Below are 72,089 nucleotides of genomic sequence, written 5' to 3'. Positions count from 1 at the left end.
CATCCATTGAGATTGCAGAGCGCCAAATTCAAATACAGAAATGCTCATTATAAAAATTCAGAAAACAAAACATATTTTACATAGGTTTAAAGATTAACTTCTTGTTAATCCAACCACGGTGTCAGATTTATAAAATGCTTTTCAGCGAAAGCATACCTAGCCCAGAACATACCCAGCCCAGAACATAGCCCAGTTGACAAATTATTACAAACAGTAACCAGCCAAGCAGAAGCGTTATAAAACTCAGAAATAGAGATACAATTAATCCCTTACCTTTGATGATCTTCATATGGTGGCACTCAGAAGACATTAATTTACTCAATAAATGTTCCTTTTGTTCGATAAAGTCTCTTTATATCCAAAAACCTCAGTTTTGTTCGCGCGTTTTCTTCAGTAATCCACAGTCTCAAAAGCAGTCAAAAAAGGCAGACGAAAAAATCAAAATTGTATCTGTAAAGTTCATAGAAACATGTCAAACAATGTTCATATTCAATCCTCAGGTTGTTTTTAGCCTAAATGATCAATAATATTTCAACTGGACAATAACGTCATCAATATAAAAGGTAAACAAGAAATGCACTCTCTCGGGATTGCGCATGAAAAAGCTCTGTGACACGTAAGGGTCCACTCATTCAGACTGGTCTTACTCCCTAGGAACTACAAATTGAGTCCTAGGTCAATGGATACTGTAATGGCATTGAATAGAAAACTACAAAACCAACAAACAAAAAAAACTTCCTTAATGGATATTTCTCAGGTTTTCACCTGCCAAATCAGTTCTGTTATACTCACAGACACCATTTTAACAGTTTTTGGAAACTTTAGAGTGTTTTCTATCCAAATCTACCAGTTATATGCATATCATATCTTCTGGGCCAGAGTAGCAGGCGGTTTCATTTGGGCATGCTTTTCATCCAAAATTCCGAATGCTGCACCCTACCCTAGAGAGGTTAACAGGGAGCCTTTCATCAAGCCGCCTGTATTGCTGACCTTGCCTTCAAGAAGAAGAGTCTGAGACTTTTTTGGGCACGCAAGAATTTGCTTTTAGAGGACACGACGAGAGGGAAAGTTCCGCCAATAAGGGCAACTACAAGGCGCTTGCAGAGGTAATTGCACATTATGATGCTTCACTTGCTGAACATATTGAACTTTCAACTGTCTTTTCTGAAAAGACAGTTTTCTGCTAAAACAATTCTGAATGATTTGATAGTATCCACCGCATCATCCATTAAATGTTAGATAAAAAGAGAGAGGTTGACACAGCACATTTTTTCACATACGGTCAAGTAGGCTTTCCACTTTCCTCCTGTATTTATTTAGCAAAGATGATAACACATTATCGCTCCGGGCAGACAGAAGCAAAAACAAATTTAATAAATGTTGCAGCAGCCTAGGTTCACCTGAACATGAGAAATCTGACATGCTGTATGTGATGAAAACAAGACTATTTTTCAGTCTGATCAATTGTAGGCTAGTAATAAGAGCAGCTGCATACTGCCTATGCGCCCTGTCCATCTGGTCAGGGTAACTAATTGATAACATTATGTATTTATAGTACATTTGTGTGTCAGTAGAAAATGTGAATTTAGTTTAAAATTGGGCTGGCTGGTCTGCCTATATGATTTTAATCCACAATTATTAACTGGCATTAATCAATCAACAAAATAGGGATGACAGATGTGACTAAATGTTTTATAAGGCCTACAGTTGCATAGGCCTGCATGATGTAAACATGGTTAAAGCAAGCTCAGCCCTGTGAGGCCTATTGTCTATCAGTCTGGGTAGAAGAAATCCCCCTCCTAATCAAATTGACATATAATTTATATGAACACATATAAGGTAGCTGCAGTTTGACAGGGTTTTAATCCCCCCCAGGGCCAGGAGTTTTTTTCCAGGTTTTCTTTAAAACCATGTGACCTGATTAGGAAAAACTGATCCCATCATAGCCCTTATAAAACATTTTTACAACTGATTAATCACTGTCATACCTTGTAGGATCCAGAATTTTCCTAGTTATTTTAACATATAAGGCAAACTCCAGGCCCCAGGGGGTAAAAATTGCCCCACCACTTTGGGACCTACTGTGCCACCAGTCTGCTTGCAGTTGTCAGTTATGGTCAGGTATGTGGATGATCAGGGCTTTATTCACGGAATGTTTCTTGGGCTACTTTGATGTGTCAAGTGGGCGAGATGAGCAGTCTGTGTTTGACATTATGAATTTAACTTCATAGAGAAACTTGTTGTCCAAACCTACGATGGCACAACTTTAATGGAATGTATCTGCTATTTGTGTTTACATACAAATGTTTTCCTTCCAAGCACTGTGAGTACCCCTATCAATTTTTTCTCATTACTGTACTCCTTGCATGGACTAACTAATTCTTAGCTCTTTTGTCTAACTGTGTAGTGTGTTATGTTATTGTTTTTGTCTTCCAAGTCAAATCCTGTCCTGGTCAAGCCTCTGAACACCTCAACTTATACCTCATCCCTTTCCAACACTGTGTAAGTAGCCCTCTTGATCCCATTCCCCATAATATTGTACTATAAATGTATTTATTAAACGCTTTGTTAAAATAATTAGTCTTTGACGATTTTTGAAACACACTTTGTCGTCTCCGTGCGTCCCGCGCCTATAACGTGGGTCTCCCAAACTACTCAATTTTCCAAGTCACCAGCCTCCACTGAAACACACCTAGCACAGAGCAGCCACTAAACAATGCAGCAAACACTGCATGTCACAAACAGCTGCCACCTTCTGCTGGGGCTCCAGAGAGAGAGAGGGTTGGGTGTAGGACATGGAGCATCAGACACACCACACGCTCCGCTCCTCTGTCCCAAACCCCCAGCCGAACCCCCAGCTGAGGGGTAAGCAATCTGAATAATTTCTTAACGCAGTGCTGCTAAATCTGGGGAATGAATGTGTATCAACAGATAGGGGTATTATTGGAAGTGTTGTTCAAACGTCGGTCTGCCTTAGTTACCAAAGAGCACATTGCTTTATTTGATTTGAGTGCTTTCAGTTTTCAGTTTAGAATTCATTTTTTGGAGAAAAAAAATCCCCCCATTAACTGTCATGTTTTAAGTAACTGTTTGGAGCACTGGTAGTAGCCGCACTGTGCAAATTGTGTCTGATTGTGTGCGCATATGTGCACCCATGTGTGTACTGTGTGTGAGTGCACTATGCTTGTGGTTGTGTGTGTGTTGGAACAACACTTCTGCTGAGAGCAACAATAAAGAGTAGCTCAATGTGAAGCACTCAGCAACTTTAATGCTGGCGCCGCGAACAAAGGGGTCAGAGCTTACAGAAATTTCACTTCTCCGCATCGATATTCACAGCTTCTCTGGGGCAATGAAAACCTGACCAAAGTTATCAAAAAAAGGGATCTGTTATTTTTTTGGTATGCATGAGCCAACTCAGCCAAGCGAATGCACTGTGTTGCACATTACACATCTTCGACCTCTAAATCTCAGTGTAAAACAGCAACGGCTTTAACAGCTCGACTCTGTATTAATTCAGTATTCCGACTCAAAACCACTGAAGTCAGCTCAGGTTTATTACAGCTAATGCACCATCTGTTTGTTTCACACAGGGCAATAACTCATTAAAAATGGAGGAGGCAAATAATAGCATGTCTCATCATGTCTTCAGGATCAGGACCCACAAGGTACTATTATCTATTCTATTCTATTCTACACAGAACCACTATCTGTTCTATTCTATTCTACTCCAGTGGTGGCAAGGAGGAGAACTGAGGGAGGCCAGGTAGGTAGTTCAGAGGCCTCTTTCCAAAGAAAAGGCTCGAGTAAACAAAAATAGGGTTCTAGACACTTCTAAGAGTGTTGCTTTCAGGAATTGTCCGACGTTACACAGGCTGAGAAATACATTGCTATAACAGGCTATAAACAAGTCCCATACCTACAAATGTAGTACAATTCACACAACCATCAATTTTCCTCTCCTTCAAACAACACTAAATGCCATCTACATTGCCAATGTGAATGTGGTACATACCACAGTCAATCCACCTTCACCCATCTAGACATTGCATGCCAACCCAAATTTCCTTATGTTATGGCAGTTAAAATTGCAGTTCACTTTACAATGGATGGATGCATAAATCCAACAATGATTTGACACAACTGTTTTCAAAGCATTTGTGACAATATGAATAGAAAAGCCTTGATTTGAATGGTTGACAGTGGTTGTGTCCCAAATGAAATTGGGACAGTTCTATGGGCCCTGCTCAAAAGTAATGCCACAAATTGTGAATAGAACTCCATTTAGGACAAACAGTGTTTCAACTTCACACAGCTCCTCTCACATATCATTATGAAGGTCACAACTCTCTATTAAGACCTGTGTGGGAGAGCTGTCTGCTACAGAGACTGATAAATACAGTACATTGGCCACTTTTAGAAGTGAACCAATAATGCACAGTAAATCTCTTTCCTCAGACAATTATCTTCGCCATTACTGCCTTGTGTATTACAAAGACGTATGTGTGTGGGTGTGTCGGGTGAGTGAGTGTATGATCAGAAAAAAAAAAAAAAATGCTCTCCCATCTCCCCTCAATTGCACTTCATTTTGAAAAGGCACTTGTGAATGTGATGTGTAAATGCTTTATGTGAGCACCTCTTGTAATACAATGTAATGCTCCATATCCATCCTCTGCAATACAGTGTTTTGAAATCCATTTCCTGTCAGTTTTTTTGCTAAGCTTAGCTAATTAAAATTATATTATGAATAATGGAACAACAGATATATGTACTTTAAATGAGTGTTTTCCTATTATTAGTAATGTAAATTCTGAAGAAATGCAGTTTTATCTGTGAGCAAGAATGAACTTAAACTAAACCATAATAAAGTGTTTCGCTCTTGTTTTTTTTATTGAAAAGAGATAACTGACATCAACCGACATCTTCTGTCTATTGATGTTCTTCAAAACTGTTTAAAACATTTATTTTTTTCAGAGTCAGACTATCCACAGAGCAGAAATGTGCTCTCCAGTGCCCACAGATGTACTGTACTGGGCTCCTCTCTTCTGTCCCAATGGATAATTTGGAGAGCAGTTTGGAAAGAAAGACACACTGCTCTAATCTGCTGCAGTCTCTCGGTGAAACCACTACGTGCAATACAGTACAGTAGGAGATGCACGATACCAGACCTGGGTTCAAATATTATTTTAAATCTTTAAAATACTTTTCAATATTTGCTCTAGCCTGCCAGAGTGCCAAATGGGTGGGTTTTACAGTTTTGGGACAATTATATTAGGCCATGGATGCTCAATCAAGCCGAGATAAAGTATTTGACATAATATTTGAACCCAGGTCTGCGAGAGAAGAGGCACTGTACGGGAAGAGGCTGCACTGCACTGAAAGTCCAAGCGGCAGAGCCTTCCTGAAGTCAGCAAGTGGAGAAACTCGACAAGTCTGACAACGCATATACATGGGATTTCACAGCCCTGTACTACATATATATATATATATACAGTGCCTTGCGAAAGTATTCGGCCCCTTTGAAATTTGCGACCTTTTGCCACATTTCAGGCTTCAAACATAAAGATATAAAACTGTATTTTTTTGTGAAGAATCAACAACAAGTGGGACACAATCATGAAGTGGAACGACATTTATTGGATATTTCAAACTTTTTTAACAAATCAAAAACTGAAAAATTGGGCGTGCAAAATTATTCAGCCCCCTTAAGTTAATACTTAGCGCCACCTTTTGCTGCGATTACAGCTGTAAGTCGCTTGGGGTATGTCTCTATCAGTTTTGCACATCGAGACTGAAATTTTTTCCCATTCCTCCTTGAAAAACAGCTCGAGCTCATTTGTGAACAGCAGTTTTCAGTTCTTTCCACAGATTCTCGATTGGATTCAGGTCTGGACTTTGACTTGGCCATTCGAACACTTGGATATGTTTATTTTTGAACCATTCCATTGTAGATTTTGTTTTATGTTTTGGATCATTGTCTTGTTGGAAGACAAATCTCCGTCCCAGTCTCAGGTCTTTTGCAGACTCCATCAGGTTTTCTTCCAGAATGGTCCTGTATTTGGCTCCATCCATCTTCCCATCAATTTTAACCATCTTCCCTGTCCCTGCTGAAGAAAAGCAGGCCCAAACCATGATGCTGCCACCACCATGTTTGACAGTGGGGATGGTGTGTTCAGCTGTGTTGCTTTTACGCCAAACATAACGTTTTGCATTGTTGCCAAAAAGTTCAATTTTGGTTTCATCTGACCAGAGCACCTTCTTCCACATGTTTGGTGTGTCTCCCAGGTGGCTTGTGGCAAACTTTAAACGACACTTTTTATGGATATCTTTAAGAAATGGCTTTCTTCTTGCCACTCTTCCATAAAGGCCAGATTTGTGCAATATGCGACTGATTGTTGTCCTATGGACAGAGTCTCCCACCTCAGCTGTAGATCTCTGCAGTTCATCCAGAGTGATCATGGGCCTCTTGGCTGCATCTCTGATCAGTCTTCTCCTTGTATGAACTGAAAGTTTAGAGGGACGGCCAGGTCTTGGTAGATTTGCAGTGGTCTGATACTCCTTCCATTTCAATATTATCGCTTGCACAGTGCTCCTTGGGATGTTTAAAGCTTGGGAAATCTTTTTGTATCCAAATCCGACTTTAAACTTCTTCACAACAGTATCTCGGACCTGCCTGGTGTGTTCCTTGTTCTTCATGATGCTCTCTGCGCTTTTAACGGACCTCTGAGACTATCACAGTGCAGGTGCATTTATACGGAGACTTGATTACACACAGGTGGATTGTATTTATCATCATTAGTCATTTAGGTCAACATTGGATCATTCAGAGATCCTCACTGAACTTCTGGAGAGAGTTTGCTGCACTGAAAGTAAAGGGGCTGAATAATTTTGCACGCCCAATTTCTCAGTTTTTGATTTGTTAAAAAAGTTTGAAATATCCAATAAATGTCGTTCCACTTCATGATTGTGTCCCACTTGTTGTTGATTCTTCACAAAGCCTGAAGCTTCACAAAGCCTTGAAGCCTGAAATGTGGCAAAAGGTCGCAAAGTTCAAGGGGGCCAAATACTTTCGCAAGGCACTGTATATATACACTGCTCAAAAAAATAAAGGGAACACTAAAATAACACATCCTAGATCTGAATGAATGAAATATTCTTATTAAATACCTTTTTCTTTACATAGTTGAATGTGCTGACAACAAAATCACACAAAAATTATCAATTGAAATCAAATTTATCAACCCATGGAGGTCTGGATTTGGAGTCACACTCAAAATTTAAGTGGAAAACCACACTACAGGCTGATCCAACTTTGATGTAATGTCCTTAAAACAAGTCAAAATGAGGCTCAGTAGTGTGTGTGGCCTCCACGTGCCTGTATGACCTCCCTACAACGCCTGGGCATGCTCCTGATGAGGTGGCGGATGGTCTCCTGAGGGATCTCCTCCTAGACCTGGACTAAAGCATCCGCCAACTCCTGGACAGTCTGTGGTGTAACGTGGCGTTGTGTGGGTTGTAGACTCCGTCTCATGCTACCACTAGAGTGAAAGCACCGCCAGCATTCAAAAGTGACCAAAACATCAGCCAGGAAGCATAGGAACTGAGAAGTGGTCTGTGGTTATAACCTTTATTGGGGGTGTCTTGCTAATTGCCTATAATTTCCACCTGTTGTCTATTCCATTTGCACAACAGCATGTGACATTTATTGTCAATCAGTGTTGCTTCCTAAGTGGACCGTTTGATTTCACAGAAGTGTGATTGACTTGGAGATACATTGTGTTGTTTAAGTATTCCCTTTATTTTTTTGCGCAGTGTATATATATATTTCTCTCTCTCTCTCTCTCTCTCTCTCTCAGGCAGTTAACCCACTGTTCCTAGGCCGTCATTGAAAATAAGAATTTGTTCTTAACTGACTTGCCTAGTTAAATAAAGGTAAAATAAAATAAATAAAAATGGCTGCTCGGCCTCCGACCACAAAGCACCAAAGAGGGTAGTGTGTACAGCCCACTACATCACCGGGGCCAAGCTTCCTGCCATTCAGGACATCTATACCAGGCGGTGTCAGAGGAAGGCCATAAAAATTGTCAAAGACTCCATCCACCCTAGTCATAGACTGTTCTCTCTGCTACCGCACGGCAAGTACCAGAGAGCTTGCCGTCACTAACGGGGATGTAAACAAGTCTAGGTCCAAGAGGCTTCTAAACAGCTTCTACCCCCAAGCCATAAGACTCCTGAACAGCTAATCAAATGGCTACCCAGACTATTTGCATTGCCCCCCCCCCCCCCCTTTTGGTGTTTTGTGGTGGAAAACTGAGTTAGAAATGTTTAAACAATTTCATTTTTTTTTGTGAGTCTTGCATTCAATTGCCACTCCCTGTTGAACACAACAAGCTCCCATTCCCCCTATCACATGTGGATTTATGGCTGATTTAAGATGAAATCGTCAACCCTGTTACTTTATTTGGCACTTAATAGGCACATACTACAGTCTATTTTTTTTTTTACTCTTGAGATGAGAAAACATGTTTTTTTTATTAAGTTGAACATGTGTTCTTCATGACAGAATGTTAGAATGTAAAAAATAAATTGACCAAGTTACACTTCAGTACACTTCTCTAATTAGTGGAAGACTCACAGCCAGGCAGGCAGCTACATTTTGGAGCATCTCATCTGTAGCTTGGTGAGCCCCTGCCACTGCCAAGGTCGGAGCTGCGGCACCAAACAATGGGTGCCAGTATTCACATGGTGTGCGACCGCTGGGCTAGGAAAGGCACTGAGTACACCCCTCCGGTGTGTTAGGATAGTGACTCAGAGGCAGGCAGTCCAAAAAAATAAAAACTATCTTTAAAAAGAAACAATACAGTGCAGTACATTACTATCTTGGTTCATTAAGGTTTTTTTAATTGAAGCGTACCTCAATACTGCTCCTTAAACAACATCTTCTTAAATGATTTTGCCTCTATTTGTTAGCTAACATTTACAAAGCTTACACAAGAATGAGCTTTTTAGCACAAATTGGAAAATATTTATCTGGTTGATTGGTCCTGGGAAAATTGCCAAACCAGCACATTTAAAAGTAAGTACTGCCATATCTGTTTGAAACATCTTAATAGGACATTTCTCCAACGCACTCCAAACGAGTCATTGCCCGTTCTACTATAGTCAGGGTTTGTATCTGTTAGCGATACACTCAGTAGCACCACTACCTGTGCTTGTTTGTATGCGTGTGTCTGTGGTTCCTTGTGTGCATGTGTTTGTTTGCTTGTTGTGCCATGTGTGCGAGGCCATGGCTTTGTCAGTTAAGTGCTGAGTGTACCCTAGCTCTTTCCATGGGGATATGCTTTGGTGCACCCTGTGAAACATTGCTGAATTCAATTACATGGTGACGAGACTCCCTGACAAGAGCTCACTCTTGTTTCAATCACCCCACAGCTGGATACCAGGAGGCAGAAAAGTGGCGGCCCAGAAGAGTCCCCGGATGTGTCCCAAATTCCCTATATAGTGCACAACTTTTGACCAAAGCCCAGAGGTCCCTGGTGCACTATGTAGGGCATAGGGTGCCATTTGGCACACAGCCTCTGTGTTCACAGTGGGCCAAGCCAGCCAGTTGCTGTGTGATAGGTCAATGAGCCATGCAGTGGCACCAAGAGGGGGCATGGTGGTGGCAGAGAGGTACCAGCGGGAGCAGAAGGCTACCCAATCACCCCCATCAGCAGTTCAGGTCTGATCTGTCTCAGCGGCAGCAAACAGAGCTAGGCTAGGCTTGGAGATCACAACAGTGCAATAGAGTAGACTAGAGTAAAGCAGAAGAGAACAGAGGAATAGTATGTGAATAGAAGAGAAACAAAGGGATGTATAGGAGTTATTGATGCTTTTTCTAGGAGTTTCAACATTTATTGACAGAGTTTCTTTAGAGTTTATTTGGTGCAGTCTTCAGAGGTTAGGGGTTACGTCAATGGTTCAACAGAAACAATAAACACGAAGAACCAGGCATTATCAGGCATAGGTTTATGTCAAAGGCAAAAACCTCAGAGAGCGATACTTCAGTCTTACATAACAAACTATCATTATCTGTACTGCACAAGTACACTCTCAATGTGTGCTTTTGGGCTGACTTGTGTTAAGAGAGTACTGTGCACACTGCACTGTACCCATCACACTGATCGCCACTCCACTCTCTCAGGGCCTTGCTGCCGGTACACCGACTAGGGATGAAGCTCTAGACTAATAAAACAAACACCATCAATCATCATGATTGCCAGGCTTTTCATTGGGTTCATAATTTCCCCATGAAAAAAGAGCCTTTGTCTATAGCAATTTAAGGCAGTAATCAGGCATGTTATTACTTCACATGGATAATTAATGAGCAGGGGATAGGAGGGATAGGAGCATACCAATTGGGGTAATGTGGGATCCGACCTGGGTTCAAATACTATTTGACATTTTTGAGTGTTTGCTCTATTCTGCCTAGAATACCTGATTAATGAGTGGGGTGGTGTTTATGGTTACAGAAATAGTATTTGAACCCGGGTCTGAGGGGAAAACCTTGTTTGTCAAGCCCCTTGTTCTGTATTTCCAACTCTCTTTCTTCATGTTCTCGCTCTCTTTGTCTCTTGTCAACAACGTTGCATATTTCCTTCTTCCCTCGGGGCTGTTATGTCTGGAGTGAATGAGCGGAGGCATGTCCTGGAGGAGGCCACATCATTTAACAGCCATTCCCCTGAGATCCCTGAGGGAACTCTCTTTTTATGTACCCTGCGTTACCTATAAGGCCTCATTCTATTTCAGAAGTGTTATGATGATTTATGGGCGACCCTACTCGGGGATGTTGTGATGATAACGCAAACATGCCACACAAGTCACAGGACTCTGACGAGGACAGAGTGACAGTGAGAAATACAGGAGGGCATTAAATTAAGATATTGCTGGGGAAAAGGATAGACAGATTATTTGTTGTATGGGGGACCACAGCACAATTTTTACAACAACAGACAGAAGTGTAGGGCAGCAATCCAAATTATTTTAACACACGCCAATCCCCTTCTTTTGAAAGCCGCTTCAATATGGACCAACAAAACATGAGTTTGACTCTTAGAATTCTACCAGCACTCTGTTGTGATGTAAACAATATTTACTTTTCCCTCATCTGAATGTGACATCACCGCTTGAGTCAGTCTAGTTAGCTTCCTCTGCCAAACGTGAGAGAACTGATTCTGATGAATGCCAAGATGGCTAAAAGGCCAGAGCTGCGCCAGTTTTTTCTCCAAAAAAAATTCCCAAAAGATTTATGCATACTGTATATCAGTGTCCTCCTTCTCAGATAATGTGGATATCCAGGCAGTTCTACCGGTTCAATCTCCGTCCCTCCCTTCTCTGTCCAATTATCTATCAGTGCTTGGCCCTAACCGTTAGCTGCATATCAGGTCTGGGCACCGGGCTAATCTCCTGTCCCAGAGCCCCAGCCGGGCTCCAGCAGCAATCTGAGGCTGGCCAGCATGCCCATTACCCCAGACATACTGTCGTCTGGCACACACTGCAGCCTGCCTACCTGACCGCAGAAAGAGACGGCTGGCAACGGGCCCATCTGTAGCTGCTCACAGAACAGTAGTTTGCAGGCCAGGTCCATGACTTGGGTTCAAATAGTGTTCATTTATTTCAAATATTTTAGATTGAGCTGGCCTGGCATGACAGGGCCAATAATTGTCTTACGTCAGATCGAGTCACTCTTTTGCAGTGCTCGTCACGCAACCGATCTCTTCTGTAGGACGTGAAACTCATCCTAAAATTGTAGGATTCCCGAGCGTCTGCCATTAAAAAATTGTATATCACCGCACTCTCGTACGACTCACTATGAAATTATTACACACGTTGTGGCTGGGGGGGTCAAGGTGTGGAGGGGGATTATTTAACCTGTTAGATCTCTAGGGGCGCTATTTCATTTTTGGATAAAAAACGTTCCCGTTTTAAGCGCGATATTTTGTCACGAAAAGATGCTCAACTATGCATATTCTTGACAGTTTTTGAAAGAAAACACTCTGAAGTTTCAGAATCTGCAAAGATTTTGTCTGTAAGTGCCCCAGAACTCATTCTACAGGCGAAACCAAGATGATGCATCAACCAGGAATTAGCAGAATTTCTGAAGCTCTGTTTTCCATTGTCTCCTTATATGGCTGTGATTGCGCAAGGAATGAGCCTACACTTTCTGTCGTTCGCCCAAGGTCTTAGCAGCATTGTGACGTATTTGTAGGCATATCATTGGAAGATTGACCATAAGAGACTACATTTTCCAAGTGTCCGCCTGGTGTCCTGCGTGGAATTCGGTGCGCAATTGCCAGCTGCTCGTACTTTTCCATTTGATATAGGGGAGAAACCATGTGTCCAAGAACGATGTATCAATGAAGAGATATGTGAAAAACACCTTGATGATTGATTCTAAACAACGTTTGCCATGTTTTAAGTCGATATTATGGAGTTAATTTGGAAAAAAGTTTGCGTTTTGAGGACTGAATTTTCAGATTTTTTTTGGTAGCCAAATGTGATGTATAAAACGGAGCTATTTCTAATACACAAAGAATCTTTTTGGAAAAACTGAGCATCTGCTATCTAACTGAGAGCATCCTCATTGAAAACATCAGAAGTTCTTCAAAGGTAAATTATTTTATTTGAAGGCTTTTATGTTTTTGTTGAAATGTTGCGTGCTGGATGCTAACGCTAATGCTAACGCTAATGCTAACGCTAAATGCTAACGCTAGCTAGCTACTTTTACACAAATGATTGTTTTCCTATGGTTGAGAAGCATATTTTGAAAATCTGAGATGACAGTGTTGTTTACAAAAGGCTAAGCTTGAGAGATGGCATATTTATTTCATTTCATTTGCGATTTTCATGAATAGTTAACATTGTGTTATGCTAATGAGCTTGCTGATAGATTTACACATTCCTGGATACAGGGGTTTTTTCATAGCTAAACGTGACGCAGAAAACGGAGCGATTTGTCCTAAACAAATAATCTTTCAGGAAAAACTGAACATTTGCTATCTGAGAGTCTCCTCATTGAAAACATCTGAAGTTCTTCAAAGGTAAATGATTTTATTTGAATGCTTTTCTGTTTTTTTGTGTAAATGTTGCCAGCTGAATGCTAATGCTAAATGCTACGTTAGCCATCAATACTGTTACACAAATGCTTGTTTTGCAATGGTTGAGAAGCATATTTTGAAAATCTGAGATGACAGTGTTGTTAACAAAAGGCTAAGCTTGAGAGCTAGCATATTTATTTCATTTCATTTGCGATTTTCATGAATAGTTAACGTTGCGTTATGGTAATGAGCTTGAGTCTGTATTCACGATCCCGGATCCGGGATGGGGAGATCAGAAAGGTTAATATACTTTTTGAACAGGTAGAGTTCCAAGTGCTTTCGGAAGATGGGCGGGTACTCTGCTGTCCTGTCTTCTGGGGGAAGCTGGTTCCACCATTGGGGTGCCAAGACAGAGTGGCCAAGAGACCAGGTGGCAGAACAGAGTGCTCGGGTTGGGGTGTAGGGTTTGAGCATAGCCTGAAGGTGTGTGGAGGAGTGTGTGGAGGAGTGGGGTGACTTGGGAAGGTTGAAAACCAGGCAGGCTGCAGCATTCTGGATAAGTTACAGGGGTTTGATGGCACACGCTGGTAGCCCAGCCAACAGTGAGATGCAGTAGTCCATATGGGAGATGACAAGTCCCTGGATTACAACATGCACCGTTTCCTGTATTATTCAGGGTCATATTCCATGGATGTTGTAGAGCCTGAACCTGCAGGAGTGAGTTGCTGCTGTGATGTTTGCAGAGAATGACGGTTGTCCAGGGTCAAGCCAAGGTTATTTGCATTCTGGGAGGGTGACACTGTGGAGTGGTCAACCGTGATGGATAGGTCTTTGAGCGTGCAGGCCTTACTGAAAGGAAGAGCAGCTCCATCTTGTCATGTTTGAGCTTGAGGTGGTGGGCCGACATCCAATTTGAGATATCTGCCAGGCACGCAGAGATGCGTGTTGCCACCTGGGTGTCAGAAGGGGAGAAGGAAAAAAGCAGAGTGTCATCCGCATAGCAATGATAGGAGAGACCATGTGAGGATATGACGGAGCCGAGTGATTTGGTGTATAGAGAGAAGAGGGCCTATAACCGAGCTCTGGGGGACACCAGTAGTGAGAGTATGTGGTGCAGACATAGATCCTCTCCACATCACCTGGTAGGAGCGGTCTGCCAGGTTGGATGCAATATAATAGTGTGCAGAGCCTGAGATCCCAGCCCTGAGAGGGTGGAGAGGAGGATCTGATGGTTCACGGTATCGATGGCAGCAGATAGATCTAGGAGGATGATAACAGAGAGAGAGTCAGCTTTGGCAGTGCAGAGAACCTCCATAACACAGAGAAGAGTCTCGGTTGAGTGACCCATCTTTAAGCCTGACTGGTTAGGGTCAAGAAGATCATTCTGGGAGAGATAACGAGAGAGTTGATCATCAGAGACAGCACATTCAAGTGTTTTGGAAAGAAAATAAAAAGATACCGGTCTATAGTTTTTGACGTCAGATGAGTCATGTGCTGGTTTCTTGAGGAGGGGAGCGACGCGGGCCATTTTGAAGTCAGAGGGGACGCAGCAAGTGGTCAGGAATGAGTTGATGAAGGAAGTGAGGTATGGGAGAAGGTCTCCAGAGATAGTCTGGAGAAGGGTGGAGGGGATGGGGTCAAATGGGCAGGTTCTCGGGCGGTCAGACCTCACTGGTCGCAGGATTTCATCTGGAAAGAGAGGGGAGAAAGAGGTCAATGCGTAGGGTAGTTATGTGTGGACTCAATAGGCTGAATGAATGAGGAGCGGATGTTGTCAACCTTCTTTTCAAAGTGGTTGACAAAGTTGTCCACAGAGAGAGAGGAGGGAGGGGGAGGGGGTGGTGGGTTGAGGAGAAGGTGGAAAAGAGTTTCCTAGGGTTAGAGGCAGAAACTTGAAATTTAGAGTGATATAAAGTGGCTCTATCAGCAGAAGAAGAGAAGGTAGAGAGTGAAAGGATGATAGGTCCTCTGGAAGTTTAGTTTTCCTCCATTTTCGTTCAGCTGCTCGCAGACCTGTTCTGTAAGCTCGCGATAAGTCACGGAACAGGAGGGGAGGGCCGAGCCGTCCGGGTGGAAAGGGTACAGTGCGAGTCAAGGGAGGAGGGTAGGGTCGAATAGGCAAAATAAGAAGATAGGAGGGAGAAGCAGGAGATGATAGGATAGAAGAGGAGAGAGTAGTGGGAGAGAGAGAGCGAAGATTGTGATGGCACATGACCATCTGGGCTGAATGACTAGGGTTGGAGGAAAACGAGACAGAGAAAGAAACAAAGTAGTGATCAGAGGCCTGGAAGGGGATTGCAGTGAGATTAGTATGTGAACAGCCTCTAGTAAAGATGAGGTCAAGCATATTGCCTGCATTGTGAGTTGGAGGGGATTTGGAAAGGGTGAGGGCAAAAGAGGCAAGGAGGGGAAAGAGAAAGTTAATCAAAGGCCGACGTCGGGAGGTTGAAGTCGCCAAGTACGAAGAGCGGTGAGCCCTTATCAGGAAATGAGCTTATCAAGGTGTCAAGCTCATTAAGGAACTCTCCAAGGGCACCTGGTGGGCGATAGATGACAACAATGTTAAGCTTGAGTGGACAGCATGGAATTCAAATGAGCAGATGGACAGGTGAGAGAGGGAGAAAGGAGAAAATCTCCAGTTAGGAGAAATGAGTAGCGCTGTGCCACCACCGGGACGAACGAAGTGAACAGGTAAAAAAAACACACATATAGTTGCCAAAACTACGAAAGAGCAACATTAGATCATCAGAAAATAACTGGGTAATATCCTCAAGTGAGAGAGTGGTGTGGAGCCTTCCTCTCTTACTTCCTCGAACAATTTCGCAGAACAACTCAGGAGAAGCGTCTGTTTTGGTGACGGTCTCAGTTTTGCCGACGAGACCGCCACTTACAGCTGCCACTGAGAAGCCAGGGGTGATTGAAGTATTAACGTTAAATGCTAGCAGAGGTGAAGAGCACACGTCCCGGTACTAATTGCTGAATGTTTAGGACAGGAGAAACCACTCCCCCTCCAATACTGCCACTGATTACTAAAACAAGTCACAAATTGCCCTGCCTCTTGATCCTGGTTGATGTGTCATCAAACATCTGCAAATTATGATCAGTCAGCAGTTCACACACCATGTAGGCTATTGGGAAGACAGGCAGCCCTTAAAGTAGATGGCCCTAGCTAGCAAAAATATTTACTGTATATAGGCTCGTTATTGTTATTGTATTATGTTACTATTTATTTTTAAAATTGTATTTCTTTCTTTTACTCTGCATTTTTGGGAAAGGGCTCGTAAGTATGGCATTTCACGGCAAAGTCTATACCTGTTGTATTCGCCGCACGTGACAAATATAATTTAATTGATTTATTGATTGATTTCAACTATACATAAAAGGCATTGATGATTTTCTTTCATCTACTGAAAATGTGGCATGTTAGGAATTCTGTTTGTTCTTGTAAAACTGGATGTAGAGCAGTGGAGGCTCCTCAGAAGAGGAAGGGGAGGACCATCCTACTCAGTAAAATTTAATGAAAATAAAAATTGTGAAACACGAAAAAAAGAGTATAGTTTTATCTAAAAAGGCTATGTCCCCAAATAATTGATTAAAACACACAGTTTTGCAAGGAAGGCCTATAGTAACTTCAACAGCACTCTCTGGGAAAGCACCATGGTGTAGCCGGAAGACAGCTAGCTTCTGTCCTCCTCTGGGTGCATTGACTTCAATACAAAAGCTAGGAGTCTTGTAGGCCTCAACCCCATCCATAGACCTACATGGTAATTATGACCACTTTCGGAGGACGACCTCCAATCAAAGCTCTTGCATTATGAACTGACATGTTGCCCATCCAATCATAGGATTGGAATCAGAGAATAAACCTAATCTGTTGTATTGGGGTTGTGCCGCAGAGCATTATTGTGGGGGGGGGGGGGGGAGTTCTATGTGTTGATAAGCTTGGTGAGTTGGTGACATTTTTGGATAGGGATTGAAAAGTGATAGTTGAGAATTTTTGGGATATTATTCAAATAAAATTTGTTTCCTCAAATTACAGGAGACGGAAGAGGTAGATAATAAATCGTTTTCTTGGTTTTAGAACTTAGAACTGTCCAATTAGCGCAATTTATTTTAATTTGCCTTGCTAACTTCAGTAGCAAGTACCAACGCTACTGAAAACGCGGTTGACTTTTTATTGAAGAACCGATTTCAATCTCTGGGGTACACTAAAAAGGTGCAAACTAAAACTGAGGATCGACCTCTGCCTGAGATCAGTTTCATGAAGAAGGATGAAAAAGTGAGGGAGTTCAATACCAATTGGTATCAAAAGTATAGCTGGTTAACAGGGAACCTTTCATCAAGCCGCTTGTGTTTCTGGCTTGCCTGCTTTTTGGAAAGTCTGAGCCTTGGGTGAAAGGGGGGTACAGTAACCTGAAGAACAAAAATTGTTCAGCTAAATGTGAAGGAAAAAAAAGCAGGGAGCATATACAGTGCCTTGCAAAAGTATTCGGCCCCCTTGAACTTTGCGACCTTTTGCCACATTTCAGGCTTCAAACATAAAGATATAAAACTGTATTTTTTTGTGAAGAATCAACAACAAGTGGGACACAATCATGAAGTGGAACGACATTTATTGGATATTTCAAACTTTTTTAACAACTCAAAAACTGAAAAATTGGGCGTGCAAAATTATTCAGCCCCTTTACTTTCAGTGCAGCAAACTCTCTCTAGAAGTTCAGTGAGGATCTCTGAATGATCCAATGTTGACCTAAATGACTAATGATGATAAATACAATCCACCTGTGTGTAATCAAGTCTCCGTATAAATCTGCACTGTGATAGTCTCAGAGGTCCGTTAAAAGCGCAGAGAGCATCATGAAGAACAAGGAACACACCAGGCAGGTCCGAGATACTGTTGTGAAGAAGTTTAAAGCCGGATTTGGATACAAAAAGATTTCCCAAGCTTTAAACATCCCAAGGAGCACTGTGCAAGCGATAATATTGAAATGGAAGGAGTATCAGACCACTGCAAATCTACCAAGACCTGGCCGTCCCTCTAAACTTTCAGCTCATACAAGGAGAAGACTGATCAGAGATGCAGCCAAGAGGCCCATGATCACTCTGGATGAACTGCAGAGATCTACAGCTGAGGTGGGAGACTCTGTCCATAGGACAACAATCAGTCATATATTGCACAAATCTGGCCTTTATGGAAGAGTGGCAAGAAGAAAGCCATTTCTTAAAGATATCCATAAAAAGTGTCGTTTAAAGTTTGCCACAAGCCACCTGGGAGACACACCAAACATGTGGAAGAAGGTGCTCTGGTCAGATGAAACCAAAATGGAACTTTTTGGCAACAATGCAAAACGTTATGTTTGGCGTAAAAGCAACACAGCTGAACACACCATCCCCACGGTCAAACATGGTGGTGGCAGCATCATGGTCTGGGCCTGCTTTTCTTCAGCAGGGACAGGGAAGATGGTTAAAATTGATGGGAAGATGGATGGAGCCAAATACAGGACCATTCTGGAAGAAAACCTGATAGAGTCTGCAAAAGATCTGAGACTGGGACGGAGATTTGTCTTCCAACAAGACAATGATCCAAAACATAAAGCAAAATCTACAATGGAATGGTTCAAAAATAAACATATCCAGGTGTTAGAATGGCCAAGTCAAAGTCCAGACCTGAATCCAATCGAGAATCTGTGGAAAGAACTGAAAACTGCTGTTCACAAATGCTCTCCATCCAACCTCACTGAGCTCGAGCTGTTTTGCCATCAGGAATGGGAAAAAATGTCAGTCTCTCGATGCGCAAAACTGATAGAGACATACCCCAAGCGACTTACAGCTGTAATCGCAGCAAAAGGTGGCGCTACAAAGTATTAACTTAAGGGGGCTGAATAATTTTGCACGCCCAATTTTTCAGTTTTTGATTTGTTAAAAAAGTTTGAAATATCCAATAAATGTCGTTCCACTTCATGATTGTGTCCCACTTGTTGTTGATTCTTCACAAAAAAATACAGTTTTATATCTTTATGTTTGAAGCCTGAATGTGGCAAAAGGTCGCAAAGTTCAAGGGGGCCAAATACTTTCGCAAGGCACTGTAAATGCCCACATCAGATTCAAGCTTCTGGGGAAAAGACGCATCAATCATGATGAAGATCTGTGTATTCAAACTGCGCAACACAACGAGAAAGTAAGATACATTTTCTCAAGCAGCATATCCACACCACTGCGTTTTGGTGCATGCAAGTATTGACTTTAAGAGGACATGCTAAGAGAGAAAGTTCCGCTAACAAGGGAAACTACAAGGAGCTTGCAGCGGTAGTTGCACGTTACGATGCTTTACTTGCTGAACATATGGAACTTTTCTATGATGTCGAAATCAATTCAGAATGATTTGATAGATTCCATCGCGTCATCCATTGAAAGTTAGATTAAAAAGAGAGGTTGACACGCGTTCAAGTAAGCTTTCCACTTTCCTCCTGTATTTATTTAGCAAAGATGATAACATGTAATCACTCCGGACAGACCCAAGCAAAAACAAATGTAATAAATGTTGCAGCAGCCTAGGCTACACCTAAACATTAGAAATCTGACATGCTGTATGGGATGAAACAATACTATTTTTCATTCTGATCAACTGTATGCTACTAATAAGAGCAGCTGTATACTGCCAATTCGCCCAGTCCATCTGGTCAGGGTAAACTAATTGATAATGGTATATAATAGTATATAATAGTATGTATTTATAGTCCATTTGTGTGTCAGGAGAAAATGTGAATGGGATCAAATTTGGCTTATATTCAAAATTGGGCCGGCTAGGCTGCCTATATGTTTTCAATCCAAAATGATTACCTGGAATTAACCAATCAACATAATAGTGATGACTGATGTTAGTACATTTTTTTTTATAAAGCCTAAAGTTGCAAACATGCATAAAGCAAACTGAGTTCTACGGTCTATCAGTTGCTGTCTCTGTGTCTGGGTAGAGGAAATCCCCCTCCTAATCTAGTCTAAATATGATTTATATGAACAAATATAAGGTAGCTGCAGTTTGACAGGGTTTTCATCCCCCCCAGGGCCAGGAGTTTTTTTAAACCATATAACCCGATTAGGAAAAACTGGTCCCATCATAGCCCTTGTAAAACCTTTTTACAACTGATTAATCACTGTCGTAACTTATGGGGTCCAGGGTTTTCCTGGTTAGGTTAACAGATAAAACTCCAGGCCACAGGGGGTAGAAATAGCCCCACCACTCTGGGACCTATGGTACCACCAGTCTGCTTGGAGTTTTCAGTTATGGTCAGATATGTGGATGATCAGGGCTTGATTCAGGAATGTTTATTGGGCTACTTTAATGTGTCAAGTGGGTGAGATTTGCATTCTGTGTTTGACTTTGTGAATTTTGAGTTTAACTTCATGAAGAAACTTGTAGTTCAAACCTACGATGGCACAGCTGTAATGGAATGTATCTGCTATTTGTGTTTACAGCTAAATCCCCTCCTGTTCCCTGATTAAGAGGTGAGGACCACTCCACTCCACTACCATTGTCAACTCTCTCCTGACATGAACTGAAGCCACGTCTCATGTATCCACACATCCACTGGCACTGCGAGTGCCCCTATCAATTGTCTCTCATTAGCGTATGTACAGCGAATTAAATGCACAATCACAATATTACACATCAATGATTTTACTCCTTGCTTGGACTAATTCTTAGCTCTTTCGTCTAACTGTGTAGTGTGTTGTCATTTTTCTCTCCTCAGTCAAATCCTGAACACGCCTCATACCCTCATTCAATTACTGCTGTGATCCCTTCCCAACACTATGTAAGTAGCCCTCTCATTTCCATTCCCCATAATATTGTACTATAAATGTCTTTATTGAATGCTGTAGGTTAAAATAGGTGAGTCTGACGATTTTTGAAACACACTTTGTCATCTGTGTGTTCTGCGCCTATAGGTCTCCCATCTTCCTCAATGTTTCAGGTCACCAGCCTCCACTGATGTACAGTATATGGAAAGACCATCTATATACTGAAAAATCCCTCTCTTCAAATCAATGATGATGAATCACATACAGTACAGTACTACTCCAGTAACTCCGCCTAAGGCAGTGGTAAAGATAGTGAAGATAGTTTCCTGTGGCTGTCCAACCATCAACCAAAAGCAAAGAGTCACATGCAGGTAAAGCTTTCAATTTGAACATTACTTTGCTCTAAAAACTTTGAAGTGCCAAGTGAAGTCTTCTATGAAACTTTGATGAAGTAGGTCATAAAATATGGAGGCCGTTACGAAGTGGACATTAATGGGTTGCCCATGGGTAGACCCCTCCATGCAGAGTCTGTGATGAGGTGAAACTACCTGCTGTGCTGAACACAAGATTTCAGGAATGGAGGCGTGAGCAGAGCAGAGTACTACAATTAAACTCCTCATACCAAAAATAAATATGTACACAATTCAAGTATGTACATTGCATTAAAATGTAATGTTAGTAATATTATAATTTACATTAATTATTTATATTAAAATGTTTTGTATGTAATGTAGGCTACATAAAATGTTGAAAACATATCTACGTATATCCCACAGTGTATGTCTCACAGTCCATCATTACTTTAAGACATGAAGATCAGTCAATTAGGAAAATGTCAAGAACTTTGAAAGTTTCTCCAAGTGTAGTCGCAAAAACCATCAAGCGCTATGATGAAACTGGCTCTCATGAGGACCGCCACAGGAAAGGGAGACCCAGAGTTACCGCTGGTGCAAAAGATAAGTTCATTACAGTTACCAGTCTCAGAAATTGGCAATTAACTGCAGTACAGATTGCAGTCCAAATAAATGCTTCACATAGCTCAATTAACAGACACATCTCAATATCAACTGTTCAGAGGAGACTGCGTGAAATCAGGCCTTCATGGTTGAGTTGCTAGAAAGAAACCACTACTAAAGGACACCAATAAGAAGAAGAGACTTACTTGGACCAAGAAACACGAGCAGCGACATTAGACCGGTCAAAATCTGTCCTTGGTCTGATGAGTCCAAATGTGAGATTGTTGGTTCCAACCGCCATGTCTTTGTGAGACGCAGTGTAGGTGAATGGATTATCTCAACATGTGTGGTCCCCCCCCCCCCCCCCCCCCCCCCCCCTCCCGTGAAGCACGGAATAGGAGGTGTGATGGTATGGGGTGTTTTGCTGGTGACGCTAGAATTCAAGGCACACTTAACCAGCATGGCTACCACAGCATTCTGCAGCGATACGCCATCCCATCTGGTTTGCGCCTATTGGAACTTTCATCTGTTTTTCAACAGGACAATGACCCAAAACACACCTCCAGGCTGTGTAAGGGCTATTTGACCAAGAAGGGGAGTGATGGACTGCTGCATCAAACAACCTGGCCTCCACAATCAACCGACCTCAACCCAATTGAGATGGTTTGGGATGAGTTGGACCGCAGAGTAAAGCAAAAGTAGCCAACAAGTGCTTAGCATGTGGGAACTCCTTCAAGTAGTTGGAAATGCATTCCAGGTAACTACCTCGTGAAGCTGGTTGAGAGAATCCCAAGTGTGCAAAGCTGTCAACAAGGCAAAGGGTGTACTTTGAATTTGTTTAACACTTTTTTGGTTACAACATGATTCCATAAGTGTTATTTCATAGGTTTGATGTTGTCACTATTATTCTACAATGTAGTAGTAAAAAATAAAGACAAATCTTTGAATGAGTAGGTGTGTCCAAACTTTTGACTGGTACTGTATATATTTTAATTAATTAAATATCTTCATTATTCATGTAAATATGGTAATAGGTACACAACACGCAATAGCCTATGCACAACGAACAATAACTATGTTGAAAAGATACAAAGACAGAAGAAGCTCACTGATGTACAGACAGTGAATTCAGATGAATAACATGTTTGTGTTTCTCTTCGGAGTGTGACAACAGCTCTGAAGAATAACTTTTGTGTGAGAGAGCGAGAGAGAGAGGCTGGGAGTGCTAATGAGCCTTATTTTAAGAACACGAGCTAGGCAGCGGCCATGATGAATATTCAACAGCTCGGCTCCTTGATGAACCACCAAAAATAAATCTGATGAATTTAATGGTCTGTGTAAAAAAACTTTTTTAAAGTGTAATGCATTCTTTATGTTTCAGTGGATTCATCACAATTCCTCCATGTATAGTACAGTGTTTTGGATAAACACACACACACGCACGCACACACACGCACACACAAAATCATCGCCACCATCATCATAAAACAAAGACATGCCAACACATGTAATGAATTTATTCACAGATAGAAAACAAATGTGTTTCTGTGCATGACTTTATTGCTTTTCAATTGCCCTGAACTCTATTGGACTCTCTATTAAAACAAACTCTACAAACAAACATGTGTATGGTGGACCTTTTTCCAAGGCCGCTGGTATGTGGATCCGATCCAACAAGGTGGCTCGGCAAGTTAAAATGGAGCAAACCTACGTTGCTTGGCAACAGCGAGCGTGTCAACCATGTTTCTTTCAGGGAAACAACTTCAGTCTCCAAAACAAATAAGTAAGGGATAATCAACAAGTGGATATGTGTTCTATGGAAAATAATGAACGACGTGGAAGGCCATAATTTAACAACATAAACAACTTAGCTCACACAATTACATAAAACACTATCTTGTTCCGACTCCCGACATGTACTACTATGGGACAGCTGGAGATTGAATTTGTATATTGACAAAATGTTTCAAATGTCGTAGAGACAAACAGCAAGGTTTATACAAATCTCCATTGTTGAAAACTAAATGTAAGTCTAACCTTGTGAACTAATGGCACAGCACAAGACGACAGCATTTCCAAATAACTATCACCCGACGCAACTCAAAAAGGCATTTGTACACAGACCAAGATTAAGTTTATAAGCCTACTTCTGGACTAAAGAGCAAGTTAAGTGGAAAAATAGATAGTTTATGTTGAAAGGGCCTTTTATTCCAGGAGTAATGTGGGTCAATGCAACTGCTCCAAAGTGCCTATCATGATTCCCCAGGTCTATTAGGAACTATTTTTCATATATTGTGTAATGGTATCTATTCAGGGATTTTGCATTAGTATTGAGTTCATGACAAGCAAGCAACTTGACGCTCTCTCCCAATAACTCCCTTTGAGTAGCAGCATGAATACTGAGAGGGGGTCATTCAATTTAGGGAATGAAGTTTAGTTTACAAAGTTTACATGTTTACTTTACAGTACTTCCACTCTCTTATTTGATTATGTTAAAATATAATTAACAACATTTTAAAGCAAATACCCCCAGAAAACTTAACAACAAAACAAAAAAAATAAACACAATGCAGAACAAAACAATAAGTAGGTCTCCTGGCCGAAGATGTCTGGTTTTAGCTAATTACATTTAGTTGAGAGGAGAAAATCTCTACCAGCTCACTCCAACGGGAAATAAAACAGTTTTCCCCGTATTTACTTTGTTATTTAGCAGGAACAGCTCACATGAATTATTCTGTTGTTTCCTTAACTTGATTCATTACTCTGGCTATAAACACATTAGTCAAATGAAGTCTCTGAGCAAACCTGACTTAATTTCTTTCTTGTCACTGTGGTGTATTTCTTCACTTTGATTTCTAATATCCTGCTGGTTGGCAGAGTATTAAAGAAGCAGTAATAGACTACCTTCCTCCCCCTTCTCCTCCTCTAGTGATAGCTGCTGGCCGCCCAGGAAGCTTCAACACCAGAACCGCCATTCAGCCTATACTGTGCCTTCAGGAAAGTATTCAGACCCCTTGACCTTTTCCACATTTTGTTACGTTACAGCCTTATTTTAAAATTGGTTTTTCGAAACTTTTGCAAATTCATTAACGATAAAAAAAATAAAAAACATTTACAGAAGTACTTTGTTGAAGCACTTTGGCAGCGATTACAGCATTGAGTCTTCTTGGGTATGGCGCTACAAGCTTGGCACACCTGTATTTGGGGAGTTTCTCCCACTCTTCTATGCAGATCCTCTCAAGTACTGTCAGGTTGGATGGGGAGCGTTGCTGCACAACTATTTTCAGGTCTCTCCAGAGATGTTCGATCAGGTTCAAGTCCGGGCTCTGGCTGGGCCAGTAAAGGACATTCAGAGACTTGTCTCGAAGCCACTCCTGCGTTGTCTTGGCTGTATGCTTAGGGTCGTTGTCCTGTTGGACGGTAAACCTGGGCGCCAGTCAGGTCCCGAGCGCTCTGTAGTAGGTTTTCGTGAAAGATCTCTCTGTACTTTGCTCTGTACGTCTGAGTGTCTTTAGGTGCCTTTTGGCAAACTCCAAGCGGGCTGTCATGAAGGTTCTCCCATCTCCACAGAGGAACTCTAGAGCTCTGTCAGATTGACCATCGAATTCTTGGTCATCTCCCTGACCAAGGCCCTTCTCCCCTGATTGCTCAGTTTGGCCGGGTGGCCAGCTCTAGGAAGAGTCTTGGTGGTTCCAAACTCCTTCCATTTATGAATGATGGAGGCCACTGCGTCCTTGGGGATCTTCAATGCTGCAGAAATGTTTTGGTACCCTTCCCCATATCTGTCCCTCGACACAATCCTGTCTCCACCACAGGTGGACTACAGTCAAGTTGTAGAAAGTTGTAGAAACATCAAGGATGCATCTGAGCTCAATTTCGAGTCTCATAGCAAAGGACCTGAATACTTATGTAAATAAGGTATCTGTGTTTTGATTTTTTATACATTTGCAAAAATGTCTAAAAACCTGTTTTCGCTTTGTCATTATGGGGTATCGTGTGTAGATTGCTGAGGGAAAAAAAACATATTTAATCAAATTTAGAATAAGGCTGTAACGTAATGTGGAAAAAGTCAAGGGGTCTGAATACTTTCCGAAGGCACTATAAGTACCCACTAGAGGACGTTGCTAGGTGTCCCATTTAGGATATGCATCAGATGCATATCAACCCGCACCAATGCTTGATAAATAGTGCATTAACTATTATAAATGATTACTTGCATAAATAAATATTTGTGGAAATATATCAATATTTGTTTTTAAACAATAGTTATTTGTTTAGATAGAGTCAAGAATATGTTTCGTTTTAATTCTACAAAGTCAAAGGCCTGTAGCCTATTTTAGTTTCCTTTACAATTAAAACATTACAGTTTAATTGATTTGATCAACTTTATTTGTAGATTCGAGTAGATTCGAATAATAATTCAAAAATTGACAAAGAAAAAATATTAATAATAATATAACCTGCCAGGTGCACAGATGAAATAATTTGCTGTATTCCTAAAGAAAAGCAACCGTGCATGAACAATTGTTTAAGGATGAATTACATAAATAAATAGCATTTAAATTTTAAGTGTATTATGTTACTAGTAGCCAGAGCAATGCTGCCTTTGGAAATAGAGCTGCACTCTTGAATCATGAAAGTTACTTTACAAAGGTAAGTGTAATAGAAACTGCAGAACATGCCCTTTCTGAATAGAGAATGGTACCAACCTGCAAGGCATGCGGAATTAACATGAGCCCCAACGCTGATAAATAGGCATAACACAAACTCATCTTTACACTATTGCTGTTCTAAACTAAATGAACCTCTTCACCCTCATCATTCAGTTAGGCCTAATTTAAATTGGGAATTAACTTGCACAATTATTGCCCATTCCATCCATTTGTCATTCATTCAGTGGGCTGGCGTCATTTGCTTCGCTGGATAGAGTCAAATATATGTTTTGCATTATTCTAAAAGCATACTGCAACATCAAGCATGTTTTCGTTTCCCTTACAATAAATTCAATTAGAAATAGAGTTATAGTAAAGTAAAACCTAAACGAGAAAGGTATCAACCCCCAAAGGACACGGTCAAATTATTTGCTGTTGATAAATAGGCATAAATCAAATCAAATCTTATTGGTGACATACACATGGTTAGCAGATGTTAATGCGAGTGTAGCAAAATGCTTGTGCTTCTAGTTCCAACCGTGCAGTAATATCTAACAATTTCACAACAACTACCTTATACACACAAGGGTAAAGGAATTAATAAGAATATGAACATATAAATATATGGATGAGCGATGGCCAAAAAGCATAGACAAGATGAAGTAGATGGTATAGAGCACAGTATATACATATGAGATGAGTAATGTAGGGTATTTAAACATTGTATAAAGTGGCATTGTTTAAAGTGACTAATGATACATTTATTACATCCAATGTTTAATTATTAAAGTGGCTAGAGATTTGAATCAATATGTTGGCAGCTGCCACTCAATGTAAGTGATGGCTTATTTAACATTCTGATGGCCTTGAGGAGGGCAGGTAGTTTGCCCCCGGTGATGGTTTGTGCAGACTTCACTACCCTCTGGAGAGCTTTACGGTTGTGGGGGGAGCAGTTGCCGTACCAGGCGGTGATACAGCCCGACAGGATGCTCTCGATTGTGCATCTGTTAAAGTTTGTGAGTGGTTTTGTTGACAAGCCAAAGTTCTTCAGCCTCCTAAGGTTGAAGAGGCGCTGTTGCGCAATCTTCACCATGCTGTTTGTGTGGGTGGACCATTTCAGTTTGTCTGTGATGTGTATGCCGAGGAACTTAAAACTTTCCACCTTCTCCACTACTGTCCAGTCGATGTGGATAGGGGGTGCTCCCTCTGCTATTTCCTGAAGTCCACGATCATCTCCTTTGTTTTGTTGACGTTGAATGTGAGGTTTATTTTCCTGACCTCCCTGTAGGCCGTCTCGTCGTTGTTGGTAATCAAGCCTACCACTGTAGTGTCGTCTGCAAACTTGATGATTGATTTGGAGGCGAGCATGCCCACGCAGTCATGGGTGAACAGGGAGTACAGGAGAGGGCTGAGAACGCACCCTTGTGGGGCCCCAATCAGCAGGGTGGAGATGTTGTTTCCTACCCTCCCCACCTGGGGGTGGCCCGTCAGAAAGTCCAGGACCCAGTTGCACAGGGCAGGGTCGAGACCCAGGGCCTCAAGCTTAATGACGAGTTTGGAGGGTACTATGGTGTTAAATGTTGAGCTGTAGTCAATGAACAGCATTCTTACATAGTTATTCCTCTTGTCCAGATGGGTTAGGGCAGTGTGAATGCGATTGCGTCATCTGTGGACCTATTGGGGCTGTAAGCAAATTGGAGTGGGTCGAAGGTGTCAGGTAGGGTGGAGGTGACATGATCCTTGACTAGTCTCTCAAAGCACTTCATGATGGAAGTGAGTGCTACGGATAGTTGTTTAACTCAGTTACCTTAGCTTTCTTGGTAACAGGAACAATGGTGGCCCTCTTGAAGCATGTGGGAACAGCAGACTGGGATAGAGATTGATTGAATATGTCCGTAAACACACCAGCCAGCTGGTCTGCGTATGCTCTAAGGACGCGGCTAGGGATGCAGTCTGGGCCGGTAGCCTTGCGAGCCTTGCGAGTAAATGCTTTACTTACGTTGGCTGTGGTGAAGGAGAGCCCGCAGGTTTTGGTAGCCGGCCGTGTCAGTGGCATTGTCCTCAAAGCGAGCAAAGACGTTGTTCAGCTTGTCTGGGAGCAAGACATCGGTGTCCGCGACGGGGCTGGTTTTCTTTTTGTAATCCGTGATTGACTGCAGATCCTGCCACATACGTCTTGTGTCTGAGCCGTTGAATTGTGAGTCTACTTTGTCTCTATACTGACGCTTAGCTTGTTTGATTGCCTTGCGGAGGGAATAGCTACACTGTTCGTATTCGGTCATGTTTCCGGTCGCCTTGCCATGATTAAAAGCAGTGGTTTGCGCATTCAGTTTTGCGCGAATGCTGCCATCAATCCACGGTTTCTGGTTGGGGAAGGTTTTAATAGTCACTGTGGGTACAACAACATTATTATTACCAACATTTATGGTTACAATTCCAAACTTGAAAATGATTAGTTACTTGAATCTTTAGAAAAAAACGTATTGTCCATTGGCTAACCAAGTTCCTGAATGCTTTACTTGTTGTAGGTAGGGATTTTAATATTTCTCTGAATAATTTAATTGATAGATGGCCTCCGATGGCCCCCAAGTCCACTTCTATAAATATAACTTTGAGGCAGTTTATGGGAAGGTTTGATATTATAGATATTTGGAGAATAAAGTTTCCTAATGACAAGTCTTTCAGATGGAGTAATAAGGCATGCTCCAGACAATCACGCGTAGATTTTTGGCTGGTGTCTAAATGTTTTGATAAACAGGCTATTTCTGTTAACATCCCGACCACTCCGCTTACTGATCACAGATGATCCCAAATTAATCTCTAACTTCAGCTGCAACTTCTACAGAAATATATATAGTTCTAAGTATTGTGAGGTTTCCTCAACACTTTTTTTTGACTCTCTGGGGGATGTGATATCAATTGGGGAGGCTAAGAGGGAACAGGGTGATGACCCTATTATAGTTGAAGAAGTCAATTATTTGATTGAACTCCTGGGACTGATGGTATATCTGCTGAGTTTTACAAAACTTTTTCTCAACAGTTGGCCCCTTTTCTGTTGGAGGTCTTTTCTGAAAGCATTGTAAATAATCCTCTCCCTCCCAGTTTGACTCAAGGTCTGATTATATTAATCCCTAAGCCCAAAAAAGACTTGCTTCTACTCGATAATTGGTGTCCAATCTGTCTGCTCAATAATGACTACAAAATATTAGCCTCTATATTTGCAAAAAAAATGAATACAGTATTGGACTCAATTACAGAAGAGACCCAATCTTGCTTCATGAGGAATAGACATATATCTAATAATATCCGACTGGTGTTAGACCTTATTAACTATTCTGATTTAACCTTCGAAGATCGTTTTATTGTCTTCTTAGACTTTTATAAAGCCTTTGATACAGTGGAACATGAGTTTCTATTTCTCTCCTTTGGGGAATTATTTTGTAGTACTATTAAAACTCTTTATATGAATGGGAACAGTTCAATTAAATTAAAGCATGGCACTTCTCCTAGATTTGATTTGAAAAGAGGAATTAGGCAAGGTTGCTCAATTTCGCCTTACCTCTTCCTGCTTGCAACCCAACTTCTTACAAGTTCTGTTAAATCTAATGATTTAAAAGGGATCTCAATAGCGGACAGAGATATTATCATAAATCAACTTGCAGATGACACAACCCTCTTTTTGAAAGATGCTGACCAGATTCCTAGAGCAGTTGATGTGATAAATATATTTTCCAAAGCATCTGGTCTTTGCCTAAACCTTAATAAGTGTGAATTGTTTGCTGGTAAAGACGAGTGTGCGATACCCACTATATGAAATATTACAGTCAAGGAAAAAGTAACATAACTTACCATATCTAAGGATCAACAGGAAAGATGCTCATTAAAGCCAAAGATTATAGGGTCTCCTAGGAAACACCGTTCAACACATTAGTTCATACCCTGTCACAATAACTCCTCCATGGCATTTTCATTTGTTGTCATGTCAAAACAACACTGTATAAAAAGTGCCCACTATTATATTTTAACTATATAATTGGAATAGACATTCTATTCCCATGATTCCAACAGTTAACCCAAGTGTTTTGCTCCAAATCACAAGTCAAATTGCAACATTTGGTAAAAAATAAGGCCCAGATTACTTGCCCATATTATGCAGCCCTACACGACAGTGTGGAAATGATCACAAATGCAGAAATTGATGAAAATTATGACTTTTGAAGGGTTGAAGTTGAATTGAACAGTATAAAACAATCAGAATGCTGAAAGACCCATTGAAATCACTTAGAATGTATGTGCTGCCACCCTAGAGTCATGCACTACTCATAAAGCAAACTTTGAACGTTTATTATTAAATACCGTGATATAATATTTTGGCCATATCGCCCAGCCCTAGTTGATTGTGTAATTTGATTTGGAGGTGCTCCAATATTGAAAGGCATGAAAATGCATTTTGTGGTCTGTAGATGTACATTATAGGCTTATGCAGGCTCACAAAACAAACCTCTGACCAAGGCAGTGACATGGCTGAGAGGAGGCGAATTTGTATCAGAGGCTGAGCTGCAGCGTTGAGCGCTCACCAGCCATGATAAAACCTGGGTTATAGAGCCATCATTCAGGACAGTGGGGCTGCAAGGCTTAGTTAGAGAAAAGTGAGTTTTACTAGGCCTACACTTCATTAGAAAAATATTTGTATTGGTGAATTTATCGTCTTATTTGGAGACTAGTCCATTTTTATTATTTAATTCGCTCTGGATAAGAGTGTCTGCTAAATGACTAAAATGTAAAAAAAAAAAAAAAAATAACATTAAATGACAAAACATGATATTGTCTAACATGCCCTGTCTACTGTTTCTACTAACAGTAAAGCTTTGTTTTGACACAGTGTAATGACTAGACTGCTCTTGTCACGCCCTGATCTATTTCACCTGTCCTTGTGATTGTCTCCACCACCTCCAGGTGTCGCCTACTTTCCCCAGTGTATTTACCCCTGTGTCCTGTGTCTCTGTGCCAGTTCGTCTTGTATGTTTCCAAGTCAACCAGCGGTTTCCCTTTCTCCTGCTTTTTGCATTCTCCCGGTTTTGACCCTTGCCTGTTTCTGGACTTTGTATCCGCCTGCCTGACCATTCTGCCTGCCTTGACCACAAGCCTGTCTGCCACCTCCTGGACTCTGATCTGGTTTTGACCTTTTTGCCTGTCCTCAACCATTCCTTTGCCTACCCCTTTGGATTAATAAACATTGTAAGATTCCAATCATCTGCCTCCTGTTTCTGCATTTGGGTCTCGCCTTGTCATAAAAATCTAAGTTACAGTGTACAATGTAGTTAATTAACCTTTCTGATCTCCCCATCCCGGATCCGGGATCGTGAATACAGACTCAAGCTCATTACCATAACGCAACGTTAACTATTCATGAAAATCAAATAAAATGAAATAAATATGCCATCTCTCAAGCTTAGCCTTTTGTAAACAACACTGTCATCTCAGATTTTCAAAATATGCTTCTCAACCATAGGAAAACAATCATTTGTGTAAAAGTAGCTAGCGTAGCATTTAGCGTTAGCATTAGCATCCAGCACGCAACATTTCAACAAAAACATAAAAGCCTTCAAATAAAATAATTTACCTTTGAAGAACTTCTGATGTTTTCAATGAGGAGACTCTCAGTTAGATAGCAGATGCTCAGTTCTTCCAAAAAGATTATTTGTGTATTAGAAATAGCTCCGTTTTGTACATCACATTTGGCTACCAAAAAAAAACGAAAATTCAGTCCTCAAAACGCGAACTTTTTTCCAAATTAACTCCATAATATCGACTGAAAACATGGCAAACGTTGTTTAGAATCAATCCTCAAGGTGTTTTTCACATATCTCTCCGATGATATATCGTTCATGGAAGTGTGCTTTCTCTCCTGAATCCCAGGAGAAAATGCCCGCACCTGAAGATTACGCACAAATTTAGACAAAGGACACCGGGCGGACCCCTGGAAAATGTAGTCTCTTATGGCCAATCTTCCAATGATATGCCTACAAATACGTCACAATGCTGCCGACATCTTGGGGAAACGGCAGAAGGTCTAAGCTTATTCCTGTCGCATTCACAGCCATATAAGGAGACATTAGAAAACAGAGCTTCAGAAATTCTGCTCATTTCCTGTTTGACGTATCATCTTGGTTTCGCCTGTAGAATGAGTTCTGGGGCACTTACAGACAAAATCTTTGCAGATTCTGAAACTTCAGAGTGTTTTCTTTCCAAAACTGTCAAGAATATGCATAGTCGAGCATCTTTTCGTGACAAAATATCGCGCTTAAAACGGGAACGTTTATCCAAAAATGAAATAGCGCCCCTAGAGATGCAACTGGTTAAGCCCTTTATAAAGCTTTAAAAGGTTATGGTAAAACTGAGACCATAGAGTATCAGGGAGAGGCCCCAGCACTAACAAAATAAAAATACAGCAGGTGGTACTGTACAGTATGAGACTCAAGAGCACAGCCTTATAAATAGCCTACACAGAAAGAACAGAGCCACTCAAAGCGGGGTATAATTGGAAGAACTAGTGGCCACAGTCGACTCACTTGGCAGACCACATCATTTTAATGTGGATAATAGGGTCATATTTGGTTTAAATCTAATTGATCAACATCTCAATCTACAGTTGAAGTCGGACGTTTACATAAACCTTAGCCCAATACATTTAAACTCAGTTTCACAATTCCCGACATTTAATCCTAGTAAAAAATTCCCTGTCTTAGGTCAGTTAGGATCACAACTTTATTTTAAAAATGTGAAATGTCAGAATAATAGTAGAGAGAATGATTTATTTCAGCTTTTATTTATTTCATCACATTCCCAGTGGGTCAGACGTTTACATACTCAATTAGTATTTGGTAGCAATGCCTTTAAATTGTTTAACTTATGTCAAACGTTTTGGGTAGCCTTCAGTAAGCTTCCCACAATAAGCTGGATGAATTTTGGCCCATTCCTCCTGACAGAGCTGGTATAACTGAGTCAGGTTTGTAGGCCTCCTTGCTCGCACACACTTTTTCAGTTCTGCCCACAAATGTTCTATAGGATTGAGGTCAGGGCTTTTTTGTTTTACCTTGACTTTGTTGTCCTTAAGCCATTTTGTCACAACTTTGGAAGTATGCTTGGGGTCATTGTCCATTTATTTGGAAGACCCATTTGCGACCAAGCTTTAACAGATGTCTTGAGATATTGCTTCAATATATCCACAGAATTTCCCTTCCTCATGAAGCCATCTATTTTGTGAAGTGCACCAGTCCCTCCTGCAGCAAAGCACCCCCACAACATGATGCTGCCACCCCCGTGCTTCACGGTTTGGATGGTGTTCTTCGGCTTGCAAGCTCCCCATTTTTCCTCCAAACATAACGATGGGCATTATGGACGACCAGAGGATATTTCTCCAAAAAGTATGATCTTTGTCCCCATGTGCAGTTGCAAACCGTAGTCTGACTTTTATATGTCGGTTTTGGAGCAGTGGCTTCTTCCTTGCTGAGCGGCCTTTCAGGTTAAGTCGATATAGGACTTGTTTTACTGTGCATATAGATACTTTTGTACCAGTTTCCTCCAGCATCTTCAAATGGTCCTTTGCTTTCCCATGAAGTCAAGCAAAGAGGCACTGAGTTTGAAGGTAGGCCTTGAAATACATCCACAGATACACCTCCGATTGACTAAAATGATGATAATTAGCCCATCAGAAGCTTCTAAAAGCATGACATTATTTTCTGCCATTTTCCAAGCTGTTTAAAGGCACAGTCATGTAAATTCCTGACCCACTGTAATTGTGATACAGTGAATTATAAGTGAAATAATCTGTCTGTAAACAACTTTTGGAAAAACAACTTGTGTCATGCACAAAGTAGATGTCCTAACCAACTTGCCAAAACTATAGTTTGTCAACAAGAAATTTGTGGAGTGGTTAAAAAATGAGATTTAATGACTTCAGCATAAGTGTATGTAAACTTCCGACTTCAACTGTAGAAACAGGCATTCTCCTGGGGGAAACCTGATTCAGTCTGCTTTCCACAAGACACTGGGAGATGAATTCACCTTTCAGCAGGACAATAACCTCAAACACAAGGCAAAATCTAAACTGGAGTTGCTTACCAAGAAGACAGTGAATGTTCCTGAGTGGCCAAGTTACAGTTTTGACTTAAATCTGATTGAAAATCCATGGCAAGAACTGAAAATGCCAGTCTAGAAATGATCAACAACCAATTTGACAGATTGAAGAATTTTGAAAAGAATAATGGGCAAATGTTACACAATCCAGGTGTGGAAAGCTCTTAGAGATTTACACAGAAAGACTCACAGCTGTAATCGCTTTCAAAGGTTATTCTAACATGTATTGACACGGGGGTTGAATACTTATCTAATCAAGATATTAGTGTTTTATTTTTCATATTATTTTGGACAAATGTTAGACATTTTCTTCCACTATTATATTAGAGTATTTTGTGTATATTGTTGACAAAAAAAGTACAATTACATCCATTTTAATCCCACTTTGACAACAAAATGTAGAATAAGTAATGGTGTATGAATACTTTCTGAAGGCACTTTATGTGGAATATGATCATATTAGTGTCTGACTGTGACAAAGGTAAAATGTATCTACTGCAGAATTCAGTCAGAGAGACAAAGAGAGTAGACATCCCTTTTAGACACGAATCATCTGAGAAACAATGAATCCGCTAACCTTAGGCGGTAATTAGTAGACATATGTTGAAGCATGTACACTACATTTTTACTGTCATTCTCATTCAGAGAGCAGTAAAAGCAACCATAAACAACAACATGATGTGCATTATAAAATAATAATTAATTTAATGTGGCAATCTGCAGTTGCTACATCCATCTTTGGACTTGTAAATTAATGATATGTACCCATTGATTCTTGAAGAATATAACTTGTAAATAAATGCCTCATGAGCTCAGTTCAACTGTCGTATCCCATCAGAACCCAAAAGCTTGTTTTACTCCAATGCTTGTAAACAAAGTAAATGTAAACAAACAAAGTATCCACACACAAAACAGGGGCAGTAAGTACACTTTGTTATTGTTTCAACAGCTGATTATAGCTTTAATAGCAGTCATTTTACTTGGAACAGCTGCTTAGCAATGATGAATTGCTGGCATCGACAGGAGAAATGCAAAGCTTCCCTCAGAATGACACGGGCGGGAGACAGAGTCTTGAGCAGAGCGACCTACAAACAGGCTATAACTAACACCATAGCACAAGCCAAGAATATACCGGTAAACCACTAATAATAACTGACCCTATAGGGACTTGATAAGGCCATTTTGAATGCGGTAGCCACCACTAAATACCCAGCATACAGCTACTTAGTGACTCTGAAGTGTACATAATCCTCATGTAAACAACCACATAAGGCAGCCAGGGGAATAATGCTGCTCTGGATTCAGTAGCTAGCTAACCATTCAGTACACACTCTTTTCATACAGTGTAAACGTTAAAGGTCATTGTTGCTTTTTCACTCTCACTGGGGTTTTTGCTTTTAGAGTATTGAAAGAAACTATGAATTATGGAGCCTTTTTCAACACACAAGAGAGCACAAACATGTTTTTCTATAAAGACGTGTGAAAATAAAAGATGAATAAGGTGGCTTGATGTGCAAAAGTAAGAATGATGCTATAGTCACAATTCATAGATGTTTTCCAAAGTAATATGTACTTTTTTTTGTATGTTTAGTCTTGACAAAGACAGATGGACAAATTCGCAATGCATTGAAGCAAGCAAGCAACCAACAGGGCCTCATAACATAGGCCCAATAGCCAGACATCTATACCAGTGGGTACTGTACCTCTAAAACCCTTTGGCCTGCCTGAAGTATGTGATTCCTAGATTAGTTGTAAATTGGACAAAATTAGGTTTAATATCAATATTATTTATTTATGTCTGTCATTGAACTGTTAATAATTATAATGTACTACTATAATAATACTTGTGTTGAATATTTTTTTATAGGATTTGTTCACTTCTTCAAGAGTCAAGACAAATTATACAAAAACAAAGATTACATTTCATACACATACAGTACCCACTTGTCATAAAAAGTCAAGATACATTAACAGAAAATGACACAAGTAAAAGTGAAAGTCAACCAGTAAAATACTACTTGAGTTAAAGTCTAAAAGTATTTCATTTTAAATATACTTTAGTATCAAAAGTAAATGTAATTTCAAATATATAGTATCAAAAGTAAAAGTACAAATCATTTCAAATTCCTTATATTAGGCAAACCAGATGGCAAAATGTTTTAGTTTTTTTTACAGATAGTTAGGGGCACACTCCAACACAGACATAATTTACAAATGAAGCATTTGTGTTTAGTGAGTCTGCCAAGTCAGAGGCAGAAGGGATGGGCATGGATGTTCTCTTGATAAGTGTAACGAGAACTTTTGGGTGTCAGGGAAAATTAATGGAGTAAAAAGTACATTATTTTCTTTCGGAATGTAGTGGAATAAAACTTAAAGTTGTCAAAAATATCAATAGTAAAGTACAGATACCCCAAAAAACTACTCAAGTAGTACTTTAAAGTATTTTTACTTGAGTACTTTACACCACTGCCCAATACATGTAACCTATATTTATGAAACATTATAACTCACCAATCAATGAGAAACTTGACTCGCTCTCTCACTCATAAGCTCTGTCAGTCTTGGGGGAAGTTTGGCAACAGCAGTGATCAGCCTTTTCTCAATGTCGAGTCTGTTCCTGTGCTTGGTCTTGATAAGGGTCATGAATGAAAATGTTATGAAGTATGAAGATCCAAAGGGCAGCAGTTCATTCAGTGCATGTAAAACCCAAATTAGGATATTCCTTCTCCACGTCACACCAGAACTATGACAGTACATCACTGGGGCCGAGCTCCCTGCCATCCAGGACCTCTATACAGTGCCTTGCGAAAGTATTCGGCCCCCTTGAACTTTGCGACCTTTTGCCACATTTCAGGCTTCAAACATAAAGATATAAAACTGTATTTTTTTGTGAAGAATCAACAATAAGTGGGACACAATCATGAAGTGGAACGACATTTATTGGATATTTCAAACTTTTTTAACAAATCAAAAACTGAAAAATTGGGCGTGCAAAATTATTCAGCCCCCTTAAGTTAATACTTTGTAGCGCCACCTTTTGCTGCGATTACAGCTGTAAGTCGCTTGGGGTATGTCTCTATCAGTTTTGCACATCGAGAGACTGAAATTTTTTCCCATTCCTCCTTGAAAAACAGCTCGAGCTCAGTGAGGTTGGATGGAGAGCATTTGTGAACAGCAGTTTTCAGTTCTTTCCACAGATTCTCGATTGGATTCAGGTCTGGACTTTGACTTGGCCATTCTAACACCTGGATATGTTTATTTTTGAACCATTCCATTGTAGATTTTGCTTTATGTTTTGGATCATTGTCTTGTTGGAAGACAAATCTCCATCCCAGTCTCAGGTCTTTTGCAGACTCCATCAGGTTTTCTTCCAGAATGGTCCTGTATTTGGCTCCATCCATCTTCCCATCAATTTTAACCATCTTCCCTGTCCCTGCTGAAGAAAAGCAGGCCCAAACCATGATGCTGCCACCACCATGTTTGACAGTGGGGATGGTGTGTTAAGCTGTGTTGCTTTTACGCCAAACATAACGTTTTGCATTGTTGCCAAAAAGTTCCATTTTGGTTTCATCTGACCAGAGCACCTTCTTCCACATGTTTGGTGTGTCTCCCAGGTGGCTTGTGGCAAACTTTAAACAACACTTTTTATGGATATCTTTAAGAAATGGCTTTCTTCTTGCCACTCTTCCATAAAGGCCAGATTTGTGCAATATACGACTGATTGTTGTCCTATGGACAGAGTCTCCCACCTCAGCTGTAGATCTCTGCAGTTCATCCAGAGTGATCATGGGCCTCTTGGCTGCATCTCTGATCAGTCTTCTCCTTGTATGAACTCTACAGCCAGGTCTTGGTAGATTTGCAGTGGTCTGATACTCCTTCCATTTCAATATTATCGCTTGCACAGTGCTCCTTGGGATGTTTAAAGCTTGGGAAATCTTTTTGTATCCAAATCCGGCTTTAAACTTCTTCACAACAGTATCTCGGACCTGCCTGGTGTGTTCCTTGTTCTTCATGATGCTCTCTGCGCTTTTGACGGACCTCTGAGACTATCACAGTGCAGGTGCATTTATACGGAGACTTGATTACACACAGCTGGATTGTATTTATCATCATTAGTCATTTAGGTCAACATTGGATCATTCAGAGATCCTCACTGAACTTCTGGAGAGAGTTTGCTGCACTGAAAGTAAAGGGGCTGAATAATTTTGCATACCCAATTTTTCAGTTTTTGATTTGTTAAAAAAGTTAGAAATATCCAATAAATGTCGTTCCACTTCATGATTGTGTCCCACTTGTTGTTGATTCTTCACAAAAAAAGACTGTTTTATATCTTTATGTTTGAAGCCTGAAATGTGGCAAAAGGTCGCAAAGTTTAAGGGGGCCGAATACTTTCGCAAGGCACTGTACCAGGCGGTATCAGAGGAGGCCCTAAAAATTGTTAAAGACTCCAGCCACCCAAGTCAGACTGTTCTCTCTGCTACCGCATGGCAAGCGGCACCCATGCACCAAGTCTGGAACCAACAGGACCCTGAACAGCATCTACCTCCAAGAATGCTAAATAGTTAGTTAACCAACCAAGCTACCCAGACTATCTGCATTGACCCCTTTTGCACTAACTCCTCTGTGTGTTGTTGTTGGTACTGTCAATCGTGGATAAAAAATATATACCTAGTCAAGTTTGGCAGACTTGTTTTCAATGCCATGGAAGTAGGAGTTGTAACTCACTGTTGAGTTCGGATAAATGTGAGCTTACTATTTTCACCATAGGAGCTCTTACAACATCAGCTGTAGAAAGGTAGGTGCTGCTGCAGGAAACCACTTATATCCCCAGCTTCACATTTCCTCCCCCAGAGTTTGATCTTCTTCATAAATCCACACACTTTGTCATACATGTTTAGAATGTGTGTCTTTACCTTGCAGAGTTAGATTCTGGTTGTGCAGTTTGCTGAACACATCAGCAAGAAAGGCAAGGCAGGCTTCACAGTCTGTGTCCTCGAACACATCCACAAGGAGTGTGAGTGCTCAGACATAAAATCCCTTACTTCGGCACACAGCTCAAAACACCTTTGTAGTGTTTTCCCTCTGGATAGCCAACTGACATCGGTGTGAAGCAGTAGTTGCTGATACTCAGTCCTATCACAGAGCCTTACAAACAGTCAGTGATACAGAGGTCTGCCTGGACAAGATAAAGTCAATGTCGGGGTTAACCTTCTTTATGAATGGCTTTTTGACTTAGCCGCAAGTAGCAACACAGCAAATGAAGCATCGAATGATTTGGTTGACTGTGTCACTTTCTTTAATTTCTCATTACTTCCCTTAAATTCTGACAGCTTTCAATAGAAAAACTCTGCTGTCTTACCCACACAGGAAAGATGCTTGGTATTGAGGTGCGGTTGTAAATGAGCTGGTTTCATGCTATTATTTGAGAGCATTGGCTCAGGCGGTGTTGAGGTGAAACCGAAGTGTTTCATGAAATTGAGGATATTTTGACCTGTCTACTTTCTTTCTTCCACGGTTTCACTTGAGCTGGAGCTAGCGCTGCTGCTGCTTGGAAAAGTGTGTTTCAGCTATACTGAATAAAAATATAAACCAACATGCAACAATTTCAAAGATTGTATTAACTTACAGTTGATATAAGGAAATCAGTCAAATTAAATTAATTAATTAGGCCCTATCTATGGATTTCACATTACTGTGAATACAGATATGATGCCTTAAAAAAAGGTAGGGTGTGGATCAGTCAGTATCTGGTGTGAACCAGTCAGTATCTGGTGTGACCACCATTTGCCTAATGCAGTGTGACACATCACCTTCGCACAGAGTTGATTTGGCTGTTGATTGTGGCTTGTGGAATGTTGTCCCACTCCTCTTTGATGGTTGTGCGAAGTTGCTGTATATTGGCGGGAACTGGACACGCTGTCGTATACATCAATCCAGAGCATCCCAAACATGCTCAATGGGTGACATGTCTAGTGAGTAAGCAGGCAAATGGACATTTTCAACTTTCAGGAATTGTGAACCGATCCTTGTGACATGGGGCACTTTATATATGGCAATTTGAATGCACAGAGATACCGGAATGAGATCCTGAGGCCCGATGTCGTGCCATTCATCCACTGCCATCACCTTATGTTTCCGAATGATAAGGCACGACAACGGGCCTCAGGATCTCATTCCGGTATCTCTAGGCATTCAAATTGCCATAGATAAAGTGCATTTGTGTTCATTGTTCATAGCTTATGCCTGCCTATAACATAACCCCACCGCCACCATGGGGCACTGTTCACAACGTTGACATCAGCAAACCGCTCACCCACACATGGTCTGTGGTTGTTAGGCCGGTTGTACATACTGACAAATTCTCTGAAACAACATTTGGTTGAGAAATTAACATTCAATTATCTGGTGGACATTCCTGTGGTCAGCATTCCAACTGCAGGTTTTAGAGTGGCCTTTTGTTGTCCCCAGCACAAGGTGAACTTGTGTAATGATGTTTAATCAGTGTCTTGATATGCCACACTTGTCAGGTGGATGGATTAGCTTGGTAAAGAAAAAACGCTCACTAACAGGAATGCAAACGTAAAAACATTTTTGAGAATTTTTGCGCGTATGGAAAATGTCTGTGATCTTTTTTTTCAGCTCATGAAACATGGGACCAACACTTTACATGTTGCGTTTATATTTTGGTTCAGTGTATTAAAACACAGATTTTTGTGAGTGTCTACATTTTGAAAATGCAGACTTTTGAAAGCTAACGTGACCCTGGTGTAGTGCAGGATATCCATTTTGTGTATATGAGTCTACTTTGAGTCCGTGCACGCTCTGTATGTTATGCTCGTGGGTTTTTTTGCACACACTTTCGCTGTGTGTGATTTAGTGCAATGTTCTGTGACATCCCTCTCTCTCTTGTCTCCTCAGATATGTGGTACTCTCTAGACCAGTGTTTCAAGGCAGGGATGGACTAGACTGAGCTTGCCCCTCTACTCTTTACTCAGAGATGTCCAGATCCCATACACACTCATCGACTCATACAAAATCAAATTCCATCTTCTTTATCTTTCTGTCCTCTCTATAGATTGGGCTGATGCCCCACTGTCAGAACTAGGAGAACAGGTTCTGAGGGAGGTGACCTTGACAACAACAGTGCCTGGGACACGTTCCAGTGTTACCGCTGTCTGGAAAACAGCCAGAACGTAGTGAAGACCCCCTCCACAGATGCAGGTTGGCATTTATGGAGATTACTTATGTACTAGAGCCAACTGTGCAAAGTGGTCACTAGCTGGCAGAGCCACAAAGTCATAAATTCATACAATTTTAAACCTGATTTTAAACCTAACCTTAACCACACTGATAACCCTAATGCCTAACCATTGCGCCAGTGCCGAAGTAGTCGACCGCATCAAGCCTGAATGACTTCCGATCTGTTGCACTCACCCCCACAAAAGACTGCTTTTGGCCTACCTTAAGTCCTGCCTCTCTCCAACACTGGATCCCCACCAGTTTGCCTACCGACCGAACAGGTCTACAGAGGACGCCATCTCCACAGCTTTACACTCTGCCCTGACCCACCTGGACAAAACCAACACCTATGTGAGAATGCTATTCATAGACTTTAGCTCAGCATTCAATATGGGCATTCCCTCTAAGCTGGTCACCAAACTCCATGACCTAGGGATCAGCCCCTCTCTCTGTAACTGGACTTTGGACTTCTTATCCAACAGACCCCAGTCTGTCACCTCACCTCCTCAACCCTGAACCTGAACACCGGTGTGCCACAGGGCTGTGTGCTGAGCCCCCTCCTGTACTCCCTCTTCACTTACGACTGCGTTCCTGTACACGGTTCCAACACGATCGTTAAGTTCGCAGGCAACACTACATGGTAGGCCTGATCAGTGACAATGACGAGTCAGCCTACAGAGAGGAGGTCAAGCACCTGGCTGCATGGTGCACCGACAACAACCTGGTCCTCAATGCAAAGAAAACCAAGGAGCTCATTGTGGATTACAGGAAGTCTAAAAGCTGCAGCCACGCCCCAGTTCTCATTGATGGCATTGAGGTGGAGCATGTGCCCAGCTTCAAATTCCTGTTTGCCCTCCTACCATCAGGCAAGCGGTACAGTGTCATTGTTTTAGGTGGAATCTTATGTTGAATGATACATTTGTTATCTGGTTGCACTTCTATCTTTGTTCTACTTGTGCTCTTTCCACAGATGGCTAACATCTGATCCGATGAGACTTCCTATGCGATTTGATTCCTGTATTACTGCCTGTACTCAATAAAACGTCCAATGCCAAATGTAATTTGATAGACAATGGTAGTTCCCAATCAGATAATTACGATAAAACAAATATGTTTTCCTCTGTTAAATGTTTGGTGAATGCATGATGTTGCTTTGTTTTCAGTCCTCCTTTGAATTCTGTGTGTACCATGATGACATGTTAACCTGCGTTTAGCTGGTTAATCAGATACATTTCAGTTTACATTATATTATTTGGCACTGGTTATGTATTGTATTGATGTAGCAGGTTTTCCCCTTCATGTCTCTATATAATTCAAAATCCCCATATGCTGTGAGTGCCCTTGGGAGGAATAAATACCGCAAATATTGGATCCTGCCTTCATTTAATTTAGCCCAGTAGTCCTTCCTTTATTTCAATGTTATCATTGTTATGTCATTATTATGTGTGTACCCACATGTTGTTCCCAACAATGGAGTAATTATATTTAGCTATATGAAATTATATCCAGGACCTAGTGTTTAATGCATTGAGGTTTAACTCCCTCATATCAAGCAAACACATAACATACACTTTGTGGAAAAGTTAAGAAAATTGTGTTACCTAGCTAGAGCTGACTGTTTGCTTTTCGTCATACAGAAAAACTTTGCTGGCTAACAAGTAATTAGCTATCTAGCTAAGTTCAGCAAGTAGAGTCCACTAAAGGATTAGTAGATATTTAACTTATATATCAAGTTGAAGCTGGTTTTCCCAAGTCGTTTGGTGCTTACTGTTCAAGCCGGCTAGTTGGCTGAACATGTTTATTTACTTTTATAAAACAACAAATCTAACACAATATACAAACATATCTTACAAAACAGAATGCTAGCTAGCCAATGAGAGTATGTAGCTAGCTAAGCCGACGGCTCTGAAGCACATTTGTTTGACGTCATGCACCAAAGAAGACGTCATGCAGACCAATCACACAACACTGGACTGGCCAAGGGAAAGTACTTGTTCATTCGTCCATCACTCCAGTGAAAGTGACCAATCTAAGGTTTCTAGAAAAACACCTGCCTCTAAGCCCAACCACACCAACCTGAAATCCAATCAAAACAATTGATAATTGAAACCCGAAGGTGCAAAGACTAGAGAGAGAAAAAACTGGACAAAGCCATGTGATTATTTTTGGAGAACAATGCCTTAAATACATTTTACATGCTTGAACCATGTTTCTTTGCTTACGGCTCAATATTTTTGGATTCAGACATTTTCTTTTTGATCTGCAGCAATAATGTTCTGCTCGCCCAAAGTCACGCCTGCAAGCTCTCAAGTTTGGCTTGTCTGCTCGCGGAACACATCCTCTGATCTCTCGACTGGTCTGTGCTCTTGTAGCACTCATCCTCTGCTTGCGGGACCAATCCTCTGTGCTCTCGACTCAGTGTTCGCTTGCTCAAAGATGTTTAATTTTGCTCAACTGTGCCATCTCACATGTGCTCGACATTGGAGATCAATTTGACAATATAAGTTCCATTCCTAAACACAGGTAGGCATTTGCAATTGTTTGATTTCCAGCAGCGACTCAATGCCTCTTTGAGCAACACTACAAACTAAATTAAGATCCATCTTTTTCTCTCCCCACTTCCTATTCCTGACACAGATTATTTATCTCTATATTCATCCCAGCTTTTTTTAAATTACTTACTGAAATAGGTTCCTGAAATTACACAAACTCTAGAAATGAATTGCCCTGGATACCCATTTTAGGCTACTTTGCCTTGACGTGTGTGTCTCTGAAATGTTGTATAACAAGTCAATAAGGGATTTAGATTTTTTTTAGTTCTGTATATTAAAGTAAAATGAAAGCATGTCAATGGCATGATCGCCCTCAATTCCTTTGCATAAATCAAATCAAATCAAATTTATTTATATAGCCCTTCGTACATCAGCTGATATCTCAAAGTGCTGTACAGAAACCCAGCCTAAAACCCCAAACAGCAAGCAATGCAGGTGTAGAAGCAAGAAATCCATGTTTCACCTTTAGCCTTGATCCCCATAGGCACAGCAGACGTATTGACCGTATTAAACCAACCACCATAGCATTGAAAGACACAGACAGGCAAATACTTTGCTAGTTCAATTACAACCTTACACTAAACCTAAAAGATAATTTGCCATTAAGATATTACAGTCTATATCAAAATACATGCTTCATGTCAGTGGAAAGCCTCGATAAAGGCTGGATGAATGAAGGTTAATAATAGAATTAGCAGAAAATAGTTTGAGGTAATAAAAAAAGCCAGTGACATTTTGGCTTTAGAACAAGATAATAAATAATCAGCTTTGATTGACACCTAAACATTTTGCAATTATTACACAGAATACATCTAGAGAGCAAAGACTTCAGGAAAGCAAGGTTACAATATTAATTAAAGGAACATGAACCACTGTGATCCACATGGAACACAGCATCGTATATGTCCGTAATACACACAAAAGCTCAAATCTTCCCATGGAAAATACAGAAGCCACTCGAGAAACCACTGGAATCTACACTACCATTCAAAAGTTTGGGGTCACTGAAAAATGTTTTTGAAAGAAAACCACATTTTTGGACAATTAAAATAACATGAAATTGTTCAGAATTGTAGACATTGTTAATGTTGTAAATGACTACTGTACCTGAAAACGGCAGATTTTTTATGGAATATCTACATGAGCGTACAGAGGCCCATTATCAGCAACAATCACTCCTGTGTTCCAGCATCCCGCAGTCGCCTCCACTGTTGACGTTGAAACTGGTGTTTTGCGGGTACTATTTAATGAAGCTGCCAGTTGAGGACTTTTGAGGCGTCGGTTTCTCAAACTAGACACCTCTTGCTCAGTTGTGCAACGGGGCCTCCCACTCCTATTTCTATTCTGATTAGAGACAGTTTGCGCTGTTATGTGAAGGGAGTAGTACACAGCGTTGTACGAGATCTTCAGTTTCTTGGCAATTTCTTGCATGGAATAGCCTTCATTTCTCAGAACAAGAATTGGCTGACAAGTTTCTGGACATTTTGAGCCTGTAATCGAACCCACAAATGCTGATGCTCAACTAGTCTAAAGAAGGCCAGTTTTATTGCTTCTTTAATCAGAACAACAGTTCTCAGCTGTGCTAACATAATTGCAAAATGGTTTTTTAATGATCAATTAGCCTTTTAAAATTATAAACTTGGATTAGCTAACCCAACACAATGTGCCATTGGAAAACAGGAGTTATGGTTGCTGATAACAGGCCTCTGTACACCTATCCCAATAAAAAAAATCTGCCGTTTCCAGCTAAAATAGTAATTTACAAATTAACAATGTCTACACTGCATTTCTGATCAATTTTATGTTGTTATTTTAATGGACAAAAAAAATTATATTTAAAAAACAAGGACATTTCTAAGTGACCCCAAACTTTTGAACGGTAGTGTATGTCAACAAACATCAGAGACAGGGAGATCAATTTTCAGAGGAAAGCATTAAAAACACTTAAAACACACACACAGGTACAAGCCACACACACAGATGAGAGGAGCTGCTGACCCGGTCTGACCCAGTTCTGTGTGATTTATGGTTTATAGTTCCACGGCAGACACCGCTTTGTTCTGGTGGGTCATAAATCTCCTGCACCTCCAAGCAGATCAGCTGTTCATCCAGTCCTTGGCAGACACCCATACGCTTCACTTAGTCCCATTCTGAGCCATTACACCTCTTAGCATACACATACAAACACACACACCAATCAAATGTTTGGACACACCTACTCATTCAAGGGTTTTTCTTTATTTTACTATTTTCTACATTGTAGAATAATTGTGAAGAAATACCACATATGGAATCATGTAGTAACCAAAAGAAAAGTGTCCAACAAATCAATATATATTTGATATGATATTTTTCAAAGTAGCCAACCTCTGCCTTGATGACAGCTTTGCACACTCTTGGCATTCTCTCAACCAGCTTCATGAGGTAGTCACCTGGAATGCATTTCAATTAACAGGTATGCCTTGTTAAAAGTGTAATTTGTGGAATTTCTTTCCTTCTTAGTGTTGGAGCCAATCAGTGGTGTTGTGACAAGGTAGGGGTGGTATACAGAAGATAACCCTATTTGGTAAAATACCATGTCCATATTATGGCAAGAACAGCTCAAATAAGCAAAAATAAAAGACAGTCCATCATTACTTTAAGACATAAAGGTCAGTTAACCTTTCTGATCTCCCCATCCCGGATCCGGGATCGTGAATACAGACTCAAGCTCATTACCATAACGCAACGTTAACTATTCATGAAAATCGCAAATGAAATGAAATAAATATGCTAGCTCTCAAGCTTAGCCTTTTGTTAACAACACTGTCATCTCAGATTTTCAAAATATGCTTCTCAACCATTGCAAAACAAGCATTTGTGTAACAGTATTGATGGCTAACATAGCATTTAGCATTAGCATTCAGCTGGCAACATTTACACAAAAAAACAGAAAAGCATTCAAATAAAATCATTTACCTTTGAAGAACTTCAGATGTTTTCAATGAGGAGACTCTCAGATAGCAAATGTTCAGTTTTTCCTGAAAGATTATTTGTTTAGGACAAATCGCTCCGTTTTCTGCGTCACGTTTAGCTATGAAAAAACCCCTGTATCCAGGATTGTGTAAATCTATCAGCAAGCTCATTAGCATAACACAACGTTAACTATTCATGAAAATCGCAAATGAAATGAAATAAATATGCCATCTCTCAAGCTTAGCCTTTTGTAAACAACACTGTCATCTCAGATTTTCAAAATATGCTTCTCAACCATAGGAAAACAATCATTTGTGTAAAAGTAGCTAGCTAGCGTTAGCATTTAGCGTTAGCATTTAGCGTTAGCATTTAGCGTTAGCATTTAGCGTTAGCATTAGCGTTAGCATCCAGCACGCAACATTTCAACAAAAACATAAAAGCCTTCAAATAAAATAATTTACCTTTGAAGAACTTCTGATGTTTTCAATGAGGATACTCTCAGTTAGATAGCAGATGCTCAGTTTTTCCAAAAAGATTCTTTGTGTATTAGAAATAGCTCCGTTTTATACATCACATTTGGCTACCAAAAAAAATCTGAAAATTCAGTCCTCAAAACGCGAACTTTTTTCCAAATTAACTCCATAATATCGACTGAAAACATGGCAAACGTTGTTTAGAATCAATCATCAAGGTGTTTTTCACATATCTCTTCATTGATACATCGTTCTTGGACACATGGTTTCTCCCCTATATCAAATGGAAAAGTACGAGCAGCTGGCAATTGCGCACCGAATTCCACGCAGGACACCAGGCGGACACTTGGAAAATGTAGTCTCTTATGGTCAATCTTCCAATGATATGCCTACAAATACGTCACAATGCTGCTAAGACCTTGGGCGAACGACAGAAAGTGTAGGCTCATTCCTTGCGCAATCACAGCCATATAAGGAGACAATGGAAAACAGAGCTTCAGAAATTCTGCTAATTCCTGGTTGATGCATCATCTTGGTTTCGCCTGTAGAATGAGTTCTGGGGCACTTACAGACAAAATCTTTGCAGATTCTGAAACTTCAGAGTGTTTTCTTTCCAAAACTGTCAAGAATATGCATAGTCGAGCATCTTTTCGTGACAAAATATTGCGCTTAAAACGGGAACGTTTTTTATCCAAAAATGAAATAGCGCCCCTAGAGATCTAACAGGTTAATCCGGATAATTTCAAGAACTTTGAAAGTTTCTTCAAGTGCAGTTGCAAAAACCATCAAGCGCTATGATGAAACTTTCTCTCATGAGGACAGCCACAGGAAAGGAAGACCCAGAGTTACCTCTGCTGCAGAGGATAAGTTAATTCACCTCAGATTACAGCCCAAATAAATCTTTCACAGAGTTCAAGTAACAGATAAATCTCAACATCAACTATTCAGAGGAGACTGCGTGAATCAGGCTTTCATGGTTGAATTGCTACAAAGAAACCACTACTAAAGGACACCAATATAAAGAAAAGACTTGCACGAGCATTGGACATTAAGCTGGTTGAAATCTGTATTTTTGGTCTGATGAGTCCAAATTTAAGATGTTTGATTCCAACCGCCGTGTCGTTGTGAGACACAGAGTAGGTGAACGGATGATCTCTGCATTTCATGGTACCCACCGTGAAGCATGGAGGATGAGGTGTGATGGTGTGGGTGTGCTTTGCTGGTGACACCGTCTGTGATTTATTTAGAATTCAAGGCACGCAGCATGACTAGCGCAGAATTCTGCAGCGATAAGCCATCCCATCTGGTTTGCGCTTAATTGGACTCTCATTTGATTTTCAAAAGGACAATGACCCACACACACATCAGACGACCTGGCCTCCACAATCATCCGACCTCAACCCAATTGAGATGGTTTGGGATGAGTTGGACCGCAGAGTGAAGGAAAAGCAGCCAACAAGTGCTCAGCATATGTGGGAACTCCTTAAAGACTGTTGGAAAATCATTCCAGGTGAAGCTGGTTGAGAGAATGCCAAGAGTGTGCAAAGCTGTCATCAAGGCAAAGGGTGGCTACTTTGAAGAATCTAAAATATGTTTTGATTTGTTTAAAAGAAAATTGATTCCATATGTTTTTTCATAGTTTTGATGTCTTCACTATTATTCTACAATGTAGAAAATAGTAAAAATAAAGAAAAACCCTTGAATGAGTAGGTGTGTCCAAACTAACGCAACCAATTTTTTTGCTAGTTAGCGTTAGGTAGCGCTAGTCTGCTGTACCTGCGCCAAAACTCCGGTATTTTTCTTCTTATATAATTATATTTTTATTTAACCTTTATTGAAATCTCCATCCCTAACTACAACATTTTCAGATAGATACGACCAAAGGGGGAGATGTTGCAATCTACTGCAGATATAGCCTGCAGACTTCTGTCCTACTATCCAGGTCTGTACCCAAACAATTTGAACTTCTACTTTTAAAAATCCAACTCTCTAAAACAATCTTGCTGAAACACTTCAGCGAGCAGGCCTTTCTAATCGACCCGGAAGGATATTGACTTCATCCCATCAGTAGAGGATGCCTGTTTTTTTGTATTTAAATGCCTTCCTTAATAAGCATGCCCCATTCAAGAAATTTAGAACCAGGAACAGATATAGCCCTTAGTTCTCTCCAGACCTGACTGGCCTTAACCAACACAAAAACATCCTATGGCGTTCTGCATTAGCATCGAACAAATGTTTGGAACATCAAATTTGCAATAGAATTGCAGTATCTAATCACCATTAAGGCATCATTTGTTTGCTCGACTGGTCAATTGTTTGCTCGACCAAGATTTCTTTAGTCGAGCAGTAGCAAAAAAAAAATGTAATTAACAATTCATGGTGTACAAGACACCTGTCTGATTCGAGCCTGTCTGAATGGACTGATCCATTGTGGAGGTCGTGGGGATGGCACAGTCCAAGATGTGCTACTGAAATTGTATATGGTTATATTATATATGAACAATGTTGCAACACAAATAAAAGTAATATTATTTTATAATAAATGCGCTTTCTCCCGTGTTGGATAGTGGTCGCTGTCCGCGGTTCTGAAACACATCGGTGCGCTGTCGAACTGGCGCCATTTCCTAGACCATGCTGCTATGTGCATAATAGCAAAGTTAACCCGCATATTGGTGTTGAGAACAATGCGGCGGAGTTAGAAGAGAAAACAGCCCTTGCCTTAATTGTCTAAGAAAAGTGAGGAGAGAGGAAACCCCAACTTATTTATGTCTACTGTATAATCAACAGCCTAACTGTTAAATGTGCCTGGATTGATAAATAAACCATATATCTCTACAGAAATAAGACAGATCCTGCTTCTGTTGCCTGTTTTTGAGTGTTTGTTTAATAACCTGCTGATTCCGTGAGCACCAAGCCTCACGCAACCACGTTGAATAAACAAATTATGCAGTTTTTAATCTTTGCTGTGCTGTATTAAAGACTTTACACATCTCTGGTATTTATTATTTATTTAGTGTTGTTTACATTGTTCCAAACATTTTCATTTTTTTTGTCAGGGACAGCCCTAAGCCCTAATACAATTGTGAGAATAGCAATACATATCATATTGGCACCTTCGTATCGTGATAATATCATATCGTGAGGTCCCTGGCAATTTCCAGCCCCTGCAGGCATGGTAGTTCATCACAATGAGCAGACAGACAATAGTATGCAATAATGCTATGCAAAACATCATTCATTCCAGCCATTAAAACACGCCAACAGTGCATTCATTGTTTAATTATGAGTAATCTCGACAGCTCCACTCCCAACTGCCCACTGGGCACACACTGGTTAAATCAACGTTGTTTCCAAGTCATTTAAATAAAATTATGTTGAACCAAAATTAAATAGACATTGAATTGACTCGTGTGCCCAGTGGGTGTAGACTGACACCTTGAGCACACCATAATGTTATGTATGAGTCACAATAGGAGACTATGGCACTGTGTGCCCCCTGCAGCTGCAATTTTATACATGAGGCTATAGCTGTGCATGTGGTTTTGGAGTGACATGCACCTTCTCCTTAAAAAAAAAATTTAACAGCAGGGGTCAATTCTGAATTGAACAAATTGCTCTTTAATTTGAATGAATTTCAATTAAATTTGAATTGGCCACACCCCACAGTCAGCAGAATTTGAATTGAATTTGAATGAGGGTAAGGACATAGAATTCAATTCAGTGAAATTTAATAAAACTCAAAAACAAAAAGATCATCTTGTGGGTTGTCTATAATAATTCATAATTATTCATAATTCCAGTCATGTTTTTAAATATCAGAATACATTTCCTAGAATGCATTAGATCAAACGCTGCAGTATGGAAGGAAACAATCTAATCTCATGACAAAGAAAAAGACAGAAATCTACGAGTTATAATCAAACTAATATTTTAATTCTTTGCATTAAGTGTCATATCTTTTTGATGAAAAAATTGTCAAATGAATGAGACTTTCATGTTTCATTCAAATCAAATGCTGCTTCCTGTGGGGTGTGGCCAATTCTAGTTCCATTCTAATTCATTGTTTTGAATTGAATTAAGAAAATACGAATTGACCCCAGCCCTGCTTAACAGCATGTCAAATATATGCTTGGGCGATATACTGTTTATTTCGTATACAGTGGTATTTGAAAATACAGACGGTATGATATTCATTTTGTTTTTACATTTAAAAAATCTTGCGGGGGGCTGGGGGGGGTAGTGCCCCTTGTGTGCACATTGGGTAATACTGTATACCCCTGTATGGTATAGAAAGTATGAAAATCTGGATACAGCCCAGCCCTAAATGGTTAGAATGAGACATAGCTTTGTTGTGAGGCTGCCAATGTGGCGGGGTAGGTAGTAACTGTTAGAAAGCCTTGAAATTAAGTGCTGTGTGGCAATACACTGCAAAAGTAGGAGAAATACAACACATGTAGCGTACTGTACAGCACACACCACACGGCAGGCGAACCACATGCAGCGGTCCTGACTGACTCCCCCCACACTTGAAATTGGTTAATTCAAACAGACCACACATCCTGAGTACACGAGGCGAGACAACTCACTGTCAAGGAGGAGTGCAGCGATGGGAGAAAGGGAGGAAGAGAGAGGCAGGTACAAAAATGACAGACAGTGACAGCAAGAATGAGACCGAGAGAGGCAGAAGGGAGAGTGACAGTGAGAGATAGAGAGAAAGATGCACAGAGAGTGGCATAGAAAGACCATGAGATTTGCCTCTAGGTCTACCTCTAACAACAACACAAAACAGCATGCTGAAAAGAGAGATTGTGATCATCCGAAGTTGCTAGTAGCAGAGAGCAAATATTATACTCTAGCTTTACATAGCAAACCCTGAAATAGCCCAGCTACAGGCAGCTACACTCACCTGCCTGTTGTACTGCTGTATGTTTAAGAAGTATCTTTCTCTGCTTGTTCTTCTGTCTGTGTCTGTCTGAGAAGCATGAGGGAGTTGCTCTGTACTGCATGCTGCCACCAGTTTAAATGAGCTCCAAGACTCACACAAGAGAAGATGATTCCCAGCTAGCACATTTCGTTCCTTGGAAGTTGTGGTATCTTATGTTTTAGGTTTCTCATTGGTTCTGGGAAGAAAGCCATACGTTTCCTGACCAGTAAAATTGAATGTTTTTTAAACGTTCTGAGAACCGAAATGAAATATTCTGGGAACGTTAATTTTTAGATTGCAGGGAGGTTCTGAGAACCTTTTACTATGGTCCCCTGAAAGTTTTCCTGTGAGGTTTTATTAAAGTTCTGAGAACCGAAATTATAGATTATTTGAAGGTAATTAAATAACTTTCTGAGAAATTTTTCAAAATTGTGTGAATGTTTTCAATGAAATGTTAAGGTTATTTGGAGGTTTTTGGATAACTCCCTTAACTTTCACTGGACGTTTCAATAACTTTGGATTAACTGTTTTGAACTCCAAGCACAGATAGGACACATGGAAATTACTTTGCTTAGGCATTTGTCATGCAAACACATGTATTATTTTTATTTTGGCCCGGCAACAGAGAGATTTGAATCTATGATCTTCTGTTGTCTATCCATGGAATTAGTCCACTGCACCACCAGGATGGAGCTAACTTGCCATGTTTTTTTAAACTCATGCAAAGCTGTTCAGTTTAGTCTATTCAAACAGACCCCATTTCAAAGGAAGCATGCACTCATTAAGAAGATCAGGTGTGGCCAATTAGTGAGCGTGGCCAACAAACCTGAACACACTTAACAAGATAGAAGATAAAGAGTTTTGTTGACGCTGAGAACAGAATGTATGTTTTTTTTAAACATTCTTAGAAAGTTCTTTGAACATTACTAATGTTTTCTTGTGGTTTTTATGGAACATTCTCATAATGATAAGAACATTACATTAAATAGAACAATGAGGAAACCTGTAGGAAACGTTATGCTGAAGTACTGAAATTCCTACAAAAGAATGTTGTTTCTTAACATTCTCGGAACAATTGAAGAACATCATTATGTAGAAAATGTTATGCTGAAGTACTAAAATTCCCACAAAAGAACGTTGTTTCTTAACTATTTGAGAACATTCCCAATGTCAAACCAGTTGGAGAACGTTCCTAGAACATTACCAAAATAATTTATTAAATGTAACCATGTTGAAACTTTAAGGAAATGTTATTTTAAAGTAATGAAATACCAATAAAATAGTGTTATTTTGTCATGTTCTTTAAATGTGCTGAGAATGTTCCAAAGCCAAACCAACTATCCTGCACCATTTCCAGAGGTTGTGGGAAAGCTGTATACAAAATAACCATAGGACAACCACACTCACCAAGCTCTACGAAATATTTGGTTCTCAGAACGTTATGTGGTATCTAGGTTGTCTCAAAAAACTGCTGTAAACAATGGCAATCGGTAGCCATGCTATCTCTCTTTCTCCCTCTCTCGCAATCCCCTCCCTATCTCACAGCCCAACTCCTCACCAAAGTGTCACTAACTGTTTCTGCCCTCCCTGCCACTCATTGACTTGCCTCTCATTTCTCCCTCCACACTCAATATTTTTTTAACAAGCTTCTCTCCTTACAGTACCCCCTACGCCATCAACGATGCCAGTAGAACAAATAACAACACATCCGTGACTCACAGCACATTACAACAATGGTAAAAGAGCACAAGCTTCAGAACAACTTTCGCTCATGACAATAGCACTCAGATCAATGCAGAAATGCAGCAATGCCTCCCGTGTTCAACAAGACACTTCTATGGTGATAGACTCATTTTTAACAGAAAATAATGAGAACATTTTGCCACCATTTTACTATCTCAACTCCTGATATTTTCCAAATATTCTTCCTCATCTAGTGCAAAGTTCCAGCGGATGCAGATGACTTTTCTCACTCAAGCTAAATTCTCTTGTGACAGAATTATGCAGTCATAAAAATAAGACTGAATCAACTGCAGCAGTCTTTACCATAAGCATGAGCCACATGATCTGCAAGATCTCTGGAGGACATGATGAGAACTTTACAACTAGGGAATTGTGGGTGAAAGTGGTCAAAAGTCAACTTTTCGAGATGTAAAATGATCCATTGAGCATACCAATGATGTTGGACAACAATTTTTGTTTTATTGAAAATATATTCAGAATCTCAGACTGCCTGATGAAAAGTAAAATGATCAGAAGAACAGAATAAAAATCCACGTGCCTCTCAATTCCCTCGTTTGACAACTATGAGCCCTCCTGTCACATTTACAGTGGATAACAAAACGGACATCTAATTATCATTCTCCCTATTGGAATGTCTTGGACTAGCACACTGTTAATTGCCTGTCAGACGATATCAACAAACACCCTTTTGATGTCAAACAGCAGAAAAAAAGTAACTTTATGAGGCCATAAACACTTGCACCCTTTATGGGATGTCTCCAACACTATAGCATCTCCCAGAAAATTACTTCCATCCGTTTTATGGGAACAAAGGAAATGCCAGTTGACTCACACCTTGTTACACCTTGTGGTAGAACACGAGGCCAACAAGTTTGAAAATAAGGTCTTCAATTGAAAGGTTCATCCAAAAGGATAATCTTTCAAAGAAAATGCAATGTGCAGCAGTAAATATACATTGGAATAAAATTGCTACCTTAATGAAAAGTCGATTTGATGAAAAAGTGTGTGTGTGTGTGTGTGTGTGTGGGGGGGGGGGGGGGGGGGGTCTATTCAAAATCTTGCATCTAGGGATACAGCTTTGGGAAGCTTAGCCACACCGCCACTCAAGACTCAAATCTCAAATCTTGAGTAAACACTGGAAGCGAGACAGACAAAATCATGGGCGGCAATACGAAGAGGGGCCTACATACAGCCGTTTCTTTTTCGATTCCTCCCTCTTTTACAAACATGAAATTCAAGCCCTGCATCAGCATGATGCTCAGTGAACTAGCTAAGCATTTGACGGCCACCCAGCACCATCAGAGCAGCACTTCTGATCCCTCCGAGATGGGAGCTGGATCCATGCCTCAAGTACTACGAGTCTTCGGCTGCGATCCCAAATGGCACCATAAACCCTATATAAAGTGCACTACGTTTGAGAGTTCTGGACAAAAGAAGTGCACTAAATAATGAAAATGGTGCCATTTGGGATGTAGACTTGCTTTCTGCTGCTCATCTTGCCACGGTGCTTCACTTAATGTAGCTATCCCCCTTAACATGGCAGAGTCCACACAGACACCGTCCATTCCTTCATATAGTCAGTCTGTCATCAGCTGGCTCTAAGGCCTCTTTACACAGACTGTGTCCCCCAAATGGAACCATATTCCCTATATGCTGCACTACCTTTGAATAGAAGCAGTGCACTATATAGGGAAATGGTGCCATTTGGGACACTTGCAGCAGTTGCTGGCTACAGAAACAAGAGGTGCAACCAGAAACACACTTTCACTGTCACAGACAGTCTTCAGTTGCCATTGATTATGCCTCACAGTCTCACATCCTTACTGTCACAGTAAGCTTGATGGTGTCCACACAAACACTGCAAGCAAGGCTGATTAGATATTAATTGGCCCCACTGACCTTATCCCCCTGAGATAATCACAGTGCCATGCCATTGGAAAGATACATTATAACGAAACTTCTCTGGACAATTATTTATGGAATTTGTCTAACCTTTCACGGAAAGATACTGGATAACTGCTGCTCCACCCAGTTCAGCTAGATGGCTGCTTTGATTACTCACAAGCTGGCTAATGTCTGTGGACACTGGGACAGTCAACAATTAGAATATGTAGAGCAAAATTTCAGTCTTGATTTTTGTTTGTAAACACAAATGTCTTCATAAAATATGCTAATATAAAAAGAGGAGAAACTGCAACTTTTAGTGTTAAATTGACTATATATTTTTATATGAAATGTGTTGCAACATTTCTGTGAATAGCTTTGATTTGATTTGACATGAAATGTGAGAAGCTCTGTTGATTGAAATTGTGATGAGGCATCATGTTCATCATTGCCTGACGCTACACCTAACTAAAACAGTTTATGTGGGAGCTTAATAATCAATCACAGGCTAGGAGACAGCACTAAGAGACAACTCTTCTAGAAAACATGTAATACTGCTGTATTGGATGTTTTCAATTATCTCTTATTGATTTCTGTAATATATAAAGAATAAAACAATTATTTCATTAACCTTACAGTATGTCTAAGTAACAAAGTTGTATCATGATACACTACTCACAGTGACCCCTAATAATGAGCCCCATGCATTCTCCAGCCAACAGAAACCATAGCTGCTTCTGCTCTATGGTCTGTAGCTGTAATGAGTAGCTGTTTGGCCACAGGCCCTGAAGCCCAGCCTAGAGGTAACATAGACTAGAGGTAACATAGTAAACGTTAATTTGGAAAACTCGAATTGATATGATATTTGGTATGGTTACATAAGACAGACGTTACTTAACCCTTTTAGCTAACCCTTCCCTAACCCTGACCTTAACCTTTTTAGCTAACACTTCTCCTAACCCTAACCCTGACCTTAACCCTTTAACCTAACTCCTAAACTTAATCACAACCCCTAACCCAAACCCCAAGACTAACTAACGTTAGACAGCTAGCTAACGTTAGCCACCTAACTAGAATTCATAACATATCATACATTTTGCCAATTTGTAACATATAATACGAAATGATGGACATCCACAAATTAATACATACCATACACTACATGACCAAAAATATATGGACACCTGCTCATCGGACATCTCATAAAAAAATCATGGGTATTAATATGGAGTTTGTCCCCCCTTTGCTGCTATAACAGCCTCCACTCTTCTAGCAAGGCTTTCCACTAGATGTTGGAACATTGCTGTGGGGACTGGCTTCCAGTCAGCAATAAGAGCATTAGTGAGGTCGCGCACTGATGTTGGGCAATTAGGCCTGGCTCGCAGTCGGTGTTCCAATTCATCCGAAAGGTGTTCGAAGGAGTTGAGGCCAGGGCTCTGTGCAGGCCAGGCAAGTTCTTCCACACCGATCTCAACAAACCATTTCTGAATGGACCTCGCTTTGTGCACAGGGGCATTGTCATGCTGAAACAGGAAAGGGCCTTCCCCAATCTGTTGCCACAAAGTTGGAAGCACAGAATAATCTATAATGTCATTGCATGCTGTAGCTTTAGATTTCCCTTCACTGGAACTAAGGGGCCTAGTCCGAACCATGAAAAACAAACAGCCCCAGATCATTACTCCTCCTCCAACAAACTTTACAGGTGGCACTATGCATTGGGGCAGGTAGCATTCTCCTGGCATCCGTCAAACCCAGAATTGTCCGTAGGACTGCCAGATGGTGAAGTGTTATTCATCACTCCAGAGAAGGTGTTTCGACTGCTCCAGAGTCCAATGGTGGCACGCTTGGCATTGTGCTTGGTGATCTTAGGCTTGTGTGCAGCTGCTCGGCCATGGAAACTAATTTCATTAATGTCTCGATGAACAGTTATTGTGTTGATGTTGCTTCCAGTGGCAGTTTGGAACTCGGTAGTGAGTGTTGCAACCGAGATAATCGGCTCTCGTTCTGTGAGCTTGTGTGGCCTACCATTTCGAGGTTGAGCCGTTGTTGCTCATATACGTTTCCTCTTCACAACAACAGCAGGGCATAAATTTGACAAACTGACTTGTTGGAAAGGCGGTATCCTATGACGATGCCACATTGAAAGTCCCTGAGCTCTTCATTCTACTGCCAATGTTTGTCTATGGAGATTGCATGGCTGTGTGCTCAAATTTATACACCTGTCAGCAAAGGGTGTGGCTGAAAAAGCCAAATCCCCTCATTTGGGGGATGTCCACATACTTTTGTATATATAGCGTATCGTACTAAATGGATTGTCTTGGATTTACGACCAGAATAATACGAAAGGCACTGAGACCAGGTTGTGGACCCATGGAGCTGTCATGCTCACCCCAGGACAGGAGCTGTTCTACAAGATTAGGAAAACCCATGACAGTTTATGAACTATTATGCTTACTACAATGATGAATATATTTTGTTTTTCGGTTACCATTGTGCTCTCTGTAATTTCCTCTCATAGTTTCTCAAAACATTTTACCTGACATCTGTCAACGCAGTACTTTGATGTAACATTGTTACAGGTTGCTTCTTCTAATGAAACGGCATAGTAGAAGTATACAGTAGGCTAGTATGTATTCACAAACGTTTAAATGTACAATGCCATTTGAATTCATGTTGAAGTTGAATTTACAGTAGTTTTAAGTTTTTCTATGAAAGGACAAACCAGGGATATGAAGTAAATCAAGTTTTTAGCTCTATTTGTGTGTACATTGTGTGTAGACAATTGGATCAAGGTAGCTTATTACATAATTTCTTAAAATTAATTAGGCTATACAGTTAGGATCCACAACGTGGGAACATATGGCTAAATCCGGGAAAATAATGCAGCAATTACTGTAGGCTATAGTAAACATGTAGAGGTTACTCACCTCATAACATAATAGTCAGTCGTAGTTTTACCCCGCGGAGGACGTTGTCATGCTTTACTTTTCTGCAAACCCAGGTATGAAAACAGTCGACTGCTCTAGTTAGCTACTAACGTTATACATACTGTTACAGTCTTCTTCAGCTCAGAGATAGCGACGAAGAACCGGAAACCGCGTGAATTCATTGCTGCCGTAGGCTAGGTGCGCCGACGTGTTCCCAGTGTCCAAATATTCTCTATCCCTCAGGAGGAATTCGAGAATTATACAAGGTCTGAAACCCAAATAGTCTGCTATACTAGCACCACTACAATACACTGGTGCGTATTATCTAGCTCTCCTCCCTTCGACTGCGAATAAACTGAAGGCGGCGTGTGGACTATAGTGACGCTTCGCGCGCTCAGACAGGAGCATGTCGTAATACGATCTCATCCTTTGTAACAGTTTCTACCTTTGCGAAAACGTTTTTTGACAAACTCTAAATTATTTTTTTGCACCACTTCTGGTTTCATTGGTAAACTAGCAGTAGGATGCAGGGTGCTATGTTGCTCGAATAAATGTATCAACACTTGCAAATGAATACAAGTAGAGTGTAAAGTACTTAAGTAAAAATACTTTAAACTACTCAAGTCGTTTTTTTTTTTCTTCCTCAGACACCCAGAAGTACTTGTTACAGTTTGACAGGAAAATGGTCCAATGCACGCACTTATCAAGAGAACATCCCTGGTCATCCCTACTGCCTCTGATCTGGTGGACTCACTAAACACAAATGCTTGGTTTGTAAATCAATATCAGAGTGTTGTAGTGTGCCCCTGGCTATCCATAAATACATTTTTAAAAGTTGTGCTGTCTGGTTTGCATAATATAAGGAATTTGAAATTAGTAATACTTTTAGCAATTCCATTTACGCTTGATATTGAAGTATATTTAAAACCAAATGCTTTTAGATTTTTACTCAATAAGTATTTTACTGGGTGACTCACTTTTACTTGAGTCATTTTCCATTAAGGTATCTTTACTTTTACTCAAGTATGACTTTTGAGTAATTTTTCCACCGCTGGATAATAGGCAGCGAAAGCAAAGGCCAGGGTAACAATACCAAAGATAGGGGAAATTGTAGGAAAGAGTGAGGCGTTTTATTTAATTGCATCATCACTAAAAACGACACTACATGACCAAAAGTATGCAGCCACCTGCTTTCCATAAGAGCATTAGTAAGGTCGGGCACTGATGTTGGGAGATTAGGCCTGGCTTGCAGTCGGTGTTCCAATTAATCCCAAAGGTGTTCGATGCAGTTGAGGTCTGGGCTCTGTGCAGGCCAGTCAATTTCTTCCACAAACCATTTCTGTACAGTATGGACCTTGCTTTGTGCACGAGGGTATTGTCATGCTGAAAAAGGAAAGTTGAACAAAGTTTGAAGGATGGAATCGTCTAGAATGCCATTGTATGCTGTAGGGTTAAGATTTCCCTTCACTTAGGCCTCCTGAGTGGCACAGCGGTCTGTGGCACCACTACAGACCCGGGTTCCATCCCATGCTGTGTCACAACCGGCCGTGACCGGGATTCCCATAGGGTGGTGCACAATTGGTTTCGGGAGGTTTTGGCCGTAGGGGCTTTACTTGGCTCATCGCGCTCTATCGACTCCTTCTGTTGGGCCGGGCGCTTGTAGGCTTACTGTCAGTTCAACAGTGTTTCCTCTGACACGTTGGTGTGGGTGGCTTCTGGGTTAAGTGGGTGGGTGTTAAGGAGCGAGGTTTGGTTGATCATGTTACGGAGGAAGCGAGACTTGACCTTTGCCTTTCCCAAGCCTGTTGGGGAGTTGCAGTCATGAGACAAGTTCGTAATTTATAAAGGGGATAAAATACAAAATATAATAATCCTTCACTGGAACAAAGAGGCCTAGCTCAAACCATGAAAAACAGCCCCAGACCATTATTCCGCTTCCACCAAAATGTACAGTTTGCACAATGCATTGGGGCAGGTAGTGTTCTCCTGGCATCTGCCAAACCCAGATTCGACTGCCAGATTGTGAAGCGTGATTCATCCAGAGAACATGTTTCCAGAGGCCAATGGCGGCTAGCTTTACACCACACCAGCCAACGCTTGGTGTTATGCATGGTGATCTTAGGCTTGTGTGTGGCTGCTTGGCAATGGAAACCCATTTCATGAGGCTCCCGATGAACAGTTATTGTGCTAGCGTTGCTTCCAGAGGTAGTTTGGAACTCTGTAGTGAGTGTTGCAACTGAGGACAGATGATTTTTACTACACGCTTCAGCACTCTGTGGTCCCATTCTGTGAGCTTGTGTGGCCAACCACTTTGTGGTTGTGCCGTTGTTGTTCCTAAATGTTTCTACTTCACAATAACCACACTTACAGTTGACCGGGAGGCTCTGGAAGGACAGACAATTGACAAAGTGACTTGTTGGAAAGGTGGCATCCTATGACGGCGCCACGTTGAAAGTCACTGAGCTCTTCAGTAATTCCATTTTACTTCCAGTGTTTGTCTATGGAGATTGTATGGCTGTGTGCTCGATTGGATACAAGTGGCTGAAATAGCAGAATTCACTACTAAGGGGTGTCCACATACAGTGCCTTGCGAAAGTATTCGGCCCCCTTGAACTTTGCGACCTTTTGCCACATTTCAGGTTTCAAACATAAAGATATAAAACTGTATTTTTTTGTGAAGAATCAACAACAAGTGGGACACAATCATGAAGTGGAACAACATTTATTGGATATTTCAAACTTTTTTAACAAATCAAAAACTGAAAAATTGGGCGTGCAAAATTATTCAGCCCCTTTACTTTCAGTGCAGCAAACTCTCTCCAGAAGTTCAGTGAGGATCTCTGAATGATCCAATGTTGACCTAAATGACTAATGATGATAAATACAATCCACCTGTGTGTAATCAAGTCTCCGTATAAATGCACCTGCACTGTGATAGTCTCAGAGGTCCGTTAAAAGAGCAGAGAGCATCATGAAGAACAAGGAACACACCAGGCAGGTCCGAGATACTGTTGTGAAGAAGTTTAAAGCCGGATTTGGATACACAAAGATTTCCCAAGCTTTAAACATCCCAAGGAGCACTGTGCAAGCGATAATATTGAAATGGAAGGAGTATCAGACCACTGCAAATCTACCAAGACCTGGCCGTCCCTCTAAACTTTCAGCTCATACAAGGAGAAGACTGATCAGAGATGCAGCCAAGAGGCCCATGATCACTCTGGATGAACTGCAGAGATCTACAGCTGAGGTGGGAGACTCTGTCCATAGGACAATAATCAGTCGTATATTGCACAAATCTGGCCTTTATGGAAGAAAGCCATTTCTTAAAGATATCCATAAAAAGTGTCGTTTAAAGTTTGCCACAAGCCACCTGGGAGACACACCAAACACGTGGAAGAAGGTGCTCTGGTCAGATGAAACCAAAATGGAACTTTTTGGCAACAATGCAAAACGTTATGTTTGGCGTAAAAGCAACACAGCTGAACACACCATCCCCACTGTCAAACATGGTGGTGGCAGCATCATGGTTTGGGCCTGCTTTTCTTCAGCAGGGACAGGGAAGATGGTTAAAATTGATGGGAAGATGGATGGAGCCAAATACAGGACCATTCTGGAAGAAAACCTGATGGAGTCTGCAAAAGACCTGAGACTGGGACGGAGATTTGTCTTCCAACAAGACAATGATCCAAAACATAAAGCAAAATCTACAATGGAATGGTTCAAAAATAAACATATCCAGGTGTTAGAATGGCCAAGTCAAAGTCCAGACCTGAATCCAATCGAGAATCTGTGGAAAGAACTGAAAACTGCTGTTCACAAATGCTCTCCATCCAACCTCACTGAGCTCGAGCTGTTTTGCAAGGAGGAATGGGAAAAAATGTCAGTCTCTCGATGTGCAAAACTGATAGAGACATACCCCAAGCGACTTACAGCTGTAATCGCAGCAAAAGGTGGCGCTACAAAGTATTAACTTAAGGGGGCTGAATAATTTTGCACGCCCAATTTTTCAGTTTTTGATTTATTAAAAAAGTTTGAAATATCCAATAAATGTCATGATTGTGTCCCACTTGTTGTTGATTCTTCACAAAAAAATACAGTTTTATATCTTTATGTTTGAAGCCTGAAATGTGGCAAAAGGTCGCAAAGTTCAAGGGGGCCGAATATTTTCGCAAGGCACTGTATATAGTGTATTTTTATGCATCCATGTACAATTCATTTGCTCTTGCATTTTAAAATGTCCTTGCATTATTTAGTTTTGCTATCAATATTTTTAAGTTGATGTTGTGCTTTCAATATCATCATTTTTGTTTGCAAAACTAAGAATATTGTTCTTTACTTGATATTGATGGCACAAAAGTAACTCACTCACTATAGGATTTCACCATATAAAAGATGTTTAAAGTGGCAATCCCTAATTGAAACAGTGTACTCCCTGCCACAGCTTCGGTAAAAATCTGAGGGTTGGGGATGGAGAAATGAAAAAAAAGTTCATGTGAAATGCACATATGAAACTACTAATTTGATTTTTACATGTGAAAGTGATATTTTATATGTGAATCTGCAAATTGGATTTTCATGTGATGATTTTCACATGTCTAAAACATCTGCATTAATAAATAATTGATAATGAATTTAGGTGATAATGCCCAAGAAGCTGGTGTTTGGAGGATATATTGGCATGGGCCTGAGACGAAGTAGATATATCCATGCCAATATATCCTCCAAACACTGGCTATGAGGGCATTATCACTTTTATACAACGGGTTACCAACATAAATAATGATTGACATTTTCATTACAAACGTTATTTTGACAAATTTATTCATTAATTCATACTATTTCATCCTTCCACACAGTGGCGGTTCTAACTTGTATGGCTCCTAGGGTGAACCCCCCGCAAAAAAAAAAAAAACGCCATTCTGCACTAACTGTAATTTTTATTCAGACATTTGGAACAATACAAATAAATAATCAGAACATTTAAAACTATATACAAAATAAGACTCATAAATATAAAAAATAAGTAAAGAAGACGAATAGAAACAAATTGTGTTATATATATATATATACAGATTAAAAAGATAATCAAATTATTACACTATTACCCTATTGCTAACAAAAAATATAGCTGCATACCCTTTTCTTTTGCACATTTCTCCTCTTCTTCTTTCCTTTTTTTCTTATCCATTTGTGTTGATTTGGTACTCGAGCATCAATACGTTACCCATCCCCCAACACTGTCAACCAAGAGTCAAGACTAAACCAGTTCACCTTGGTGGTGTGCAGACTGGTTTTATATTATTCTTAACGATTTCACACAAACCAGAAAAAAATGCAACAATATGTCTGTGAAACTATATATTCACAGTATTATGAATGAATTGTGTTTCATTTGGTAGCATTTAGTAGTGTGACTGATTTTAATAATTGCATTAGCACAGTACAACGTTAGAGGTGTGCTATTTGTAGGGGTGTCCAAACTTTTGACTGGTACTTTATATCCATAAAATGATGCCAGCTGATTCATGTTTTCGACTGGCGGAGAAAAGCTGCCTGCCTGTCTTAGTTGTCCCGACTCCCGGCACATGTATTACTATGGGACAGCGGGAGATCGAATTTCAATATGGAAACAATGTTGCAAATGTCAGAGAGACTGACAGCAAAGTGTATACAAATCTCTGCTGTTGAAAATCAAATGCTAGTCTAAAATAGATGGGAGATCATTTTAGATGCTTTTCATAGCAGAGATCAAGTTTATACTGTAAATTGCCTGGCTGGGCTGGTGAGACAGTGGATTGCGCCGTGAGATGGAACAGAGTAAATAGGCATTTCAACATCATAGCTTTAGCCGGTGGTTACGTGGAAATGACGCCGGCTGAAATGAGGTTTTAACCAATTAGCATCCAGGATTAGACCCACCCGTTGTATAATAGTAATTATTAAATGTAGGCATATGCATCGCACCAAAAATGTATATTGCGTGCCAACAATTTGTCATTTTGCATTCCATCATTGAATACCTTGATGAAAGGCTTTGGGAATGTTTAATTATACAGATGGAAACATGCAGTAATGATTTCATTCCATTTTAAGAAAATCAGACTGCTTCATTATACCTGAAACACTATACCTTATGAAGTCTGCTCTTTTTTGCACTTGTAAGAACCAGTTAGCTGAGCTGCACCTACTGTATACTGTTGATGTTTTTCTCCTCAGATGAGTCAGATATAAAATAGGTTTGCCCCTTTTGGTTTAGTTTGTTCCTGTGTCAGACATAGTGTTATCAGTCTCAGGTCAGGTCTGTTCAAGAGCACAGAGGTCGGTCAGAACTCACCATGAGCCAGTCGGACAATTAGTGGTATGACACATCCTGCCACATCAGACCGCCAAACAGTCCCTGATGAATCACAGGGGCCTGACCAAAAATAGACACAGCCATCGCATCAGCCAGCATCATGGAAAGGCTCTGTGTCCCAAATGGCACCATATTCTCTTTACAGTGAACTTGTTTTGACAAGGGCCCTTTATAGGGAAAATGGTTCCATTTGGGACACTGCCCTGGTGTGTCATCTCAGTTTATGGACCACTTTCACATCCTACATCATGGGTACATGGCTGCACTACATTACCTCTGGTTGTATGTGACATGTTTGTGACAGGGATGATTGTTCTCTTTTTTAAGGTGTGTTGCATAGCCCTGTAGTCAGATTAGGCATACTGCAGTGTACCACCGTAGTCAGTGCACTCTGTTTGGACGTCATTACATAGACACGCTTGTTTACTTTTTCCTCTCCTTTTTTCTACCTATTTAATTTTTGGATGAGTACGGAAGAGAAATATGCAAGAAAAAAAGGTCAAGAAACAAGCTCTTAGGAAAACATGTTCAAAGGAATGGTCCCGTGGGTGGCCATCACAATGTGAGCTTTAATACGCTGCATGCATCCTAAATGGCACCCTATTCCCAATGTAGTGCACTACTTTTGACCAGGACCCATAGGGCTCTCAAACAAAAGTAGTGCACTATATAGGGAAAAGGTAGCCATTTGGGACAGATCCACACGGTTTAGACTGGGGGAAGTAAAGATGGGGAACCGTTTTCACTAATACAGATTCTTGTTTGTTCAGTCTTTTGATATAAATCTGTAGGAAACGTTTGGAATCTTCATCACATCAAGGCTAGATTCCTTCGTTGAAACAATACAAAGTGGACACCCCACCTGTTTTGGTGAAAACATGAGGGCTGGGCCTGGAATAATGTAACCTCTCTCAAATTGATAGACAGAGCTATGGATGTGAAGACTGACCATCCATGATATCAAAATAATAACTTTAACCAAGGTTTGAGGCTATACAGTGTTTGTTTACATGAACATTGTTTACAAACATTGTTGTAAAACAAGCTTATATTTTTGGTTCGGATGGGGTACAACAATTGAACTAAGCTGATGAGGCATTTATATTCTCCAACAATAAATGGGTATAAGTCCAAAAATGTATGTAACAACTACGGATTCTAGCTTCAAAGGTGAATCTGTAGTAGCTACATACATTTTTGGTTTCTTTGAACAAATGTTTTCTAAATTACTTTGTCACAGGTTTGTTTGGATCGTAATTCCAGAAATGATTGTGTTGCAGTAGGCCTATTACTGTAAACAAATGTTATATATTTTTTGTTGTTAAAACATATCAAAACAATATGAAATAAACATGACACCGGTTCATTGATTATTCATATCAATATTGATTATTTGCTGTATATTCATGCATTGCCTCAGTCATTTCATACTTGAATATGCAGCCACAGAGGGATGTTTACCATTGACTGAAGGCCTTTGCAATTAGACTATGAAAACTATATATTCCATGTACTAAATTCAAATATCTACTTTAAACACTGGTGCAGACAAACTGCATGCAGGATATTTTCAGCTCCGTTATAAAATAATAATAGTGACTGATAACATTATGTCTGGCACAGGAACAAACTAAACCAACAGGGGTAACCCTATTTTAAATCACAGACTCCAACTTTCTGTTGCACCATAAATCAAAGGTGACTTGTCACCCACTTCCCAGGTGTCTTCCAAGTGTTATCTTCCAATCAGCACCTCACGTACTCACACCAAGCATACTTGTGGAGGTAATCTTTATTCCAAATGAATGTATCTCTTGTTGCTGATGCAAAGGTATTCTTTAAAGTAGCAGACACTATGGTTCAGGGTCTGACAAAACCTGGCTCCTCTCCCTTTCCCACTTTGATCAATGTTCCAGACACAATGTAATTTTGAGTCTCTCCTCTCTTGCAGTAACATAATGTCTAGCACTTTAGAGATCATCTTTAAATGATTTTATGGCCTCACCATTATTCGGCTGACGAGGAAAGTGGCCCTTCCGGTAATTAAAAAGTCATCGCTAACAGGGATCTTTTGCCTCATTAAAACCTCATAGCCTGGCTGGGAAATGTGATCTGCTCTGGAAAGAAGAAAGAAAGAAAAACAGCATTACTGAATTGGCAGCCAGAGGTTAGGCCTGGCCTACTATTCTCTATAAAGGATAATACCTAGTTCTTAGTTCAAATAAAGGGATAATACACATTCTTTTGTGGCGCTCTTCTAAAATCCAGACGCAGAAGCTTTAGGATAGATATTGTAACAGGATTCGTCCTCCTCTGACGAGGAGTATGAGAGATCGGACCAATGCGCAGCGTTGTAAGTGTCCATGTTCATATTTATTTAAACTCAGAACACTAAACAAAATAACAAAGAGAATGAAATGAAACGAAACAGTTCTGTAAGGTGACATATACTAAACAGAAAATAACCACCCACAAACAAGAGTGGGAAAACAGGCTACCTAAGTATGATTCTCAATCAGAGACAACGAACGACACCTGTCTCTGATTGAGAACCATACCAGGCCAAACACATAAACTCAACAGAGACTACCCACCCCAACTCACGCCCTGACCAAACTAAAACAAAGACATAACAAAGGAACTAAGGTCAGAACGTGACAGATATAAATATTTCACAAGACAGTACTTCACAAAAGAAACACACTCAATTTTATGAGGATATCTAGTTTGTGTGAACATTCACAAAATAAACACATTATTTTTTAGCCCTAACTAGGCCTACTAATCACGTATACAAGATCTAGTTTGTGTTTGTGAACATTTTTGTTCACATTGTGGAGTAGGCTAGATAGAGCAAGAGAGACTGACACATCCCCATTCAGATTTTCTCAGGCTTTGGCTTTCTGTGAGAAAGGGGGTTGTAGAGGGATCTTATGAAGAGGTTAAGCCATTGTTAATTACACAATGCTTAAACATTCTCCTAAAATAACAGGAAAACATTCATACTGGAACGGTGGCCAGTGAACAGATTTATAGGATTACTACTGAATGAGAATGTACACACACACAGAGATGCTTTTGTTGTGATTTTCAATCGCATCCCAAATGAAAATGTATGAAATCGTACTTCCAGTTGCAGCCAATTTCTTCAACTTGGCCGTAGGGGGCCTATCTTCATCTACCAAACCCAATTCTCTTACCTTCCTCACTTAGCTCTCTGTCGCCTGTTTAAAGAGATGCTACATGACTATGGCTCTTACCTCTTCTATGAAGAACACCCGGTGCCCAGCGCTGTTCCTGTATCTCTCCTCCATGAAGTAAGGAACCTAAGTGAGCCTAAAGAGAAAAACAGCTGTAGTCATTGCACACACACACACACGCAGTAGGGAAACAGTGATGACTTGCGGTGTGACTGAATTAGACTGATCGTGAGAACTGTTTGCAGAAGGCTGATTGGCTCTTGTTTTCGCAAGCTCCTTAGTTAAATATGCAAATCTCTGCTTATCTTTCAAAAACGGGCCAGCTACGGTGCCTGGTTGTAAATAAACCACAATATTTACAATTCATCGTGATTTCAGGATGTGGAGAACCGCCCTGTGGAGGCGTGAAAAATATAAAAATGGATGTGTTTTTTCACCAGCACTTTCAGCCAGAGGATTTTGAAACAGAATTGGTCTCAACTGATGGGGTTGCCATGTCGTCCAACGTGGCAAATTAATGTTAATCTATTCATTTTTCCTCTCAGTTCCAAGAGGGAGCTATCTGATCAGCCAACATCAGCGCAGCAGAAAAGTGGTCCGCTAGCTAGCTTGTTTATCTAAGGGAGTGAAGCAGTTTCAGAAACTGTTCTTCGTCCTGTAAGCCTTACATTGCAACGCAGACATTTTTATAGAGCACGGGGCTGCACAAGGTTGTGGGTTTGCAGACCACCGTGGACAAGAGTAGAGGTGGAAATATTTCCTTTATTGTAAAAGCATTGCATGTACAGTATCTATCATCGTATTTGTTGGTCTGAGAAAAAAGTGCTATTCACAAAAAGTGCTGGTTTGGCTTGATCTGTGGCAGCGGCCTAAAGTACGGAGTCAGGTGTTGTTGCCAGCCATAGCTTTCCACCAGCACCGTACCATCCTCCAGTCCAACCAGCTGTTGTCCTTCACCACACCAGAAATCTCTGACAAAGTGTTCATTCTGCTCTTTCTGAAGCTCTGCTTGATGAGGCTGAAGCACCAGTCGGGGGTAAACTTGGTGTGGCCTGTGATCAGGAAGACAAGGTCCATACTGTGGTAGAGCTTGTGCATGGTCTGCCAGGCACAATACCAGAGCACAAACGTGTTGTTGCTTTGGCCACTGCAGTTGTCACAATTCAGGTCCACACATGTTTCCCAATTCCGTAGTTGGTGTTGAAATGGTGCATGTAGTTGATGACTGCGCTGCTGCCTTTGCTGGATGACATGCCTTCATTAATCAAATAGTTGAGTTAATGTAGTATTCCTTCACAGCAGACACTAAACAAGCTACACTTGCTAGCAGTTAAAAAAGTAGATGGGACCTGGCTGCAAGGATAGTGCCCCTGCAAACAACAACAAAAGAACATTAGAGAAATGGTCTTGCAGTCAGCAAGCCTCTTCTGGTAGACAGACCGCTCACTCTAAACAAGCAGGAGATGCTGCTCTTGCTTCTTCAGCTTGCCTGATTTAACAGCTTCTGGCAGATCTGAAGACCTGATAGTTGTTCCTCTGGCACAGCCAGCACAGCTCTGTCCTGGGATTAGTGCTTGAGATTTGGGGCAGCAATTTTCTACACAGATTCCTGAAGGAAGACAGCCCGACTGCACGTATAGTGGGGCAAAAAAAGATTTAGTCAGCCACCAATTGTGCAAGTTCTCCCACTTAAAAAGATGAAAGAGGCCTGTAATTTTCATCATAGGTACACTTCAACTATGACAGAGAAAATGAGAAAAAAATCCAGAAAGTCACATTGTAGGATTTTTTATGAATTTATTTTCAAATTATGGTGGAAAATAAGTATTTGGTCACCTACAAACAAGCAAGATTTCTGGCTCTCACAGACCTGTAACTTCTTCTTTAAGAGGCTCCTCTGTCCTCCACTCGTTACCTGTATTAATGGCACCTGTTTGAACTTGTTATCAGTATAAAAGACACCTGTCCACAACCTCAAACAGTCACACTCCAAACTCCACTATGGCCAAGACCAAAGAGCTGTCAAAGGACACCAGAAACAAAATTGTAGACCTGCACCAGGTTGGGAAGATTGAATCTGCAATAGGTAAGCAGCTTGGTTTGAAGAAATCAACTGTGGGAGCAATTATTAGGAAATGGAAGACATACAAGACTCCCTCGATCTGGGGCTCCACACAAGATCTCACCCCGTGGGGTCAAAATGATCACAAGAACAGTGAGCAAAAATCCCAGAACCACACGGGGGGACCTAGTGAATGACCTGCAGAGAGCTGGGACCAAATTAACAAAGCCTACCATCAGTAACACACTACGCCGCCAGGGACTCAAATCCTGCAGTGCCAGACATGTCCCACTGCTTAAGCCAGTGCATGTCCAGGCCCGTCTGAAGTTTGCTAGAGAGCATTTGGATGATCCATAAGAAGATTGGGAGAATGTCATATGGTCAGATGAAACCAAAATATAACTTTTTGGTAAAAACTCAACTCGTCGTGTTTGGAGGACAAAGAATGCTGAGTTGCATCCAAAGAACACCATACCTACTGTGAAGCATGGGGGTGGAAACATCATGCTTTGGGGCTGTTTTTCTGCAAAGGGACCAGGACGACTGATCCGTGTAAAGGAAAGAATGAATGGGGCCATGTATCGTGAGATTTTGAGTGAAAACCTCCTTCCATCAGCAAGGGCATTGAAGATGAAACGTGGCTGGGTGTTTCAGCATGACAATGATCCCAAACACACCGCCCGGGCAACGAAGGAGTGGCTTCGTAAAAAGCATTTCAAGGTCCTGGAGTGGCCTAGCCAGTCTCCAGATCTCAACCCCATAGAAAATCTTTGGAGGGAGTTGAAAGTCCGTGTTGCCCAGCAACAGCCCCAAAACATCACTGCTCTAGAGGAGATCTGCATGGAGGAATGGGCCAAAATACCAGCAACAGTGTGTGAAAACCTTGAAGACTTACAGAAAACGTTTGACCTTGTCATTGCCAACAAAGGGTATATAACAAAGTATTGAGATAAACTTTTGTTATTGATCAAATACTTATTTTCCACCATCATTCGCAAATAAATTCATAAAAAATCCTACAATGTGATTTTCTCGATTGTTTTTTCTAATTTTGTCTGTCATATTTGAAGTGTACCTATGATGAAAATTACAGGCCTCTTTCATCTTTTTAAGTGAGAGAACTTGCACAATTGCTGGCTGACTAAATACTTTTTT

At 40.6% G+C, this 72,089-nt stretch overlaps 1 long non-coding RNA gene across 1 annotated transcript; it reads right to left on the bottom strand.

Annotated features, from left to right (window-relative positions):
- Positions 1–13,685: 13,685 nt before the first annotated feature.
- Positions 13,686–59,703, bottom strand: LOC118964841. The gene is made up of 4 exons (XR_005052021.1): positions 59,318–59,703; positions 14,533–14,762; positions 14,213–14,333; positions 13,686–14,025 (listed from the first exon to the last, which is right to left on the bottom strand). It is a non-coding gene; the product is annotated as an uncharacterized LOC118964841 (long non-coding RNA).
- Between the last annotated feature and the right edge of the window lie 12,386 nt (positions 59,704–72,089).

This window comes from Oncorhynchus mykiss, chromosome 1 (assembly GCF_013265735.2).
Source record: "Oncorhynchus mykiss isolate Arlee chromosome 1, USDA_OmykA_1.1, whole genome shotgun sequence".
Taxonomy (NCBI): domain Eukaryota; kingdom Metazoa; phylum Chordata; class Actinopteri; order Salmoniformes; family Salmonidae; genus Oncorhynchus; species Oncorhynchus mykiss.
Note: the sequence above shows the minus strand (reverse complement) of the source record. Positions and strands in the feature narration are given on the sequence as shown.